We start from the raw sequence: 72089 nt of genomic DNA, 5'->3' as shown, positions 1-72089 counted from the left end.
ATTGGCCAGGTAAGTGAGATCGATGGGAGGGTCTGCTAAGTTTGCCTTAGACACCATCAAATGATCAGATAAGTCGCTCTCAATTAAAAACATCGATCGAAATGTCAAACTTATCTTAAACATCAATTGGTTAACTAGTTTGATTTGACCAACCTAATGATTCAGATTCAACCACTGAGCCACAATCAAGGTCTATTTGGTCTAATCAAAGACATGGACTTGACCATCTACAACTATTGTACTAGAAAAATCTTGATTAATCTAATTCAATATTTGATTAGACTTAAATAATTTTTTATATGGTCAATCAATTTTTTGATTCTAACCTTAGGTCTAACCCAATTAAAGAGAAGACCTGATTTGAGCTAACCAATCCCCATATTTTATGCAATATCATTAGATCTAAATCAAATTCTAGATCCAATCAGCTTGATACTTAATTCTCAATTAAGTTTTGCATCAACATGGTTAAGGTTTCGAAAATAATTTTTCATATAAATTTTTTACATCAAGTCATAAAATTTTTAGATCAAATCTAAATTTTTTTATGATTTTAGATCAAAATAATTTTGACTAAATAAGATTAGATGTAACTAACTATCTTCGTAACTTGCATCACATACAACAACATCTAAGATTTCAAGATCTAGGGTTTTGCAAGAAAGTAAGTTTTTTTTTTCACTTTCTTCTTCATGGGACTCACAGTGGCACCCCTACACACCATGAAGAGCACCCCATTGAATGGGAGGAGAGGGTCATGAAATACTACTTGCTCATATGATCGGACGGTCGGTGATTACCCAATCTGAGTACTTTGCTACTTAGAACATCTAATTTAAATAAATAATAATCAGATCTAAAATAAACTAATTTATATCTAATCTAAATATAAATAATTAGATCTAATATCAAAAAATTAGATCTAAAGTCATATCAATTCATATCAAAATAATCTGACTCTGATACTAGTTGAAAACAATTTACGATAGTGTAGTACATGCAATTAAAATTTTATGTAGCAAAAATAATAGATTAAATAATTTAATTATAATCATATATATAAGATCTAATTTTAGACTACCACATCAAGATCTTTGATATAAAAAATATATGCTTTAGATCTAAAATAAAAATCACATCGATCTCATCGATGTTGAAATTCTGGATCTACCTATTAGATCTACCATAGGAGTCAAAATAAGTTAGAGATCGTTACCAAATAAATTTTGATCTTGATCTCCTCTGATCAATGGTTGGAGAGGGTATTCCTCAAGTCACTCATAGCCACACAAAGTCGTCTGGCCTCTATAGAAAAATCCACGCGAAGACTGGCGCAGATCAGAAGCTCGGAGATGCTAGTCTGCGAACAACTTCAACAGCTGACCTCTTCCTTCTTCTACAAGCACCTTGGACATTCCAAAGTAATAGAAGATCTGGAGAAGGAAGAAAGGAGGAGGAGAAGAGGCTCTGAAAATAAAAAATCTACAAGAGAATTGATCATGGGACGTCCAAGAGAGGGGTCCCCTTTTTATAGACTAGGAATTAGGACTTTTCAAGAAAGGATGCCATGAATCAACACCAAAACTCCTTTTTGGCATCTCCAAAAATTTTAGAAAAATATTAAGATGTGGAGAAGAAATTTGGAGTCTCCACACTAAAAGTTTCCTTAAGAAAAATAAGAAAAAAATAATATGACTCCAATAATATACCATATACGAAAAATTTTTTCCTAATCTACATCTTATCTCTAATTCAGTTCGTATTTGAATTAGACAAGAGATAAAATTATGACTCATCAACTATAGCCAACCATCCTTATTGGATCCTCTTTCATGAAGCCAAAAATCACAATCCAAATCTAATTAGGCATGGAGAAATTGGCATGGATTCTGATGTGCACAAAAGATAAGGATAGAGTCCTAGTTTGACTTGGACTATTCATCTCTAATTCAATTCTAATCCAAATCAAATTTGGATTGAACCACTGATAGAAATAACCTAATCCAATTAGAAATCTAAATATCTCATCAAATTTCTAATCCAATTAGAATTAGTCGATTCCAAATTCTGATCGAATCAGGATCAAGTTTCTCTTGTAATCAGGTTTGATCATATCAATCCTAATCTGAGTCAAACTGAATCTAATTCAATTAGACTTATTCCAAAGCTCTTTACTCAATCAAATTGAGTCAATTATAATCTAATTACTAATTAATTCTCCATAAATAATAAATTTCAGTCTCAATGGACTCTCCAATAGAGTCCTAGTCCAAGTAGGACTCTTCACCAGAGTCACAATCAATTGGATTCTTCGACCATCAGATCTGATCAAATCTTCTAATACGTATGACCCATAGGTTCGAACTTAAGCCGGTACTATAAGAATAACTTTCTATACCAATCGATGTAACCATCTAGCAATGATGATCCAACAATTGGATGGATTGAAGTATTGCAAAGCAACCTTCTAGAACCTACTGACGTATGGTTACCGTATAATTCATTCTTTGATCCAAATGCTCAAGGTAACTTAGAGTTTAACTGTCAATCCTAATTAAGTCGACCATATTGTATTTCAACCTTTCAAATTCATCTCATGGATTATCCTGCCAAGATTTAACTAAATTAAATATACTGATGCGTATCTTCTACTAATTCAAAGAGGTCAATTCCATCTTGATTCACACATTGACTTGATAAGTACTTGACTACACCTAGTATCCTTCCATCACTAAGTTAGAAACTAGATAGTCTGGTACTAAAGTATAGTGAGTTGCTTACAAATCACCGTAGTGGTCTCAGATCGGAGGGACATTTATACCCATACCTTCACAAGCTACTCTTGATAGCAGAGTGCTCGCATATGATCACGTTCGATGCGAATGTATTCCTACATTCGATCTGCATGCTATAACAGTGTCTCCACACTCCTTGATTAAGGGGACAACCAACTCTATGGCACATAACGACCTACAATTGATATGTTATCGTCTAGTAATAGCGTATCATTTGGTCGCGAACAATTTTAAGGACTTAACGATAAATTCTCTTTATCGATTAATATATATAGTCCTAAGGACTTCATTACAACACAGGAGTTCAAAGATGGTCAATTTGTAATAAAATATCAAATAATATTTATTAATAAAAATTCATATACAGTTTATAAGATAAACATAATCGTCTAACGATTAACTTTAAGACATATTTTCCAACACATAAGTCTAGATGCAAGCCTATGGGTCACGAATCTGACACCTCTACTCCTATCCCTGATGTTATGATTGAAATTTACCTCGAGGTACATCGGAGAAGGGGACTCTTATAAGATAAAATCTACTGGATTGCTACATGAGCAAGGTGGGAGTCCTAGATCTCAGAGGATCTCATAATCATATCAGTAAGCTCCACTACTAGGGCAAGGGCTCCTCTAGAATGAATCTCGTTGGACATATCCTAAGTAAAACATCAAATTGTTTGAGACAACCAAATATGGTAGGCAATGTAGGTTGCACAAATACCAGTTGTCCTTATTGCTACAGTCTCGACCACCACCTCAAAAAACAAGCTAAGTCTGAACTAGATTTTCGGTCTAGCTAGAGAAGTCGTACATACCTACGAGATGCCAAACCTATCTAGCTCTCGAGCACAGACTCATCCTCTTGTCCAGGAGATGAGCAGGTCAATAGAAGATCTATACCTTTATCTCTTAGGATATACCTTGTCAGAAGCCTCCCTTAGGCAACCTTCCAAAAAGAGATATACTCCTAGGTGTACACCGGTCCTCTAGATCCAAATAACATCTTACCTAGTGGACTACCTCTGGTACATCTGATGAAGGTCCCTAGTCACCACCCTCAAAGTGCGTGAAGATCTCCAGACTCTGATATCCCAACTGCTACAAAATAGGGATCGCCAGAGACTACACATGCTCTATCAATAGCTTCTCAAATAGTTGGATCACCAGCTCTAGGTCGCATCCTCTACCATCCGAATGAAGGTCAAATACCCTCACCGATTCGTCCACTTTGGTGTGGATGAAGGTCGGCCACCGGCACAACATAGGCCAACAATCCATAGCCCTCAAGAGGTTCATCGATGGCCACCCCCCATGAGCCATCTTCTATGAGGAATCATATCAGGGGTATGCATGCAAACCTCTCTCCATAATAAAGAGCAGCTCCTCTTCATGTAAATCTTGCCATGCTACAAGCCACATCCCATACCTGACCTTATCACCGTGCTCTATAGGCAATCTGGGCCCCAAAAAAATCTAGTCGAATGACGAGCAATCAAGATCTCGTCCGTGACCAAAGACTAGATATCCCACAATAGCTGGCATACAATGTCCTAAGCCATCAGATGCATACCATATCCTCCAGGATGCGAGCCCCATAGAAACTTTAAAAGTGCTGCTCAAGCTTTACCACCAAGATTTTGGGCAAGATCATGTTTGAGAGAAGATAAATATATATATTTTTTCAGAAATAGATATAACAAACTAAATGTAATAATCAAGGATCTCTTTCAAAAAAACTAATTGAAAGATATTATTTGGATTCCTTCGTTTTACATAATTATCCAAATTTTATCTAGTGTATAGCCAAGGTGAGATGAAATATATATCTACATAAGTTCTCGCATGAAGATCGTGATGGAGGAAGATTCATACGAAGAAGAACTAAGAATTTATGTTCCAAACTCCTTGGGATGCATGATGCTCCAGTAAATGCCCACTTTTGTATAGTAGTAAGAGAAAATATTGATAGGAAGTCCAGCTAAGATTAGACTGAACATTGATTGAAATTGGATCATCTAGATCCAATCTCGATGACTTTCCAACTTAATCAATTGATATATTTTTTTAGAAATGGATATAGCAAACTAAATATAATAATTCTGGATCTTTTCTAAAAAAGCTAATTAGACAGTGTTATTTAGATTCCACTATCTTGCCTATTCAAAATCTATTTAGTACATATTAATATAAGACTAAATATATTCTACACGAGTTATCACATATTTTCTTATCTAACTCTCCGCATATTAGCCAGGCTAAAAATTTGAATATTTTCAAATCCATTCATAAGTATCATAAATTTATTCACAAATATCATGATAAATCTGGTTAACTCGTATGAGTTCATGCTGTAACATCTTGTCTACATGGATCATATTTATTTTGATATTATTTATCATATATATTTCATAAAAATGAAGATGCTTTCTGTGTCTGGGGAAATGTGCGACCCTATCCTCAGCACTTATTTGTTATCGGGAACATGGACAGTGACATCGAAGCATGCGATGATTGAGACTCGAGCTTAAGGAATTGGACCCTGCACTGTCGGATTGTCCGTGTTATGACATACAATATGCGATCTGACGCATGGATAGAGTGGGGCCCCAGGTTACATTATTTAAATGGCTGATCTCTCTCCCTCCCTCCCCCTGCGGTTTGTCTCTCTCAAATGGATGCATGAACGCCCGCGCACAAGCACAAAATCCTCCATCCCTCCTACAAAATTCTCCGTCTTCTTCTCCATCATCTTTACGCCTCCATGTTTACTCTTGAAGTTTCCGTGTCCCTCTTGCCTGTTGTATATACGTGCATCTGCTACTCTCCATTTTTGCTTATATTATGCATGTTATACTATTTTTTAGGAAAAGAATCTGCTTAAAATTCCATTTTTAAAAGTTAGGCAAAATAAGGAGCACGTCATATGTCATAAGTTATGCGCAACTCTCTGTTTTTTCAGAAGAATACCTTAAAATTAGTGCATGACTGTGCATGCATGGATATCAATAGATCTTACATTGATCTAAACATAAATACATGTAGTGCCAACTTGTTCGGTTGCTCAAGCTTGTGGGAGTTGGATACTAATTTTCTAGGTGCAAAACTTGTTCATCAACTCATGATCTTAGTGAATTTTGATAGCCTAACTTATTTTATTTTTCTTTTAAAAAAATATAATTATATAAACTGCAAACATATGCAAATGATAAATTCAAGCGTATCTTCGGAGACCCGATAAACTTGAAAGGTACAAGAGGAGTCAGCATCGCCTTGCACGAGGATCCCCTGCATAAATGAGAGATGAAAATGTCCTTTTGTTAGCAAAAAATCAATACATTATTGGAGGACTTGATTACTTAAATGATTTTCTTATTTTATCACATAGAAAGAGCACATTCCTTACGGTTGATCAAGTTGCAGAAATTTCTTAATATGTAAGAATTTGGTTGGCTAAAAATGATCTAGTTATAATTCTCTCATTTTTTTATTTTTTGATAAGTAAATTCTCTTGCATTTTAAATCAAGAAGTGTAATGAGTTGGATGAAGCCTGAAACTATGAAGTTTGCTATGTATTCCAACTGTTAAGAGCTTGCTTAGTATTGTTGTTGTTTTGCATTTTCGTTTCTCTATAAATTAGTGTAATGTCACATGGAGATTGATACGTTGAGGAGGCGATCTTTACAAAACCTCCACCATGCACTCGCTTTTGAAAGCAAAATCTTTGTTTCCAAAAGCTCCAAAAAAATTTAGATGACAAGAGAGGAGTTTCATCAATCATCATGTATGTAAGTTCAATCTAGTGCAATTTTCTTCTTGGATTTTTGAAGAAAATGAAAAATAATGGCAATATCAAAAAAGGTCTAAAATTTCTCACAAGGTTATAAAGTATTTTCATTCTTGCGTAACACATCTTCCACGAAAATAAAGGAAGCTTCGTTGCTATGCCTTGAACAATAATCAATCTTTGAAAGTCTTGTCTAGCGTAAGGATGGAGCTACCTACTGCTCTTTTGGAATCATTGAGAATTTCTAGGAATAGATTAGTTTTCTTTCTTAACTAAATAAGATGCTGATCATGTTAGTTATGTTAAGGCCTAGGCTCAATAGAACAAAAGTTGAGTTGAAATAGTTTTTGTCTGCTAGTGGAGAGAGGATAATTAATTATATGAAATGTGAAACGTTAAGGTATCCGAATTGGTTTGGAATGAGAATAAAAGTCTTTTGCTTTAGTAGGTGTTTGTTTTATAGTTATATAAAGAGAGAATTGTTGGAGAACTTTGGTTATGTGGCCTCTTTGAAATAGGAAGGATATATATTTCTTTTGTATATGTAGGAGAGAGGGCTTGTGGCTTCATTGCTTGTGTAAGAGCCAAATTTGGATCTCAGCTAACAATTTTTTGATAGAATAGAATTTTCTCCTTCCTCTTAAATTTTTCTTCCAGTTCTCATTCTTGTATTTTTTTTGTGTTTATTCTGAATGCTAGGTGAACACATTTGGTCTATATCGAATAGCATATCATTTTATGTAGTACCAAATATATAAGTTTTGAAATTGATGGTTCATATGTTTGTGGCACTTTATGGTATCAAAGACACAAGTTTTGAGATTGGTTGTTCATGAATTTGTAACTCAGTATAATTGAAGAATTTTCAACAATTCATTAGTATGCGGTTGTATAAGCATGGGACTCTTATTTTGCTGACTCAAGAGAAAAATCATCATAATTAAAGTTGCTACCATCTCTCTCATTCGAATCAACATATTTAACTTCATCAATGTCAACATAATCGCTTTTGCTACTACTACTTGTCTCCATAAGTTGATCAATACTTATTATCCAACTTAGAAATGTAATATTAAGTCTTATATAATAAGAGAATAATTTGTGAGATAATTTGAAAGTGTCAATGACATCACTAATAGATATTCTTAATAATGATATGGTGAGAAGAAAGTAGAATTTGAAATATAAAAAGACAATGAAGGTGATCCAACCTATGATGAATAGAGAGAATTATCTTTACATCCATGATATAAAGGAGCTAAAGAAAGAATGAGATATTCTTGCAACTATAAACTCAAGCTCTGGAAAGATGAGACAACTCAAATAAAAGTTGCACAAAGAATGGGTTTTGGTTCTAGGCTTTCCCAAAAATTCAAAAGAAGAGCAAAATTGCTTTAAAGATGAAGATTTGAAGCGAAGCGATTAATTAAAAGTTTGAATACATTTACAAGAAGACCTAGAGTATGACAAGTTTAATCAACTCAAAGATCCATCAAGTCAGGCAGGAAGAGCTTGATCAGATGAATATAATATCAAGTTCAGAAAAAATCATGATTGAAGAATTAATTGATTTTGAAATTACTCAAAAAAAAGTCAGACAATGCTACAATTGATTCGATCAAAGAGATCTATATTGAGGACTCAAATCATGCAAAATAGTCTTATGGGGAAGCTATCCAAGATATAAATATTTTATAGGCCCTATTTGGAATTGCTATTAGTAATATAGCTTTTGGAGCTTTTGAAAGTAGAACTTTTGAGAAGTAGAGCTTTTGAAAATATAATTTTTATAAAAAATATTTACTATTTGATAACCACATTTATAAACTTTAATATATATTTGGTAACTAAATAAAAAATATTTTTTATATAATAAAATGATAATAAAAGATATGGCAGTGGTATTGTATATTGAGAATAATATAATATAATATATATATTATTATATATTAAAATATTATTATTATAATATTATTATCATATAACATAACTAATATTGTAATATAATATAATATTATTAAAATAATTAAATATAATTTATAATGTAACATAATATATTGGTTATAATCTAATCTAATAATAGATTATGATATAATATATTATATTATTAATAAAATATTATTATATTATATTATTATATAATAATATTATAATAGATTGTATTATATATTTATAACATAAATATTATTATATTTTAAAATATTATTTTATTGTATGATATTATTATCATGTAATGTAATATAATATAATGGATTATAATCTAATCTAATAATAAATTATAATAAATATATTAGATTATATTATTATATATAATAATACTATAATAGATTATATTATATGTTTATGATATATCATAATATTAATTTATTATTATATTATATTCATAGTATAATAATATAATATATATGATATAAGATATAATTATGAGATTTATAAATAAATATTTTGATTATTAAAAAATTTATTTAAATTAAAATAGCTTCTGATATTAGTCAAAAAGTATTTTTTAAAAAAGCTTCAAAATAGAACTTTTCTCAAATAGATCTTTTTAACCTTCTAGTAAAGTCAAATAACTTTTTAATTTTTTATCAAATATCACTGTACCATCTAAAAGTATTTTAAAGTGTCAAAAAGTAATTCTGACACTCTAAAAGCTTAGCCAAATAAGGCTTTAATTAGCAATGAGAAGGAGAGAATTTGATAGATTTGGAAGTAGTTTTAAAGATCAAGCAATATAAAAAAAATATTTTGGTGTAGCTAATTTATATGATAGCTTGCAATGTGGTGCACCTATTAATTTTGAAGTTACTCCAAAGTTAGAACAATTAGAAGATTCTATGTATGAAAATTTGATTCTATATATATATATATAGAAACCAACTATATGAAGATACATAAAGCTATCAACTAGAGACAAATGATGTGATTAAAGTTCTGTTATTAATTTCCTTTATGCACAGTAATTATAGTTGATTATAGTTGGTTCCTTGATATTTGTTAGGATAAAATGGATACTCAAATCTCGACATGGTAACCGTGGAGTCAATGTTGAGAGAAAGTATTAAAAGATATCATTGACTCTAAGATATGCATCAAAGAAAATAAACTAATAAAGGAGTTATTATTCAAGTTGATAAAGAAGATGTATTATCTAATTGTTAATTTGATAAGTTGTTACATATTTCTGCTACTGCAATAATAATGGTAATAACTTCTGTGACATTGCACAATATTAGCAAATTTAATATGATCATATAGACTTCATAATCGAAGTGTTGGAGTCAATGCGAATTTCTAGACATGGATTTGTTTTCTTTCTTAACTCGATATGGTGCAAGCTTGTGCTAGTTGTGTTGAGTCTTAAGCTTAATAGAACAAAAGTTGAGCTAAAATAGCTTCCTTCTTCCAGTAAAGAGGGGATAGTTATGTGAAAAATTGAGTTGTTTGAGCTGATTTATCCTGTTAGGTGTTTCTCTTGGGATCTATTTGGTTGTGTTATGTCAAATTATGGGATAATTTGATAATTTCTGAAAATCATTATATGAGAAAATGATTATAGAGAAATAAATTTTATTATATTTGATTGCTAGAAAAATTACTCCAGAAGATAGTATACAAAAAATTACTATATTTGGTTGATGGAATCTTATATGAAAGTACTAGCAAATTTTCAATAATATCCTTGAATAAATAATTTAAGTAATATTTTTTTTTGATCCATTGGTCGTCCATTTATGGCTTCTTACTTAAATGTTGTCAACATCGGATATTTCAATATTGAAATATATTTATATGAGTTAATAAATATTTTTAAATTAATTATAAATATATTAAAAGATATATTTTTTATTATGAGTATATTTTACTATGTTTTGGTATATAAATAAATATATGAGTTACTAATAAATCCTATGTTGGATTTATTGGTAATTAACAAATATTTGTTAATTTCTTATTAATAAGTAATATTTATTAATAGATATATAGATATATTAAGTATATTATTGTTTATAAATATTATTAGTCGATATTTTAATATATTTATAACATATTAGTAGAATTAATGTTAGTTATATAATATAATTAATAAAATATTAATATAATATAAGTGAGGGTATTTTAGTCGAGAAATGATAATTTCATATTATTTCTACTTAGTAATCCAATGTAAAAAACAAATACCACCTCATTGGTGGTATTTATTTTGTCTTCTTTTTCAAAAAAATAGATATGAGGCCCACCATTTATTTCACCATCTCTCTAATCCATATTTTGTACCAAATATAGTAATCTAACATAGATTTTATTTTCTTATGCTAGATTACCTTCAACCAAATGGACTCTTATAGTCAAATAGGAGATGAATTGGCCCTTATAATCAAATAGAGAGAGATGGAGTTGTTGGAGAATTTTGGTTAAGCGTCTTTGAAATATGAAAGATGTGAGCTTTTTTTCCTTTGTATGCATGTGAGAGAAAGAGAGAGAGAGATAGAGAGAGAGAGAGCTTGTGGCTTCCTTGCTTGTGAGAGAGTTGAGTTTGAACCTCGGTTTACAATCTATTAATAAAATATTTTTTCCTCTCTCCTAAAGTTTTCTTCTAGCATCTCTTCTGTAATTTTTAGTGTTTGTTCTAGATCTTGGACCATATATACGTTTGATATCGTTTTACATTGTCTATAGTGTATTGTTGTGACTCATGGCGAATACAAAAGGAAGGAGTACCTTATAGATGATTCTTATCATATAAAAAATTCAAGTGAAAGAAAGAGCAATGCTGAAATAAGAAATAACTGCCTCAAATAATTCTAAACATACAGTATTAGCCCAGTGATCACCCCATATCAAGAAACCGGACACCCCCACCACCCCCACACCAACTCCCCCCTGGGTTCTAACGTTCAATTTGATGTCATCAAAGCAGCTTCAGTCTCATGGGATTCTAACATTTTGAATTTTTATTAAAACCTATTTCATTTATCAAAGTCATCAACAAAGCTACTTAACAACATTACATATCATCGAGCTGTTGGTCATTCCTAAATCCTGACTAGAGTTTGCATCACTCCTCTTTGAAAAAACCAAACATTTTGTCCAATTAGCATCTTGTGCTAGCATCAAATCAGGGCCTTCAAATCTTCAAATATTCCTTACAGTCAAAATTCAATAACAAAGATATTTAACTAGACCATTCACCTCCTGCTAAAGAGAACTAAATCTCTCACCTAACATTACTTCAGACGAATAACCGGCTTATTCTTAATTTTGTTGCTAGAATAGAAATATATGTTGGCTCCAAGAATTTCCCTAGTGAACATCCACATGATCCCATCTTCACTTCCATCAGCTGCTAAGCGCCATCCAACTAGGTTGCAAACCATCATCCATTACCACAATTGCACTTAGTTAATGAACTTTAGGGGCCAATGGTTTGCACACTATAGCTCACTCACAGTATGATACTAAAGAATTACCGGACTTGATATTGACCACTTTGACTACTACGGAAAGAGCTGAACAGGATCTACAAATGTGATCCACCACATCAAGAAGCCCGCTCATGAGCCAAACTTCCTTCTTTCTGATTGGATCACAGCAAATATGTTAATGACTTCATTAACGATCCATTAGAACATCTAATAGAGAAGTTTTGACCCAAGCAACTGTTTCCATGATGCATGAACTTCTTCAAATGTGATAAACAAACCAAGCCCCTAGCATACAAGGAATTCAAGTCCAACACGCTCCAATTCTGGCTGGTTGTTATACATTAATGCATCACTCTCGCAGGCTGCTGCCACACTGTCATCATCTTCCAATGAGAGCGCATTGCACTGGAAGTGGGACCCCATGCCACAGGGGCATGAACTTCGAAAAAGCAAGACCCAGCTTGCAAGATCGTTCCCTCTTGTCTGGTGTCAGATATTACCAAAATAAAGATTGGGGGATAGCAACTGTGGTACTACAGCAACTTGGCGATAAGGATCAAACTGAGTCAGAAACAGGCCTTGTCCTCGATATCAACCATCCTATTGGTGAGACCCACTTCACGTGGAAGCGGATAAGTCACAAAGATTATGATGGGTCAAAATCACTTTTTTGGTTTGGAAATAATTTTCTTTTTATACTGTGATTTTAGGAATCTAAAGAATTAGAAATCAGCACTAAATATGGAAAGCCTAGAAAATACAAAATTTAGGCTGTCTTGCAGAGAGATCAATGGATTGTCTGTCAACAACAGCAGATACTGATTCCTTTCCTTTTCTGGTTTTTGGTTTTATTTTTTTCCTTTCCTTTTCTGGTTTTTATCCGATAGATACAGCATCTGAACAGAAAACGAATATGCCTCAGATTCAAACATGAGACAATGTAGAGAAACATATAGATGTTTTAACTGACTTTTCTAAACTCCGTGCGCATCCTGCCACACCTTTTGATAGCATATTCACAAGCATTTTCCATACATGTTACTCACCTTAGTGATCCAATTTGGGTCACCAAATGCCACCTAAGATTTCTCCATATTCAGTCATCCATCCATTGTAGGTCATCCCGTTTTGATCCTGCATCAGTTTCACTCTTTTTCGTTTTATTCTCTAGTCTTTAGTCTCTTGTTTCCCCATGGTTTTAAATGCAGAATTGTATAGCAGGCTGGACGCCGTCACCCAAGACTGCGAGGGCACTAAACAACAAGTTGCTCATCTTCAAGAGGGCATGACCGTAGTCAAATCTTCTTTGGAAGAAATAGAACAACTTTGGCATCATTGTCCTTCGAAATGCAAAATCCAAGAGTTAAAAGACTAGTAGAGATGGGCTCTTCTTTTCTTTGGCTCCACAGGATGGCGAAAGATGGGATATGTCACAACCCAGCAAACCCAACCCAGTTTGGGCTTCTGGACCGGGCCCATATTTAAAAGAGCTCCAAACCCCACCAGACCATGTGCATGGCACATGGAAGGAGAGGAGGAAGAAGACCCCTACCACAGATGGGATATGTAATAACCCAGCAAGCCCAACCCAGTTTGGGCTTCTGGACCGGGCCCATATTTAAAAGAGCTCCAAACCCCACCAAACCATGTGCATGGCACATGGAAGGAGATGAGGAGGAAGACTCCAGTTAGGGGTCTTCTTCTCTCCTATCTCCATCGAAATGGGGGCTGCAGGAGTCTAGATTAACTTAGGAAACCTGTCTATAAGAATCCCCTTTCCCCTCCCTTGGATCTCCACCTTGATTGTTTGAGAAATCACCATTGGTCTTTGGGATTTTTGTATTTTTCTTCTTTTGAGTTGCCATTGGGAAGAGATCGCTTGAAACCTCCGCTAGCTCCATCGGACCACAATAACCTCCTTTCCTTTCCTTTCCTTCTCTTTCTTTTTCTGGGCTTCTCCTTGTCACCGATGCTTGGATTGAAGCCGACGAGTCACTGGATTCATCTCAAACAAGGCAGTCCGTATTTTCCCTTATTTTTCTCACTTGCCACCGCCAACAACCGTCGCCATGGGTGCTGTTTCACCGCCACCAAGAGCCACCATGGGTGGCCGGCGGGCCTCGATCTTCCATGACTAGATGTGGGAGAGGGAGAAACAGGGAACAAAACCCCTATTTTGAAGAGACGAAGGGAAGAAGTGAAGGTTCTTCTCTCTCTCTCTCTCTCTCTCTCTCTCTTCCCTTCTTTCTCTCTTTTCTTGATTTATATTAATTAATTAATTTGTTACTCATTTATTTATCTATTTATTTTCTCCTAGATGGATTAAGAAAATTTTAGATGCAAAATTTCTAAAGACTTATTTATTTATTTTTAGATCAACCAAAGGATATATAAGGAAAAGGATCCAGAGATTTGTCGGTGGTCTTAGTGAATCCCAGTAGAGGTGACATCCCAGCTATTAAATCAATATGTAGACTAAATTGAGTTATTACAAATAAAAGATTCAAGACCAATAGTGACTTGATCACCTACTGTATTGGTCTCCATCGTAGCTTTTGCTGAACATCTATCATTGATAATATTTGATATATCAACTTTGAACCGATCTAATTCTTGCTTCATGAGTTTTTGGTTAAGTCTTCATCCGAACAGTCATATTCTCTCTCTCATAATCTTTCTACAACAATCATAGTCACTGGATGATTTTTCTTGATTATGGGATTCAGCTATATATGAGTATGATCAACTGGACAAAAAGATGTTGAGCAAGAAGATTTATATTCTTATTTCTAAGCAAGGTATTTTCTTAATTAGTCATATAATAGATAGGGTTAAGAAATTTGAGATTTATAACAATTTGGATATTAGAGCTTTGAAAATAGGAATGTAATAATAATTTATTATTTTTTTATGCTGATGGTTGATCAAACATGTGTTTGAATTATATGGATTGATCGGACATGCTAGATGTGGCCTAGTAAATAATTATGATCGAGTTGTCATCGATAGAGATAAGAGTCTCTATACTTAATCATCATTATATATACTATTTTTATTATAGAATTTGTATCGTTGGATTTGTATTGGTGGATTTGTTATGTTTGAGATACTATTATTTCTTGTATGATTTTTCAATGTGAGTACATTATATATTGACTATATATGTATATCAGTAATTGATGATACGATTATATAGGCACGACATACTTATTTTGATTACATTATAAATTAAAATTAATTTAATAAAATTAATATTTAATAATTGGATAGAAAAGATATGATTTAGACTAACCTCATCATGTGGAATAATTTACCAGGAGCTTATGTGTGGAATAGTCTGCTAGGAGCTTATACTTGGGACACCTCCACGGGCTTATACGTAGGATAGCTGATCAGAAGCTTATACCTGGGATATCCCGCTAAGAGCTTATGCTTGGGACAACATTCACAGATATATACATGGGATAGTCGGTCAGAAGCTCATATATGAGATAGTCCGTCGGAGCTTATACCTGGGATAACCCTCATAGACTTATATGTATGACAGCCGATCAGAAACTCATGCTTGAGACAGTCCATCAGAAGCTTATACCTAGGACAGCCTTCATGGGTTTACATATCAGATTTTGATCAGACAGAAATTGAGACATTATCTTGGTTAGTCCAAAGTCAAAAAAAAAGATTAAGAAAATTGGGTATATGATAACAGAAACAGATGACAAGACATGAAACTAATATTAAATAAAAGATTTTGCTTGTTGAAATATGATGACACATCTTTTATCAAGATATATATTTGATACATGTTTATATAGATTTTTGAATTATTTTGGATATTTGATATGAAATTTTATACTTTATGCTTATTACTATTTTTAAATTATATTATTATATTAGTATAATATACAAAGATTCTTATTGCCCTGTAAAGCTCATCCTCTTTCATTTGTCATTTTCTTCTCAGAGTTGCAAGATGCTCATAATTGGCTATGATTTAGATTCATAGGTGAACAGATGAATAGATAAAGCATCACTGATATCTGATCGAATGATTGAAGAAATTAAATTTATGATTGAATAAGTTTTACCAATTATTATGAAATTAGATCATTATTGCTTATAGATATCAAAGTTGTAATGAATTTTAAGATCTTGTATGTTCTTTGGGGTATTGCCCTTGTTAGATGTATGTCCTAGAAGCTGATAAGATCGACACATATAATTTATCTAAGGGTATAATTTATAATTTTGACTTATTAATAAAATAAAATTTGAATTATTTTTCTATTCATATCATGTGATGTGTCTATAAATCATCTAATAAATTAATAAGATGCTGAGACATATTCGCAAGAGTTGAGAATTTGAGATATATATTATCGAGGGTTAATTCATAAATTGTTCCCGATCGTATGATCATCACAGAGATGATGAGTGATCCAAATAAGTTAGTGTACAGATCACTTTTCTTGAAGATAGATAAATCTCGAGTCTACAGTGTGGGGATACTAGAGCAAGAGTGTAGTATTTGTTAAAGAATAAGGATACCGAGTGTGATCAATATGAATAGTCACTTGGATATCTACTTTCTCATCAGTAACCACTATAACAAAACATGTTATTAGCGACGAAAACTTCTCATCGCTAATAACCAATTTTGGTCGCTAATACATATTAGCGATGAAATTTTGGTCACTAATATTTCATCACAAATAATTTCATCATTGATAATATTTTACGATGAAAATTTTTTTATCACTAATAAAAGATATTTGCGATGAATATTTTTTATTGTTAAAAAAAAAAGAAAAAATTTAATCTAAAAAAAGATATTTATGATGAAAAAACCATCAGTGATAAATAAAAAATTAATAGCTATGAAATTATTTTCATCGCTATTATTTTAAAAAGTTTTAGCAATAAAAAATTTACGTCGTAAAAAAAAATTTTTGTAATGAAAATAATTCATCGTTATTAATTTAATAAAAAATAAATAAAATTGAATAATATTAGTGATAAAAATTTTTATCACAAATAAGATAATTTTTGATAAAAATTTACATCGCTAATAATTATTTACGATGAATAATTTTTCATCACTGTTAATTATATATTTATTGATAAATTAAATTATGTTACTAAAATATTTTTGACGATGAATATTTCATCAAAAATAATTTTGTTGCTAATAATTTAGTCATATTTTTTTAAAAAAATTATGAATATATATTTTAAATTTATATGTATAATATTTTTTATAAATTAAAAAATAAAAATAAAAATTTACATAATAAGATGATAAATAAATTTTATTATTTTATTATATTAAAATAAAATTATAAGATATTTGATATAAAAAAAGTACATCAATAAGTCGTCAAATATCGACATCTGGAGAACGAGTTGGGGATGGAGAGCGCTTGATGAAGCTCGGACCGACGATGAAGCTCGTATCGGCCTGCTGCTGTCTCATCAGCTATATCATCTGCTCCATCTGCGTCATCCACTCCATTATCTAGATCTGAAAGTGCTGATAGTCGTCGATGCATCCAGCCAACTTCTAAGCTCGCTGTCGATCCTCGATAGCCTGCTGTCGATCCTCGATAGCCTGCCTCTACACCTCCGTCAGTCAAGCCTGGCATACAGAATGGATCTCAGTCCTAGATGATCATGAGGATGAGGGAGCAGTGATCCCATATCCTAGATCCCTAACATAATAAGATCTCGTATCGAGCACCCGATCACAGATCTCATCATCTATGGGTGCGATCGAGCCCTCAGGGATAGACTGGGATCTCATGTCGATCATACGATCCTGAAAATAAAAATAAAAATTATTTTAATTTTTTAATAAAAATCAAATTGTGAATGAAAAAATAATTGAAAAAACTTACAAAGAGCTCTTGGCTCCCCATCGTCCACTACCCCAACCGTTGCTGGTGGGTCTGCTGGTAGATATCGATCCTACCAGAAAGCTCGCCACTCTCAGCATCTCTCTGCAATTTGAGAATTAATTTAAAAAAATTTAAATAATTAGAGAAATATATCCTAATTAGAAATTAAAAAAATACCTACCATGTGCTTCATGTGGCGAGAAAATGATCTTGAACCCCCACAATGCGGTACGATCTGTCTCGCCCGATTTGCCACATTCTGGACACATCGTCTCTGTAAAATTAGTAGTAAAATTAATAGATAATAAATTTAATTTAAAAATAAATGATTAAGTTATTAAAGTCTAAAAAAAAAATTTAGATGTGTAACCTGATATGCCGGATCCTCGTAACATCGGTATATGGTAGTCCAATCATCGATGGTGATGCTGTCATAAGGCTACAGCTGCGCTGCCTCCTGTCCATGAGCCTGCACCACCCGGTACCAATGTTGATGCATATGATGGCGATAATCCTTAAAATGCAAGGACAGATGGGTGTCGACCACTTGCCTCACATGATCATCCTCAAAATCGATGATGTCAAATACACACTACGAATAACAAATATTAGAAGAATACTATGCAAATTAAATATTATAATATAATTTATTTTATCTGTAAGTGGGTGTAGAAAATCTCTCTCTGAGCTGGGACAACGTGACATCAATCGAAGAGCATCATGGGGGCATAGCTGTGGCATATGATGTCCAGCTCGGTCTGTCATGCCTCACACCATCCCCTAATGGATCTGATGTAGCTGGTCGGTATCTCGATCCGAAGATGCTGTCCCGGATGCTCGTGTCTCCGACACTCTAAAGCAAGGTTCTTCGATGGATCTCACCCTCACCTAACCATCGATGTAGACTGACCTGAAACAATAATAAATAAATCATTAATATGATCCAAATAAAAGAATCAAATTTTATTATATATAAAGTATAATAATTAATACCACTGGGATCAGCCTCATTGGGATCCACCTCACTTGTACCCAACTCATTGGGACCTATCAGTGCAGGATCCTCTGACACTAGAGCCAGTGAGGCAATGGAGTTCGGTGAAGGGGCCTCAACCTCTGAGCTATCTGCAAGTAACTGTGAACGCGACCATCGTCGTCTGTCTCCTGGTACCATATCTATAAAAATTGAGATGTAAATAAATATAATATTAAATAATAATAATAAAAATTAAATAATATTCTAATGAATACAATTATATCGCATACCATTATTGCAATACAAAATTGATCGAAGAATAAAGATCTACTCATCAATATTCGTATCTTTCTCGATGTGTAGATTCTCATCCGAATCACAGTAATCGATATATGTATCATCTTCTATCTCATCATCATTTATGAACTGATCGTCGCCCTCCAATTCATCCAGATTAAATATAAAATTAGCTTCAACTTCGTTGGACGGGAGATCAACCCATTCAAAGGTGCCGTTACAAGTTCTTCATCAACCAAAAACTCGGCTAATATTTGTTCTTTTTATTAAAAAAAATTTCTTCATGTAAATCTAAAATTTCATCCATCTCTAATCGAGTTGGTATGTCATATACGCCTTTAGGTGTTATTTTTTGTATGACATATCAATTACCTCGATACTTTAGATCCTTCAAATATATTACTTGTTTCGCTTGAGTTGCTAATATATACAGCTCATTTTGGTACCATATTCATGCAAGATTTATACTGATAAATTATGAATCAATATGAATATTGATCTTTTTATTACTAATATCCTACCATTCACATTGAAACAAAAATACATAATTACTAGACCCATACTTCAGTTTTATGATATCTTCCAGTACACCATAATAATCAATCTCTTCTTCTCCTTCATATCTTGTTATAGCAATTCTACTATTCTGAGTCCATCATTGCATCTCAAGCTTCCTTGTGTGAAATCTCATTCCTCCAATGATACAGGATATATAGTGATTAATCTTTCGATCGGCACCACATGCTAAATCGTGCAACTCATCGATTGCACCCGCTTCTTTATTGAAATACTTATGTTTCATCTGCATCATAAGATAAAAAATTATGTTGGTTGAAATAATAATATTTATAAGTAAATACATAACGTATTACTAATGTAACTTACAAGATCACCAAACTATTTTGCAAATTTCCTCCTATGTCGATCATCAGTATCCGTATTATTCTCTCTATATAGTATACTCTTGTGCTCACTGCAAGAAGTTATAATTTTTAATTTTACACCGACATGAAAAAATTTTTTGATCACTAAATAATATCGTAAGATGATACTTACTCAATAAAATATTTAATTTCTTCACAATTATTTAGAACGTAAAAGTATATCTTAGATAGCTCATTCACGTCCATAAATTCATATTTTCTTGCACCAATAGGTCTAATCGTTTGTTTAAATATAGACAACGTCGGCTTATTGTCATCCTATTCACAGTCTATATTACGATCTGCACGATTGAATCTTATTTTGATATCATCAAGATATATCAAGGAGAATGTGAGACACTTGGTAGCTACATATGCTTCTGCTATAGACCCTTCAGGCCTTACTTTATTACGCACATACTTTTTTAAGATGTACAAGAATCTATAAATAAAAATAAATTTAAATTTTAAAAATATATTTACATCTTATAATTGATATGATAAAATACGTATAACTTCTTTACCTTTCAATAGGATACATCCATTGATAATGTACCGGTCCGACCAAAAGAGCTTTTTTTGGAAGATGGATAGCCAGATGCACCATAACATCAAAAAATGATGGTGAAATTTTTTTTTCTAATTTATAAAGAATGAGTATGATATCCTTCTCTAATTTTTTAAATAAGTTAATCTTCAATTTTCAACAATATAGTTCTCGAAAGAACACTTCCAGCTTAATCAATGCAGTTTGAATATTACCATCTAAATAGCCATGCATGACCACAGGAAGCAAACATTGCATCATCATATGGGAGTCATGACTTTTCATGCCAGAGATATTGCCATCGTTGTTTCCAACATACCGTGATATATTTGAAGCATATGCATCAGAAAATTTTACGATTTTGAACCATCTACAGAAATTCTTCTTTTTCTCTCCAAACAGTGAATAACATGTGGATAGCATAAAAAATCTCTCACCTCGACAAACAAAATCAACTCCAATCAGATTTTCATTTCTTGCAAATCAAGACGAATTTTTGTACCATCTTTTATTTTTTTTGAAATATTCAATACAGTACCGATGATATTATCACAAATATTCTTTTTAATGTGTGTTACATCTAGATTATGATGAAGTAGTAGCTGCTTCCAATACGGTAGTTCAAAAAAGATGCTTCGCTTCGTCCAATTCAGCTCAGCTTCAGTACACTTCCGCTTGTGAGTATCCGATATTTTTTCAAATCAGAGATTTTTAATGACTTCAAGTTGTTCTGAAATTTCTACTTCACTTAACTCCTTGGATGGCGGACGTCGATCGGACTTACCATTAAAGAATTGGTTATAACAGATCCTCCAAGAATGATTAGCAAGAAGAAACTGTCTATGATCCATGAAATATATTTTTTGTCTGTGCTTTAAATGTAAGGAGGATGCATCTCTATTGCATATTAGACATACCAGATATCCTTTGGTGCTCCATTCAGATAAGTTTTCATATGTTGAAAAATCATTTATAGTCCATAAAATCGAAGCATGCAACTTAAAATTATTTCGATTCACAGAATCGTATGTCTGTACCCCGTTTTCCCATAACTCTTTCAGATCATCAATTAAAGGTTGTAGATATACATCAATTTCATTATCTGATACTTTCGGATCCGAAATTAACAGTGACATAAAAATAAATGATTCTTTCATGCACCTCTAAGGTGACACATTATATACAACTAGCATCACAGGCCACATGCTGTAAGAGGTACTCATATTATCAAAAAGATTAAATCCATGTGTCGCTAGACCAAACCTGATATTGCACGGATTACTCACAAAGTACGGATTCTTTGCATCGAAATCTTTCCACACTAAAAAGTCAGTCGGATGGCTAAGTATGTTCTCCTCTGAAACTCACTGCTCATAATACCATCTCATTTCTTCAGCTGTCTTTGTGGACATATACAACTTTGAAGTCTTGAAATCAATAAAAAATATCTCAAAATTGTTTGAGGTATCTTCTTTTTTTTCCTATTATCGATTTTGTATCTAGGCTCACCGCAATTTGGACATTCAGTTGTTTGTTCGTTATCCTTATAAAATAATATGCAGTCATTTTTGCAGGCATGTATAGGAGTATAGTCAAGTCTCATTTCTCGCATGTATATTTTTGCTTCAGAATATGATTTCGATAGTCTCTCTCTATCGAACAGAACTGCTTTAATCAATGTTAAAATTTAATCAAATAACTTCTGACTCCATCGGTTCACAATTTTAATATGAAGCAATTTTATCAAAAACTCTAACTTGAAAAACTTTATACAATTTGGATAAAATGGCTCTCGTGCATCCCTTACAAGCTTTGCAAACTGTTCAGGGGTCCTTCTACCTCAAGCTGGATATTATGTTCATGATCAAAATTGCTTTCAGATGCAGCAGTATTCATGCATACATTCGAACAAGCATCTTGATATAAATCATCTAACAATTCTCCTATACCACTATGTTCAACAGGTCCATCAGCATCACTATCATTTTCAGTATCATCATCGTCGCGCACCACCTCATTCGAATCACCCTCCCTATGTCATGTCTAACAAGTATGCTTCTTATCTATACCATATTGTAGCAAATGCTCCTCAACAAGTGTTATGTGATGATATACCATATTGACACATCTCTTACATGGACACTTTATCCGACTAGCACTGTCAGCCTTAAGCCGTATAAAGTCAATGAAATCTCGAACTCTTTTTCAATATTCAGGCAAAAAAATATCTCTAACATTCATCCAACTTTTGTTGATATTCATCTAATAATAAACACAAAATTATTAACAACAAAAAAATTTTTGTGGTATTCAGGATCCCGATCTGAATTTTGGACTAAATCGCATTCCAAATTTTTGACCAAAATCCTGACCCAGATCCAGATTTGGATCACTTCATACAAAATAACACATATTAAAAAAGACATGCAGATTGAACATTAACACAGAAAATGTGTGGCCCTATCCCTTTATGAAGTAAAAATGCATGATCCTATCCTTTTCAAATCATTACTAACAGGTGCGATCCTATCCTTTTCAGAAAAGTAATAATCTCATTATTGTTATTAGTGGATATTTCATCTCATTTTTATGAAAATTTCGACAGCATCTCTCCATGTTCTCTAAGTATATGATGTGGATATGGTGCCCACGCACCCTATCCACCATATACCTGAAGAATAATGGATAGATAACTACTGAATACCACCTAATGAAATGAAATATCAACTATTAACAACAATAATATTATTACTTTTCTAAAAAATCCGAATACGGGATATCCAAGTTTTGATCTCGATGAAGATCGAAACTTGAATGGGAATCTACGACTCAATGTAATTTAAGTACCATCTTGGAACGTGCATTCAAAGATGAATTTTTAATTTATCAAAAAAAATAACTTCGTATTGAAATTTTTTTATCAAAAATTTCAATAGAGTTTTCTTTAAAATAAAAATATTTTTTTATTTATAATTTCAGCAGCATACAAAATAGCACATAAAATAATTTAATTGTAACAACTAACAGTAATGTGCATTGTGTTAGTGAAAAAATAATTAGTCAAATAATTAACTAACTTCAGCAGTAACACTAAAAAATAAGATGCAATAATTATAATAATTTCAGCATCATATTTCATCCTCATAAAGACCTGACCTGACCCACCCCATCCTGACCCCACCTGCCCTAGCCTGGCCCGATGCAGACCGGACCGGCTCCACCCGACCCTCCCCGGCTCCACCCGAACCTCCCCAGCCCGACCCGACCCGACCCACCCCATCCCAGCCCGAACCGAAACTGACCCGGCCCGGACCCTACCATCCCCGACCCACCCCATCCCAACCCGACTCGACCCGACCCGGCTCCATCCGACCAGCCCCAGCCCGACCCGCCCCACCCCAGCTCCAACATCCCCGACCCCAGCCCTACCCGACCCGACCCGACTCCACCCAACCCATGCCAGCCTGACCGGACCCAGCCCGACCCGACCCGACTCCACCCAACCTGTGCCAGCCCGACCGGACCCAGCCTGACCGGCCCCATCCAGGCCCGATCGGCCCCAACCCAAGCCCGACCCAACCCAACCCACGCGTACCCAGCCCGTAGGCCATGCGCGCTCGGCCCGCCGTCCCCGACACAGCCGCACCCCGGCTCACCGACCCCAGCCCCGACCCCTCCCAGGCCCACCGTCACTGGCCCCGGCCCCTCCCCGACCCACCATCGCCGGCTAGGCCTGCAGGCCCCGACACGCAGGCCCCACGTGGCTGCGGCTCGCAGGCACGCAAGCCCCACGTGGTCACTGCCCGCCATTCCGGCCCAGGCGTGCCGTCCCCGGCACGTCGGCCCCATGCCGTTCCCCATCCCCATCCCCGACCCGAACCCACCCCCAAAAAAAAATGAAGAGTTGACGTTGCCAGCTCCGGCTCGCCGGCTCGTTGGCCCCGACCCCTGCCCATCCCCGACCCACCGTTGCTGGCCCACCCCGCAGGCCCAACGTGGCTGCGGCCCACAGGCCCCATGTGGCCACGGCTTGCCGTCCTGGCCCCGGTGCGCCGGCCCCGGACCGTTCCCCATCCCCGACTCGAACACACCCAAAAAAAAAAAAGATGAAGTCGACTCACCTCGATGGTGGCGGTGGCGGTGGAGGAAATTGAGACGGCGGAGGAAACCGGAGGCACGTGGGACGTCGGGGGGGAGAAAGCTCACTGGAGGGGGAGAAGAAGCTGGACTGCCGGGGAGGAACGAGGAAGAAAAATAGGTTTTCGATGGGAGTTGATGGGACACGGGGTATTAGCGATGCAAATTTTAGTCATTAATAATAAATTTTCATCATAAATAATTTGAACAAAAAAATATTTGCGACGAAACAAAAATTTTCGTTGCTAATAATTTTCGCCAAAAAAAAATTCTGCTGAAAAAATTCACCCTCCGAAAAAATATTATTTACGATGAAAATATTGAGTTTCGTCGCCAATTACATAATTAGTGATGAAAATTTTTTTTAGTAGCTAATAATCAATAAAAAAATAATTTTTTATTTAAAAAATAATTTTTTCTGATCAAGTTTTGTTTTCCGTATTATTTTCTTCCATTCATTTTTCATTCATCTCTTAACAATAATGCAATAATATATGTATATATGTGTGTGTGTGTATATATGTATATATATGTATGTATATGTATATATGTATATATATACACATATCTTTTTCAAAGTGATTTTAGGTTCAAAGTAATTTTACTAAAGAAAAAGGAGTAGCAGTTCTGACCAGATGTAGATTGGATCATGTAGGAAGCATGAACTCCGGTACCTAATGGGCTATCATGGAAAAAGTACAGAAAACTTAGCCAACGAGGCCTTATGCATCCCATTAACATATTTAATATAATTTGCTTGTATGCAACGCACTCTACATAGATACTTAAAGAGGACAAAAAATATAGAGGATAATTGAATAATACTGTAACAAGATACATAAAAGAATCAAAATCTAATTGCCAACTTGTGAGTGTACTCCTCCTCCTAGATGCTATCATCTCTGGGTCTGAGATAGACTCAGATTTACCATGATATATATATATATAATAATGCAGACACCCAAGGGTGCAACTCGACCATCCTCTAGATTTATCATCATCTTTATTCTAGGACCACCCTTCGACCTTCTCATATCCCAATATTTGCGACAATATAATCTTCATAGGCCAAGACTTTTCATGTACTTTTTATATACACATATCTTAATATTCTACATAACTTTATTTTGCACATATTATTTTTAAAACTATCTTATAATTTTTTATAAATATAAAAAAAATTATTATAATATATATCCTTCAATATAAAATTTTTTAAAAAAATTTTAAAATTTTTAAAATATTAGCGATGAAATTTTTTATCATTAAAAAATCTTTTAACGACGAAAAACTCAATATCCATCGCTAATAGTTTAGTTTTTTAAAATTTAAAATTTTTTATTGTTTCAAATATTAGTGATGAAAAATTTACGTCTTAAATAATTGATGATTTGCGATCATAACATAATTTATCATCGTAAATAGTTCATTATTTATGATGAATAATTTTCATCATAAATTATCTTTTATTTTTAAATTTTTAAAACATATTTATTGGCAATAGAAAATATATTTTCATCACTAATAACTGAACTATTAGTGACGGATATGCTTTTATCGTAAATAATTTGTAGTTTATTTTAGTTTTTTATTTTTTAATTATTTATGACTAAAAAATTTTATCATGAAAAATACTTTATTAGTGATGAATCTCTTTCTTAAGTCGCAAATATCTTACTTTTTAAATTTTTACTTTTTTTCATTTCTCAGTTATTAGCGATGAAATATTTTATCATAAATTATCAATATTTTTGATGAAAAAATATATTTTCATCGTAAATATTCTAAGTATCTATGATATTTTCATTTTCATCACAAATAATTTTTATGTTTTAAAATTTTAATTTATCTAATTTTTTATAGTATTAATGATGAAAATTTTATCATTAATAATTCTTATTTACGACACAAAATCATATTTCATCATAAATAATGAAATTATTTATGATGCAAACTTACATCGTAAATAATTAAAAATATTTATTTTTTAATTTTTTTTGACTTATTAGTGATGAAAATTTTTAATCATAAATAAGGATTATTGACAACAAAAATATGGTTTTCATCATAAAAATTTTGATTATTATCGATGAAAATACTTTCATCTCTAATATTTGTATATTTATAATTTAAAAAATATTTTTTTATTTATGATAAAAATATTTATCAAAAATATGCTATTTATTATGATGGAAGTTATTTTTTTGTCATTAATTTTTATTGTTTAAGATAAATTTTGAAATCATTTAAATATTTTATTATTATCGATGAATTTTTTTTACATCATTGACATTCGTATTTAAATGAAAATAATTTTATCACAAATAAATTCATCGCTAAAAATCTCTTCCCTTGTAGTGGACATACTCATTGCTGCAGTAGTGATAATAGTTTTCTGACCTGTGGTGCCTCGACTATTCACAATAAGGTTGCTATAGTTTGACTGCACTATAACTCGATCTCCTAGCCATACGAAATCTTAAGATATATGTTGGCTACAGTAGGTTTATTATAGAAATAAGATGTACACCTAGATAGAATCTATCGATTTTAGTAGAAAAAGAGAAGTCCTATATGGATTATGAAACTGAGTTCGAAAGTCCATAGCCATAGCAAGTATGAATGATCGAAAGGAGTTTTCATAAGATTTCACTAAAAACTCAGGTTGATTGAATCTTACATATGACAAAATCAGGTTGACAAATTATCCATAACCTCTATTTTATCGAAACTCATGATAGAAGAACTGGATCATACGGTAACTACACCTAGAGGTTCATTTATTCAATTCTATTGGGTTGCCACTACATACTGCTATGTATCACTGATGGATTGTGGGATCAATGAGAATTATTTCGATAATCAATAATTCTCAATTGACTGAATTGAAAGTATTCCAATCCATTAAAAAGAGTTTCAATGATATTATTGATGGAGATCACAATATATCTTACTACTAGACAGAATTAAATCTATGGGCTTACATACAAAGGGAATTGATCTAGGATTGTGCAATTGGGCTCATATAGTTTCAATTGGATTAGGATTTATGAAATCCTATTGGGTTTAAAAATACTACGCTAGTACATTGTTAAACCCAAATCATTTTGAGACTTGGAATCCCCATGAGATGGGGACTGGACTAAGTCAAAAGCATGCAAGATGGGGTGCCAAAAGTTGGGGTTTCCATCAGGATTAAATGTGGAGAAGATTGGGCTCATGCCCATTTAGATTAGGTCCAAAGGGGCGCCAATTGTTGGCACCCCCTTATCTTGTGCAACAAGAAAAGAAAGGGAGAGATGGGGCACACGCCCCATTTGTTTTTTGCGTGAAAAGAGATGGTGGGGGTGGCTCATATGGATAAGGATGCCAAATTTGGCAAGGAATCAAGAATCCTTCTGGTTTAAGGCTTTGAATGAGTCATAGTCTAAAACCCTTTGAGACTCTTTTTGATTCTATTTAGACCTCTTGAGAAGAGATCTCTAAACTCTAACCTGAAGAACCAAAAGGTGCAGCCCCCTCTTTTGCCTCATGCTCCTCTCCTTTGTTTCTCTCCCTCCTACCCCCTTGCCTAAGGAGTTGGGCATCCTCCTCCTCCACGCCTAAGGTGTTGGGCGTTCCACATCCATGTCTAGAGAGAAGGTATTCTCTCTTCTTCTTCCTTCTTTCCTTCGAGGTGCATATTGGTTTCTTAGAGAAGAAATAAGAGAGGAGCAAACTAGATCATTTTCGTGGATATCTATAGATATTGGATAGTTATGTGGCTCTTCAAAAAACTTGAAGAGATATCTACGATCATCAAATCACGGTGAATAACTATCCGCGCTAAGATGAAGATGAGATCTAGTCATAATTATGTCTTTGATAGATTTATTTTCTGCTTTAAATTTTAAAGATATGATTGATACGGTCTCATAAGATGAGATCTTATAGATGCATGCTAAATTAATTTTTCTTCCACTACATAAATTTTTTTATTATTCTAGCATGCATGCCCTAGATTTTTCTTCAACTAGTATAAGAGCCAGGTTACATGTATCATGTTCTAGATTAGATCTAAATTTTTATACTTGCAATTAGATCCCTTCTTCAGATTAGATCTAAAATTTTATATTTGTCAATTATATCTAAAATTTAGATGAGATTTGAATTTTCTATTTTCAGTTAAACATGAATGTTAGATTAGATCTAAATTTTTATTTCAATTAGTTTTGATTTTTGTACTTAGATCTGAAATTTAGATTAGATCTAGAATTTTAGATCAAAAAAATTTTAATCAAAAATCATAAATTTTAATTGATAAACATTGGATTAGTCTATGTATATCCTGATGTAAGGTTGCTCTGGCATAACGCAAGTTATGCTGAAAGGTTGTTAGGATGATAAGAGTTGAAATCTTTAATTAAAGATCTAAAATTTAGATTGAATTTGAAATTTTAGATTAGAGATCTAATTGATAAGTTTTGAATTAGTCTAAGTTCATCCGGACATAAGGTTACCCTGGCATAATACAAGTTATGCTGAAAAATTATCCTAGGATGATAAGTGATGAGATCCTTTAATCATAAGTCTTCTTTTGAGAAAAGAAAAGACTTAATGAAAATAAAATTTGATTTTATTTTCAATTATAAGATAATCATGTTGTGTTTTATTGATACATGTAGTGATCACATTGAATCACTACAATCTTTGATGTAGGGTTATATCATGAATGCACCTTAGACGATTGCAATAGGGCATTTTGTAGTGAGAAACCAAGAGCCAAGATCAATTTGGAAGAGATCGACCTATTGATATCTAAGACAAGTACTTTGAAAGAAGGTTATTTAATTAGGATCGTTGCATCAGTAGTGGGGAGCCTCCCACCGATCATCACTTATCTGACTAATTTAGTTGACCAAATTGTGATTTGGGATGCTTTGTGTTGAGTTCATCACGAATGTATTACACCATGAGTCCGATGTTGATGAGTCAAGATGCGATCTCACTAGTAGATCCAATGTAATTATGATTTACATACGATATAAATAAATAATTAAAAATTTAAAAAAGATTTAAATTAAATCTCTTCATAAATATTAAGTCGAGCAGTTTTTCATCATTATAGATGTGCAGGTCCCTTCCGATGTTGATTATTCTCGATTGGATATAGTGGTTCAGTTGTATCAGGAAAGATACAACCACTCTATTGGCATGAGATAATGCAGGATGGAGATAGAGTTGGACCCAATAATTGTTAGGTGAGTGTTCCAATGATGACTTTACTTTCACAAGAATGATGGGTCTGATTTAACTAAGGAGATAGAGTTGGGCCCAATAATTGTTAGGTGAGTGTTCCAATGATGACTTTACTTTCACAAGAATGGTGGGTCTGATTTAACTAAGGAATGAGGTCAATAACTATTATATGAGGCTTCAGGACTTAAAGATCGGTGACCACTGTAATTTGTTTAAGAAGTATTAGACAAAAAATATCTATTCGTTGATTGACACATCATCAATAACTATCAGATGAGGTGGTATGCCAATCGATGGGCCACAGTACCTACTTGAAACCCTAATCACAGAGGTTTTTATTTATTCATCTGAAGAGTGTGAGAAATCTGAGAAAATAGTGAGAGTCAAATTTATTTTTAAATAAAATTTTAAAATAAACTAAAAGAAGTCAATTATAAAATCTAACTAGAATCTTCTTTTTTCTGTAGAAAAATATCTACTTCTAACCCACTCGCTCGTATCCTGAAACCTAATTGATTGACTAAATCCAATTATAAAGATTGGCTCTGAAACTTAAAGATGATCTTGAGTTTCAAGAAGCTGAACTATATTCTTGATTAGGACCTTCCCTCTCTACCAGCTTGTCTGATCTCTGATCAAAGGGCTACCTATGAAAAATAGTTGAATGAAGATAACAAGGCCTGGTGCTACATACTGGCATCCATGTCCAATGAGCTCCAATGTCAGTATGAGGATATGAAAATTGCCAGGAGTATACTAGCTCATCTACAAGAGTTGTATGGTGAGCAGAGTCATGCAGCTTACTATGAATTTTTCAAAAGACTCTTCAAGATGAAGATGTATGATGGATAGTTTGTCCATGAATATTGTTTGACAATGATCTAGAACTTTGAGGAGCTTGAGAAGCTCAGAATGTCCATGGATAAGAAATTACAAATTTATCTAATTCTATAATCTCTTACTGATTCATATGCGCAGTTTATTGTAAACCACCATATGAATAAAATCTAGTACACCAAGGTCGAGTTGCTGAACATATTGGTTACTACAAAAGAGATCTTGAAGAGTTCAAGAGGTACTGTTCTAGCTATGGAGCAAACTTTATCTTCCAAGAGAAAGACTACTAGGAAGAAAAAGAAGTCCGTGAACAAGTAGAAGGTGGAGAACAGGCCAAGAAAGGAAGTTCCTAAGAAGAAGGCCGTAGAGAAAGGAAAGTGTTTTCACTATAACAACGATGGTTATTGGAAGAAGAACTATCCTGCTTACTTGGTAAGTCTGATGAATAAGAAGGATGGCACACCTTTTAAAGGTATGTCTGACTTGCTCGTAATTGAAACTAATCTTACGATTTCTTCTATATCTAGTTGAGTTATAGACTCTGGTTCTAATGCTCATTTATATACTTTTACGTAGGGTCTTAAGATAGTAGAAGGCTGAGAGAAGGTAAGATGACCCTACGAGTCGAAAATGAAGCAAGAGTTGTTGTTGTGGCTATGGAAACATACGCTCTGCAATTACCATCAGGATTGATGACCCTACGAGTTGAAAATGAAGCAAGAGTTATTGTTGTGGCTATGGGAACATACCCTCTGCAATTACTGTCAGGATTTAGTTTGATTCTTAGGAACAGTTATTATGTAACAACCCACTCAAAAAAAAAATATTTAAGGTTAAAACCCCTTTGCACGGATCTCAAAGTGTGTGAAAAAAATGGAAACCTCACACGCACAATGTGTGAGGCAAGGGACAGAAGACTTTCCATGAGAGTCTTCTTTTTCTCTATTTTTGATTAGGAGAAAGGATCTTGGGGTAGCCAACCCTAGGATCGATGATCTATAAAATGCCCCTTCCCCATTGAGCCATCTCGCCTTAAAATCTCTTCATCCTCGATGAGAAAACCTCATATTCTTCTTTGATTTTCTATGAAGGTCTTTGGGATTTCTCCCAACAAATCGGCCGTTCGATCTCACCGGAGTCCAGGTAAGGCCTAGAGCCTCCTCTTTCCTTTCTTCTGATCAGAAATTGGGTCATCATATCTAGGTTTTGGCCGGTGAGGCATCGAATTTGTGTAGAACAGGCCATCCCCTATTCTTCTTTCTTTCTTCTTCCTTCAAATCGGTTGTCATTGCCAAATATAAGCCATATGGGATCTATCGGCATTAGGGATGGTCACCGCCACCAGTCGGGTGTTGCCATCATGAGAGGTGATTGGCCCTATTTTATTCCCTCCCCTATTATTCATGGGAAAAAGGAAGAGAAAATGAGAAAGAGAGAGAAAGAGAGAAAGAAAAAGAAAAAGAATATATAAAAAAAAAGAATTTTATCTCTCTTCCCCCTCTTCTCTCTCTGCATTCTCTCTCCAAATTTCTATCTAAAAATCTCAAATACCAATAGAGGGTCTAGATGTTTAGGTATGCCCTAATTGACTCGTTAACCATATTAGGAGCATTAGACCTGTAGTGCTAGGATCGTTTATCATGATATCCATAATCATCTGTGATTTTCATGTTTGATTTTGATTATGTAGAGGCACAATTGTTTGCCCAAGATGTTGAGTGAAACATCTTGCTTCTGAATTCGTAGATCGAGGAGTTTATCAATTACTGTATTTGAGTCAGTCATCAATAGAGGTAAAGATTCTTCAACACGATCACCTACATAATTATGAGAATTAAATTTATATGATTGATATTTACTTTTATATCTATCGGTATGTGCATTACATGTTATTAATTTGATATTGCTTGAATCATGATTAATTGGTGCTTAATGATTGTTGAGTAAGAAAAATATGATTTAACATAATTGATGGGAAGGGCGGCATCTAGGTTAGCCAGTCATACAAGAAATATAATGTATATGTTAGATCAGTCTCAGACTAGGATGTGGCTTGCTCTACCATAGGCTAGAGCATGACTGTAACTAATCTAGTATCAAAAATTAAATTATAATTTTAATAATATGGATGGGGCATGGACAGTGTTTGGATTATTTGGTTATGCAAGAAATATGGTGTGTGTGAGCTAGGCAGCTTCGGATTGGAGTGTAGCATTCTGTTTGGCTGACTACTGGCTAGAGTATGGTTGTAATTAGTCCAATACCAGAAAGATAAACATAAATAATAGAAAAAAGAGAGCATATGGATAGTCAAACATGTGTGAAACATGGTGTATCAGCCATGGAATTAGATGTTTGACCTACCATGGGCTGGAGCATGAATGTGACTAGTCCAATGCCGAAATCAAATTAAAATGATGAACTGTGTTTATTTGAAGGACATCTGGACTAGCCAGCATGTGTGAAACATTATATTATAATGTCAGCCACGGACTGAGATATGGTTGCCGGCCATGGATGGAAACATGGTGGCCTACCACAGGCTGGAGCATGAGCGGGTCTAGTCCAGTGTTGAAATAATAATATTGTTTGGATCACAATTATGTTAATTATTTAATGATAAGTAATCTCATTAAATTATTGATCAGATTGTTGATTATGATATGTGACATGTTTAATAGAATTGCACATGATGATATTATTCAACTATCATATTGATGATGTATGAATCTTATTATTTTTCTATCAGTTATTTATATTTGTTAAAAGATGTTTCACATCCATGCTAATGTGAGTGTGGAGGATTCTTACTAAGCTGTTAAGCTCATCCCCTCTTTTTCCTTCAGACTTGCAGGATGCATATAATCGATCAGGTTGGGTATAGAGTTTCAAGCGATAGAGTCCTTAGTGACTTAGTTAATTTTCTGATACCAAGCAAATATTTCAATTTTGTGAACATTATTCAATAAAGATGGATTTATTGATTTAATAAATATGATCGAAACTTTATAATACTTTTGGTGTTCTTGTGGACTTGTTTATTTTTTAGATTTTGTATATTCTTTAAAGCTTGTCCTAAGGAGTGTGCAGCCATTACGTGTCCAATCTGGATATCAAATTTGGGGCATGATAGAGGGGTATCAAAGCCTAGGTTTTAGGACCCTAGGGCATTAGTTTAAATAGAGTGAATGTGCATAGATTTCTAAATATGGGTAAAATACCATAAGGTGTATTCGTGATACGTATAAGTTATTTAGGTTAAGATGATTTATGAATACTAACAACTATTGGTGTAGGATCATAAGGCATGAGGGAACGGACGTGGGTGTAATAAGAGGCCTACTCATTTTGTTGATGGCTCTAGTACTTGAGAGCCCTTTAGGTAGCGAGAAGACACCCCACCCTCACCAGTCAATGATACACAACAACAAGAGCATCCCAATGAGCCCATTGAAAACACTTCAGGGATAGAAACTCTGAGTGAACCTGAAATTCAGTCGAGGGAACATATTACTGCTTCTAAATTAATGTAAATATTGGTGCAATAATAAACTATTGCAAGGGAAGATATGATGAAGATATTAGAGGCACAATGAGAACAACAACAACATATCTTAGAACAACTAAGATAGGAGCGACAGTCTCAACAACAGCAGGGAGTTGGAAATCAGCGAAAGCATCAAATCAATTTGATAGATTTTACAAAATATATACCACCGATATTTATGGAGACTTCTGATCCCATGGAAGTTGAAAGCTAGTTAAAAGCAATACAAAAAGTATTTCAAGCCTTGAGATGTCCTGATGAGAAAAAAGTCACTTTTGCCACCTTTATGCTGCAAGGTGAGGCAGCCAACTGGTGGGAGATGGAGATTGAAAAACTAGGGCCAAATGATTCACCCTTTACATGGGAAGCATTTAAAAGGGTCTTTTGTGAAAGGTATTTTCTTCAGAGTATCTGATTTTAGAAATTTTGAGAGTTTGATCGATTGGAAGAGCGCAGTGCAACCAATATGCCACAAAGTTTGAAGAATTATCTAAATATGCTCGAACATTGATAACTAATGAGGGTGTTCGAGCTTGAAAATTTTGAAATGGACTTAGAGGTCGAATCCAGCAACTGATGACTGTATTTGAATTGCCTACTTATAAGCAGGTTGTTAACAAAACCCTAGTAATGGAGAAGAGACTTGATGATGCTCAAGCTACAAAAAAGAAAAATTTGAAGAAAAGAGGCTGATCAAATGATTCTCAGAGTCAAAATAGTGGACCCTTCGAGTCAAAGACCAAGAAATCGAGCTCCACTATGGAAGGCAAAGAACAATCTCAAGATGGTATCAAGTATTATCGATGTAGTGGACCTCATTATCTAAGAGAGTGTAAGCGATTCAGTGGTAATTGCTTCATATGTGGTCAACAGGACCACAAGGCAACTCTTTGCTCTAATAGGAAGGAATACCAAGTGTGACAAGAAATTCTAACAAATCAAATACCCCAGGATGTGCAACAGAAGCCTCGAACCCAGGAACGGGTCTACGCACTTACTCAAGAGAGTGATAAAGTTTCTGACTCGATGGTGGTAGGCATGTAGATCCATAGAAAATCTCAAATAAGGGTAATGACATTATCACTAATTCTATTGAATGTGCATAGTTCGTTTATATGATAATGTATGTTGGACTCTAAATATGTGATGAAATTTAGAGATTTGTTGAATTTATTCATACAAATTTGATCTATGGAAAAACCTGATGTAGGAGATAGTGGAGACAAATAAAAAATTGGAAGAACTAGATTTTTCTTTTTAATAGTATAAAGGACTAATCATGTAGGAAGAGGATGCTATGTGGAAGTTTGAAGATGAGACAAGGGACTCCTGTCCCTGATTCTTTGAAACTTTAGGTATATTAATTTTAAGGAAGAAGAATATAATAACTGATTCCAAAAAAATTTTAAGATTAAAATCCCTTTGCATGGATCTCAAAGCATGTGAAAAAAATTTAGATACCTCACATGCTGCAGGGGATCGAAGACTCCCGATAGGAGTCTTCCTCTTCTTTATTTTTGATTAGGAGAAAGGATCCTAGGGCAGCCAAACCCTAGTATCAATGATCTATAAAATGCCCCTTCCCCTCTGAGCCATCTCACCTCAAAATCCCTTCATCGCTGGTGAAAAAAACCTCAGATTCTTCTTTGATTTTCTGCGGAGGTCTTTGGGATTTCTCCAACAAATTGGCCGTTCAATCTCACCGATGCCCAGGTAAGGCCTAGAGCCTCCTCTTTCCTTTCTCCTAGTCAAAAATTGGATCATCATAGCTAGGTTTTGGTTGGCAAGGTGCCAGATTTGCATAGAACAGCCTGTCTCCTGTTCTTCTTTCTTTCTTCTTTTCTCAAATCGGCCATCATTGCCAAATATAAACCATGCTCGGGCAACCGAGGTTGGCATCGTTGGGGATTTGTTGGTCAGGGATGGTCGGCACCACCAGTCGGGTGCTGCCACCATAAGAGGTGGTCGTGTTGGGTTTTGATCATATAATGGAATATGAATTTTAAAAAATTTTAACATGCATAAAATCAGTTTTAACAATTAAAACCAGCATACCGGAACTCAAATCCTAGAATCACCTTATAGACACCAATCAACAAAACAAGCATGTAATGAGATAGAAGTTATACTTCTTGAAGTTTGTAGTTGGATAACAAAAGAATCTCCATAAGGCTCCAAAGTAGAAGCCCTCCAATGGTGATCCACATAGGACTGATCAGGATCCTTCCCAACCGAAGTAGTGCTGCAGCCTTTCTTCACAAAAATACTGCCAGCTTCCTTCTTAAGGAATGATTAGTACCACCACTTGTAGCCTTCGAAATCTCTACTAGAGCCACACCAATAACCTCTTCTCAAGAGATCTCCCAACTCAAAATAGGTTTAGAACTCCAATAATTGAAAAATCCAAACCCTAAGACAAGCAACCTCTTGTTTCCTTTTCTCTCTTGCCTTTCTTGCTATTTTTTTCTCTCTATTTTTCATTATCTTTTTTTCTAAATTTTTTTGTCTTTTTCTCACTTATCCCATGCCTAACCACCAGAGAATTGGGCCTTATCCCATAAGGGACATCCCATTTAAATAGAAAATGAGGAGACGCCACCAAGGGATGCCAACACTTGGCATCTCTTAGTATTCACCATTGATTAAATATATTTAAGGGAGTTTGTTAGTATTTAACATGCAAAAGGACTCCTCTTCTATGCAGGACACCCCAAGTAACATCATATGTCACATCCCTTAGAAAATTGGCATGGAATAATCTGTGAAGATCAAGATGAGGCAAGATTTGTTAAGAGTCTTAATGAAGAAGGACTCTCCTTCTTCCAACGCAAATAAATATGCATCCCTTATTTATTTTAGCATGGAATCAAATAAGGGGGCATGGAGGACTCCTTTCTCAACTGGAATACTTTTAAGATAAGATAAGAAATTAACCTAATCTAATTAGGTTCAAGGCTATAGATTAGGTCTAGCTCAAACACTTTGAACTTAACCTAATTGAAAACTTGAGTTAACACAATGTGCTAGCATATCAAATTAAATCCTAAGATTTATATTAAATCTTAATTAAATCAGATCAAGATCAAATCCTAAAGTATGTGATCCATTTGGTTTCAAATCTAGCCAGCAGTAGACTCAAGCTCTTAATCTAATCCTAATCGATTAGATTAAGTCAGTCCAATTACACTAATTAATCAAAACTCTTTCTAATTAATCCTCAAATTAAACTTCTTTAATTTTTATGAGTCCACAAGTCAAGATTGATGTCTAGCAATATGTCATGACTATCTGAAAGAGATAACATTCGATGAAAATATCAAAATTATCCTTAAATGGTAAGTTACCGTATAATTCAATCTTTTAGTCATACAACACCTCAGATGAGCTATGGGCATAAAAAATATCAAACTCAAATACTTATCTATATGTATCTTAATCAGAAGGTAATGATTTAGTTGATGATATATTATAATTTTTTTTAATTATCATCCTACTTTGGTCAAAGACTTTCAGAATCATCAACCTATGAGATCACATAGGATATTCGCTCCCCTTATTAGGAGTGACTGATCTCTTATTAACTACTCACAATCTTCATGCATATTGTATCGTATCCAGAACACCCTATACAAGGATCAGAGAATCAAGCTAGAAAATGGTCCAAAATATGAATTTATATACATAAAGTACCATAGTAATCTCAGTCTAAGGATCACTTGCACAACTCTCACTAGAGAAACAACCTACTGATATGTAAATAAGACTCCATCAGATATTCTCTTATAGATTAATTCAGTGAACCCATTCTCTAATGAGTACCCACATCTTTGTATTAGTGTCACAACACAAGTAGTTGTGAGATCAACCACCCTCTCTATCAAGCATACATAGGATGTGTCAGTCTTACCGGTATCATTGATCGCTGACTCAATGAACCAACAACTGAAAATATTTTAGATTAGGACTATCAAGAATTTAGGTCTCACTGATATGATCTCATCATGGCCTTAAAACCATTATCCTAATCTATGTGATTCATTATAATCTTAAATAAGTATAAGATGTAGCATATAATGAATCAAAATACCTAACTTTATTAATAAATAATATCAAATATATGAGTTTGAAAGATAGCATATAGAAAAATATTCTATCACATCACATATGCGATGGGCTTGTAAGATGTTATTCTTTCAATCTTCCATTTGTACTAAAGTCAATCATCTCTATACTTGAAGCCCATGCAATCTAGATGGTGGTCAAACTGTTGTAATGATAAGGCTTTAGTGAATAGATCCATTATATTATTCTTGGCATCAACTCGCTCTATGATCATATCGTATCTTTCGACTATCTCCTGAATGAAGTGAAATTTCCTTAGAATATATTTGGATTTATAATGAGACCTCGATTCCTTAGCTTGAGCTACTACCTTAGTATTGTCACAATATAGAGGCACTGGTTGTTCAATTTTAGAAACCATACCCAATTCTGAGATGAACTTTTTTGTTCAAATGGCTTCCTTAGTAGCCTCACTAGCAGCTATGTACTCGGCCTTGGTGACTGAGTCAGCAACAGTCTGCTATTTGGGTCTGCTGTTTGAAACTTTTCAACTCACTACACCACTATATAGGATGAATACATATCTAGATATGAATTTACTATCATCCGAATCAGATTGAAAACTAAAATCTGTAAAGCTTTTCAATTTCAAATCAGATCCACCATATATGAGAAAAGCATCTCTAATCCTTTTTAAGTATTTGAAAATATTTTTCATAGTTTTTCAATGATCCTCTCTTGGATCTTTCTGAAATTTACTTATAATGCCTAAGACATAAGCCACATCAGGCCTAGTACATAGCATGGCATACACTATCTATCCTATAGTCAAAGCATAAGGAATAGAACTCATTCTATTTTGCTCTTTAGGTGTCTTAGAGGACATCTTCTTAGAGAGTTGTATGCCATGACTCATAGATAAGTAACCTCATTTACTTCTCTCCATGTTGAATCTCTTCAACATAAGATCTATATACCTAGACTAGGACAAGCCAAGCATCCTTTTCGATCTATCTCTATAGATCTTTATACCAAGTATATAGGATGCTTTACCTAAGTATTTTATGAAAAACTTTTGTGATAGTCATATTTTGATCAATTACAACACAGGAATGTCATTCTTAATGAGTAGTATGTCATCCACATACAAGATCAAAAAGATAATGGTACTCTCATGAGTCTTCTTATACACACATGGTTCATCCATATTTTTGATAAAGCCAAACAATTTAACTATCTCATCAAAGTGGATGTTCTAACTCCTTGATACTTGCTTTAATCCATAAATAGATTTTTTTAGCTTGCATACTTAATTTGCCCCCCACTGGAGATAAATCCTTTTGGTTGAGTCATATAGACTTCTTTCTCAAGATTTTCATTGAGAAAGACAGTGTTGACATCCATCTATCAGATCTCATAGTCATGATATGTAGCTATAACAAGCATGATCTAAATAGACTTGAGCATGGCTACGGATGAAAAGATTTCTTCATAGTCAACATCTTGTCTTTGTTTGAAATCTTTTGCCACCAGTTTGGCTTTATAGGTCTTTATCTGGCCATCTACTCCAATCTTCTTTTTGAAGATCCATTTACAGTCTATTGGGGTCACACCCTCAGGTGCATCAACTAAAGTCCAAACTTGGTTGGCATACATATGGAGTTCATTTTGGATTTCATGACTTCAAGCCATCTATCAGAGTCACTACTCATGACTGCTTCTAAATAGGTCGTGGGATCATCATTCTCAATGATGTATGATGAGTTGTCGTTCTCAATAACAAATTCATACATGAACGGTACATTACACCCTCTACTTGACCTTCGAAGAGGAGGTGTGTGTTGTGACTGTACCTCAACAATGGACACATCAGATTGAGGATCAACTTGTGGACTCTCCATATTTTGCTTCTAGATAGATTATAGGTCTTAAACTTTCTCAAGTTCAACTGTCTTCCCATTGTCCCCTTCTTGGATGAACTCTTTCTCCAAGAATATGGCATGCCTACTAACAAACACCTTTTATTGAGTAGGATGGTAGAAGTAGTATCTAATGCTCTCCTTATGATAACTTACAAATCTATATTTTTTTGATCTAGAACTAAGCTTATATCCATAAACACTTTTCACATAAGCAGGGCAACCTCAAATCTTAAGATACTTAAGATTGGATCTCTTCTCTTTTTATATCTTATATGGAGTGCTAGAAACAGACTTAGTTGGTACTTTATTCAAAATATAAGCTGCGGTCTCTAGAGCAAATCTTCAGAAGGAGATCGAAAGATCTGTGAAGCACATCATGGACCACACTATATCTAATAAGGTACGATTCTTCCTTTTCGCAATACCATTTGATTATGGAGTATAAGGGGTATCCACTGAGAGAAAATTTTATTTTTTTTTTAAATGATCGAGAAACTCACTAGTTAAGTATTCTTCTCTTTGATTAGATTGAAGAGCTTCGATACTCTTACCAGTTTATTTCTCAACCATTCTTTGGTACCTTTAAACTTATCAAAGGCTTTAGATTTGTATTTCATCAAATACACATATTCAAACCTAGATAAATCATCAGTAAATGTGATGAAGTAGGAGTATCCACCTCTGATCTAAGTTGATATTGCATCACAAACATCAATATGTATTAGGCCCAAAATATCACTTATCTTATCTCTATATCCAGTAAATGGAGTCTTGGTCATCTTATCCATAAGACAAGCTAATTCACAAGTTCTATATAATTCAAAATTATAAGGATCAAAGAACTTTTTTTTGTATAACTTATTAATCCTTGACTCATTAATATAACCAAGTAGACAGTGCCAGAGGTATGTGACATTCACATCTTCTCTCTTTTTTTTTATTTTATCAACATGAAGTACATTATCATTAAGTGACAAGAATTAAAGACTGTTATCTATATAAATATTGCCATAAAATTTATTAAAAAAATAAATAGAGCAACCATTGCTCTTTTCTTTTAATTTAAAATCTTGTTCAAGTAATAGAGATACAGAAATAATATTTTCAATAATTTTAGGTATATAGTAACAGATCTTCAATTCTAAAACTTTATCTGAAGGTAACTTCAATAGCTTGATTTCTATGGCTTTGGTCTGGATAGACTCTCCACTAGCACTGAGCAGTATGAAGTCACTTTCATTTAGACTCCTTATGTCCTACAGACCCTGCAATGAATTACAAAGGTATGAACCACAGACGGTATCTAATACCCAAGAATCTGAAGTTGAAGTACTTAATGATAAGTTTGTTTGTATCATATATAAACCTTTAGCAACTTATACTTCAAACTTGTAAGGTAGTCCTTGCAGTTCCTCTTTCAATGCCCTTTTTTGCCGCACTGATAACCAGTACCCTTGGCGGAGATCTTTTTCATCTTTTTCTTCGAGATGCTAACCTTAGGATTCATCTTTTTCTTAAATTTTTTTTTGTCTTTCTTCTTGGAGATCTTATTTATAAGCAAAATTGGAGCTTTTTCTCCTTTGAAATGGCTCTCTACTGTCTTTAACATATTCAACAGTTCAGGCAGATAAGTGTTTAGTTTGTTCATATGATAGTTTATGACAAACTGTAAGAAAAAATTAAGGAGTGATTGCAGGATCAAATCCTGACTTGGCTCACCATCCATGGCAAAATCCAACTATCCCAGACGAGTGATCAAATTAATCATCTTCAGGACATGAGTCTGCGCAGATGTGCCTTCACTCATCCTGATATGAAATAATTACTTAGATATCTCATATCTAGCAGTTCGGTTTTATTCTCCATATAACTCCTTCAAATTAAAAAGTATGGAAGGAACATCCATACCTTCATATTGTCTTTGAAGCTCATTGATCATAAAGACAAGCATGACGTATTTGACAATCACACTATCATCTTGCCACATCTTGTATGTGGCCCTTTCCTCCTTAGTTACATCTTCATCGATCGTATCGAGTGCAGAAGTATCCAGAATATAAGTGACTTTCTTCTGAGTGAGAATAATTTTTAAATTTCTCAATCAGTCCACATAATTTGATCCGATCAATTTGTTGGCATCTAGTATGCTACGTAGTGAAAGTGAGGATGCCATTATGTAGATAAAATTTATAACTACAGGAACAATACACAAGTAGATAACTCATGATGACATGCACAACTAGATTAGGATTTTTGTTTAATTATATTTTTTACTATTTTAACGAATTTCATAGCTTTTCAGTATGAAAACGAGAAATATCATCATATTTCTAAGTGAGATTAAGAGCTCTATTTCTTACAAACACCTTGTGGATAGCACAACAAGCATTCATGATTTCAAGGATAAATATCTCTTTACTAATTATATCTCATACAACTCTCAATATTTCTCTTATCTCTAGATTACCCATAGTCTTATGGATAGCACAACAAACTACAGTGTTCTAGTTAAGTTGATCCTTCATTCCTATATGGTCATACTCAAACAATGCTGTCCTTATGGATAGTACAACAAAGTAACACTATTCAAATATGTCATAAGCATCAATATACACTTAGTCAATATCATATCAATTTTCACAGTAAATCTTGTAGATGGTACAACAAGCTCATCACAGATCTTGACATACTCTATTGACTAAGCATGAAGGAATATCTTTGTAGTGTCTACAATACTAATCAATCTAAATTCGAAACTCAATAGATCAAATTGGTCAGGTAAGTAGGTGGGAGGCTCTTTGAAGCTTTTTTTAGACACCAACAGGATTGGCCAGATCAGTATTCGGATCTAACTAAATAACCATCTTTGACATTTGTCTAGACACCAACAGATCAATGAATCCGACATTCGGTTAGCAAGTAAATCTCGATGCTGCAACTTAATATAATTTTTTAATTGAGGGTCTTAGACTAGTCCCATGCACATCCTAACACTTACGTCACATGTAATATGCATATAATAAGAATGAAAATAATTTTCATACATCGTATCATGCTATAAAATATGCTATTCAAGTTGTAATATTATTCAAATAATTATATCAAAAATATGATTGCTAGAATCATACAGGGTGTACTTATAATTTTGATTCAATACTTGAGCCAATATCATTTGACTATGATTTGGACTCAACTCTTTGGTCCAATTCACATATCAAAATTAACTTGGATCAACAAATTGAATCAACATCCAAATTCTAATCAAATTAGGTTTGATTAAGTCAGCAAATAGGCTAGAAACAATACACCCTAACAAAGTCGATTCAAACATCAATCTACCATGAATCATAAAATTTCATATTATGATGAATTCAAAATTTAACAACTAAAATTTAAAATCATACTTCAATCATGGTCAAAAAATAATTTTTAATTTTAAGATCGATGTCAGAAATCGATAGAATATTTTGGCATCACATGAATCAGATCAAATTTATACGACAACAATAGTAATAGTTTGATTGAATCTAATAAGGGTGCCTCTGATACCACTATTAGGTTCTAGTTACATAATAGAATATGAATTTTAAAAATTTTTAACATACATAAAATTAGTTTTAATAATTCAAACCAGTATACCGAAACTCAAATCCTAGAATCATCGTGTAGACACCAATCAAACCAAAACAAGTATGCAATGAGATAGAAGTTATACTTTTTGAAGTCGGTAGTCAGGTAACAAAAGAATCCCCTTAAGGCACCAAATTAAAAGCTCTCTAACAATGATCCATATGGGACTGATCAGGATCCTTTCCAATTGAAGTAGTGCTGTAGCTTTTCTTCACAAGAACACTACTGGCTTTCTTCTCAAAGAACGGTTAACACCACCACCTGTAGCCTTCAAAATCTCCACTAGAGCCACACCAATAACCTCTTCTCAAGAGATCTCTCAACTCAAAATAGGTTTAGAACTCCAATAATTGGAAAACCCAACCCTAGGACAAGGAACCCCTTGCTTTCCTTTTCTCTCTTGCCTTCCTCGCTATTTTTTTCTCTCTATTTTTCTTTATCTTTTTCTCTAAATTTTTTTTATCTTTTCTTCACTTATCCCATGCCTAAGCACCAAAGAATTGGGCCCTTGTCCCATAAGGGGCATCCTATTTAAATAGGGAATGAGGAGACACCACCAAGGGATGCCAACACTTGGCGTCTCTCAGTATTCATCGTTGATTAAATCCATTTAAGGGAGTTTGTTAGTGTTTAATATGCAGAAGGACTCCTCTTCTATGCACAACACCCCAAGAAACATCATATGTCATGTCCCTTAGAAAATTGGTGTGGAATAATGTGTGGAGACCAAGATAAGGCAAGGTTTGTTAAGAGTCTTAATGAAGAAGGACTCTCCTTCTTCCAATGCAAATAAATATGCATCCCTTATTTATTTTGGCATGGAATCAGATAAGGGGGCATGGGGGACTCCTTTCTCACCTGAAATACTTTTAAGATAAGTTAAGAAATTAACCTAATCTAATTAGGTTCAAGGCTATAGGTTAGGTCTAGCTTAAACACTTTGAACTTCATCTAATTGGGAGCTTGGATTAACACAATGTGCTAGCATATCAAATTAACTCTTTGAATTTACATTAAACCTTAATTAGATTAGTCCAAGATTAAATCTCAAAATATGTGACCTATTGGGTTTCAAATCTAGCCAGCAGTAGACTCGGGCTCTTGACCTAACCTTAATCCGATTAGATTAGATCAGCCCAATTGCGCTAATTAATCAAAATTTTTCTAATTAATTTTTAAATTATTTTTTTTAATTTTTATAAGTCCACAAGTCAAGATTGATATCTAGCAATATATCATGACTATCTAAAAGAGATGAAATTTGATAGAAATATCAAAATTATCTTTTAGTGATAAGTTATCGTATAATTCAATCCTTCAGTCATACAACACCTCAGATGAGCTATGAGCATGAAAATATATCAAACTCAAATGCTTATCTATATGTATCTCGATCAGAAGATGATGATTCAGTTGGTGATACATTAGAAACTCCTTTCTAATTATCATCCTACTTTGATCAAAGACTTTCAGAATCATCGATCTATGAAATCACATAGGATGTTCGCTCTCCTTATTAGAAGTGACTGATCTTTGATTGACCACTCACAACCTCTATGCATACTGCACCATATCCAGAATATCTTATAAAAGATCAGAGAATCAAGCTAGAAAATGAACCAAAATATAGATTCATGTCACAAGATATCATAGTGATCTCAGATCTAAGGATCACTTATACAACTCTCACTAGAGAAACAACCTGCTGACATGCAAATAAGACTTCATCAGATATTCTCTTGTATATCAATTCAATAAACTCATTCTCTAATGAGTACCTACATCTTTGTATTAGTGTCACTGTACAAATGATTATGAGATCAACTATCCTCTCTATCGAACATACATACGATGTGCCAATCTTACTGATATCATTGATCTCTGACTCAATAAACTAACGATTGAAAATATTTTAGATTAGAACTATTAAGGATCTAGGTTTCACTGGCATGATCTCATCATGGCTCTAAAATTATTGTCCTAATCTATGGGTTCATTATAATCTTAAATAAGCAATAGATGCAGTATATAATGAATCAAAATATTTATATTAATAAATAATATCAAATATATGAGCTTGAAAGATAAAATATAGAAAAATATTCTATTGTATCACATATATGATGGGCTTGTAGGGTATTATTTTTTCAGACTGGCTCGATTTTATTTCCTTCCCTATTTTCCATAGAAAAAAAGAAAGAAAAATGAGAAAAAGAGGAAGAAAGCAAGAAAAAGAGAAAAAAGAGAATTTTCTCTCTCTTCCCTCTCTTCTCTCTCTACATTCTCTCTCAAAATTTTTATCTAAGAGTTTCTCTCTCTTAAATTTTCTCTCTCTTGATGGACTTTTCTCTCTAAAAATCTCAAGGATTAGTAAAGAATCCAGATGTTTAGGTATGCCCTGATTGACCCATTAACTTTATGAGGAGTGTTAGACCTATAGTGCTAGGATTGTTTACCATGATATCCATAATCATCCATGATTTTTATGTTAAATCTTGATTTTGTAGAAGTGCAATTGTTTGCACAAGGTGTTAGTGAAATATCTTGCTTTCAAATTCATAGATCGAGGAGTTCGTTGGTTACTATGTTTGAGTCAGTCATCAGTGGAGGTATGGGTTCTTCAACACGATCACCTACATATTTATGAGAATTAAATTTATATGATTGATATATATTTTTATATCTATCGATATGTGCATTACATATTTTTGATTTGATATTGCTTGAATCATGATTAATTAATGCTTAATGATTGTTAAGTAAGAAAAATATAATTTAACATAATTGATAGGATGGACGGCATCTAAGTTAGCTAGTCATGCAAGAAACATGTGTACATGTTGGGTCAGTCTCAGACTGAGATGCGGCTTGGCCTACTATGGACTGAAATATGATTGTAACTAATCTTATGTCGAAAATCAGATTATGATTTTAATAATATGGATGGGGCATGGGCAGTATTTGGATTGTTTGGCCATACAAGAAATGTGATGTGTGTGTATGTTAGGCAGTCTCGAATTGAGGTGCAGCATTGTGTTTGGCTGATCACAAGCTAGAGCATGGTTGTAATCAGTCCAATACTGAAAAGATAAGTATAAAGTATAAAAAAAGGGAGCATATAAGTAGTCGGCCATATGTGAAATGTAGTGTATCAGTCATGGACTGATATGTTTGGCATGTCATGAGCTAGAGCATGGTTGTAACTAGTTCAATATCGAAATTAAATCAAGGTAATGAACTGTGTTTAATGGAAGGACATCTACGCTAGCCGGCACATATGAAACATGATATTGTAATATCAGCCGTAGGCTGAGATATGGTTGCCGGCCATGGGCAGAAATATGGTGGCCTACACAGGCTGGAACATGAGCAGGTCTAGTCCAGTATCGAAATAATAATATTGTTTGGATTAGAATTGTGTTAATTATTTAATGATAAGTAATTTTATTAAATTATTGATCAGTATTGTTGATTATGATATGTGACATGTTTAATATAATTATACATGATGATATTATTCAACTATCATATTGATGATGTATGAATCCTATTACTTTTCTATCAGTTATTTATATTTGTTAAAAGATAATTTATATTTATGCTGATGTGAGTGTGGAGAATTCCTACTGAGCTGTTAAGCTCACACCCTCTTTTTCCTTCAAACTTGTAGGATGCGTAGGATCAATCAGGTTTGGCATAGAGTTTCGAGCGATGGAGTCCTTAGTTAGTTAATTTTCTGATGCCAAGTAAATGTTTCAATTTTATGAACATTGTTCAATAAAATAGATTTATTGATTTAATAAATATGATTGAAACTTTATAATGCTTTTAATATTCTTGTGAACTTATTTATTATTTAAGCCTCACGTATTCTTTAGGACTTGCCTTGAGGAGTGTGCGGCCATCACGTATTCAATTCGGATATCGAATTTGGATATGATATATTATATACCTACTGCTTGTAGAAATTTGATTTTTGTTTTATGTTTAGCATAGGACAACTGTGTAATTAATTTTTATAAAGACTATTGTACTATTTATTTTAAAAATAAAATAGTTGGAAGTGGTTTCTTAATTAACAATCTTTTTTCATTACGTGTTGATGTTTCTGTAAATATAATCGAGCAGAAAATGAATGCCATAGGAACTAAAAGACCTAGAGATGAGATTAACCTGAAGTATGTGTCACACCTTAAGCTAGATCATATAGGAGAAGAAAGGATTAACAGATTGAAAAAAGATGGACTCTTGGGCTCATTGACTTCTAAGTCTTATCCAGTCTGTGAGTTCTGTCTTCAAGAAAAAATGACCAAACTATCTTTTGTGACACAAGGAGAAAGGGCCATAGAAATACTTGCTCTGATATATATTGATGTGTGTGGCCCATTTGATGTGCCGATCAGAGGTGGTTATCTCTATTTCATTATCTTTACTGATGATTATTCACGGTACAGATATGTGTATCTTATGAGACATAAGTCTAAAGTCTTTGAAAGGTTCAAAGAATTTAGAAATGAAGTAGAAAAGCAAATTGAAATATCTTATAAGGTTCTTCGATCAGATCGAGGAGGTGAATATCTTAGTAAAAAATTTTTAGTTATCTTAAAGAATATGGTATAGTCTCACAATGAACTCTACCTGGAATGCCTCAACTCAACAGGGTTTTAAAACGTAGAATTTGAACCCTATTAAATATGGTTCGGTCTATGATGAGTTTCATTGATCTTCCTATATTTTTTGGGGACATAGTTTACTAACACCAAATTATTTATTGAATATTTTTTTTTTTTAAACTATACCTATCATATCATATGAGATATAGCATGATAAGAAATCGAGTCTGGATCATCTCAAAATTTGAGATTATCCGATCTATATCAAAAGATAATAGATGGACAAATTAGAGGCCAAGTCTTTAAAAGCTCATTTTATAGGATATCCTAAGGAGTTTTTAGGATATTATTTTTATTTTTCAGAGGATCACAATGTGATTGTGAGCCAACATGCTATCTTCCATAAAAAATAGTTTATTCAAGATGGAGGTATAGGAAGACAATTGGGCTCGAAGAGAAAATCTTTGAAGAACAATGAACCTCAGAACCTGCAGAACCAGTTCAAACTGAGCCAATATGCGTATCTCCTCTTTCACCTTGTAGATCTAGTAGGATTTTCTATCCTCCTGATAGATACTTAGGCATCATCACAGAGGATGTAAAAAAAATATTTTTTATGAAATAGGGTACATGGAGATGACCCCAAGATCAACAATGAGGTAATATCAGATATCGACTCCGAAAAATGATTAGAGGCAATGAAGTCAGAGATTGACTCAATACACTCAAATTAAGTCGGGACCTTAGTGAATCTATCAGAAGGTATTGTACCTATTGGGTGTAATAGATCTACAAGAGAAAGATTGGTTCAGATGAAAAAATAGAGACCTTTAAGGTAAGGCTCATGGCAAAAGATTATAGTCAACATGAGGTCATTGACTAACAGGATATCTTTTCGCTAGTGATCATGCTGAAATCAATTCGAACATTACTTGCCATTGCAGCATATCATGATTATGAGATATGATAGATGAATGTGAAAGCTGCTTTTCTGAATGGATATCTGTAGAAAGATATCTATATAGAGAAGCCTTTGGGTTTCACTTTCAGTGATGGAGATTACAAAGCCTATAAGCTACAAAGATCCATTTATGGATTTAAGCAAGTATCTCAAAATTGGAACACTCATTTTAATGATGTAATCAAATCGTTTGATTTTATCAAGAATGAGGAAGTACCGTGTGCGTTCAAAAAGATCAATGAAAATGCTATCATTTTTCTTATACTGTATGTAGATGACATCCTTTTGATTGGAAATAATATTCTTATGTTGACTTCAGTCAAAGTATGGTTGTCTAAGAAATTCTTCATGAAGGATCTTGGGGAAGCATCTTTTACTTTGGAGATTAAGATCTATAGAGATAGATCTAAAAAGATGCTAGCCTTTCACAGAGATATATATAGAGGAGATGCTGAAAAGGTTAGGTATAAAAAACTTAAAAAGGGGATTTGTGACCTTTAGGCATGGAATTCATCTCTCCAAGAAGATGTGACCCAGCACATCGGAAGAGATATAATGCATGAGCAAAATCTCTTATGCTTTGACTATAGGGAGCTTTATGCATATTATGCTATGTACACGATCTAATATAGCCCATACTATGAGTATTACGAGTAGATATCAGTCGAACTCGAGCACTACACATCTGTAAAATATATTCTCAAGTACTTGAAAAAAATTAAGGATATGTTCTTGATCTTTAGAGAAAAAAAGTTGAAGATGCCAGGATATACTGATTCAAACTTTATATCTGATATTGATGATCGAAAGTCGACATCAGATAGTATTTTCATATGCAACAGTGGTGCTATGAGTTAGAAAAGTTTCAAATAGCTTGTCATAGTAGACTCCACCATAGAAGTTGAGTACATCACCGCATCGGAAGCTGTTAAAGAGATATTCTGGTTCAAAAAATTTATTGCAGAACTGGATGTGATGCTATCAGATGTCATTCTCCTCTACTGCGATAACAACAGTGCCATAGCGCTTGCTAAGGAATCGAGATCTCATCAGAAATTCAAGCACATAGAGTGATGATTCTACCTCATCCATGATTATCTCGAGAAGAAGTACATTAAGGTACAAAGAGTAGACACTATTGACAATATGGTTAACCTACTGACGAAGCAATTGCAAAAGACTGAAGTCTATCTTAAGAAGATCTGACTTAGATTCGTGATCAATTGACTTTAGTACAAGTGAAAGATTGTTAGATGTATGTCCTAAAAATTAATTAGACCGACACATGTAATCTTTCTAAGGGCATAATTTATAATTTTAACTTATCAATGAAATAAAATTTGGATTATTTTTTCATTCATATTATGTGATGTATCTATGAATCATCCAATGAATTAATAAGATGATGACACATATTCTCAAGAGTTGAGAATTTGATATATGTGTTATTGATGATTAATTCATAAATTACTTTCGATCGTAGAATCATCATGGGAATGATGATTGATTTGGATAGATTGATGCACAAATCACTTTTCTTAAGGGTAGATGAGTCTTGAGTCTACAGTATCGGGATACTGAAGTGAAAATATAGATGGTTGTTAGAGAGTAAGAGTACTGAACGTGATCAATATGAGTAATTACTTGGATATCTATCTTTTCATTAGTGATATACTTGATGCTGCAGTAGTGTGAATAGTTCTCCGACTTGTGGTACCTCGACTATTCATAATGAGATTGCTATAGTTTGACAATACTACAACTCGATCTTCTAGCCATACAGAGCCTTAAGGTGTATGTTGGTTATAGTAAGTTCATTGTAGGAATATGATGTACACCTAGATGGGATCTATCGATCTTAATAGAAAAGGAGAAGTCTTATATAGATCATGAAATTGAGTTCGAAAGTCTATGGCCATTTTAAGTGTAAGTGATAGAAAAAAGTTTTCATAAGATTTTATTAAGAACTCAGGTTGATTGAATCTTACATATGACAAGATCAGGTTAACGAGTTATCCATAACTTCTGTCTTGTTAGGACTCACAATAAAAAAATTAAATCACACGATAACTGTATCTAAAGATTCATTCATTCAATTCTACTGGATTGCCACTATATACTGTTAGGTGTCACTGGTGGATTATAAGATCAATAAGAATTATTTCAATGATTAATAATTCTCAATTCATTGAATTAGAAGTGTTCCAATCTATTAAAAGGATTTTCAATGATATTATTGATGGAGATCATAATATATCTCACTATCAAACAGAATTGAATCTCTAGGATCACACACAAAGAGAATTGGTCTAAGATTATGCAATTAAGCTTATGTAGTTTCAATTGGATTAAAATTTATTAATTGAGTTCAAGAATACTATGCTAGCACATGATTAAACTCAAATCCTCTTGAGACTTGAAATCCTTATGAGATGGAGATTGGACTAAGTCAAAAGCATGCAAGATGGGGTGCCAAAAGTTGGGATTTCCATTAGGATTAAATGTGGAGAAGATTGGGCTCATGTCCATTTAGATTATATTGATAAGGATGCCAAGTTTGGTAGGAAATCAAGAATCTTTTTGGTTTAAGATTTTGAATGAGTCATAGTCTGAAATCCTTTAGGACTCTTTTTGGTTCTATTTAAACCCCTTAGGTTGAGATCTCTAAACCCTAACCTAGAGAACCAAAAGGTGCAGCCCCCTCTCTTGCCTCACGCCCCTCTCCTTTCTTTCTCTCCCTCATGCCCCATGCCCAAGGAGTTGGGCATCCTCCATCTCCATGCCTAAGGTGTTGGGCATTCCACCTCCAAGTCTAGAGAAAAGGTGTTCTCTCTTCTTCTTCCTTCTTTCCTTTGAGGTGCGTGCTGGCTTCTTGGAGAAGAAACAAGAGAGGAGCAACTTAGATTATTTTCGTGGATATCTTAAAGGTCGGATACTTGTGCGGCTCTTCGAAAAATCTGAAAAGATATCCACAATCATCAAATCGTGGTGAATAACTATCTGCACTAAAGTGAAGATAAGATCTTCATATTTATATCTTTGATAGATTTATTTTCTGCTTTGGATTTTAAGGATATGATAGATATGGTCTCATGAGATGAGATCTCATAGATGCATGCTAGATTAGTTTTCCTTCCCTTACATAAAATTTTTTTATTGTTCTAGCATGCATGCCCTAAATTTTTCTTTAGCCTTAAGGAGTATGTGTCCATCATGTATCCGATCTACGTGCTAAATTCGAGACATGATAAAATAATATCAAAGCCTAAGATTATGATTTCTAAGAACTATGATTTAAGGAGTATTTGAGCATAAAGTTATGATTACTAAGGATATGATAGAATGGTATCAGAGCTTAGGTGTATATTAGAGCTTAGATTATGATCACTAAGAAATGTAGCATAAGTGGAATCAAACTTAAGATTATGACCACTAGGGACATGATAAAAGTAGCAGAAGGGATTTGAAATTTGGATTTTAGATCAATAGGTCTTGTAGTAAACTCTATGCATAAGTAGCATATGATATGAGTAGGGTTTGACCTAAGTATGAGAGATGTTAATCCTGAAATAAAGTAGGATATATTGATATGTTGTGTTAAGCATACTTATTCAATTATTATTTAGATGATTTTGAAATTTTAGACTTGATATGGGTGAAGACCATAATGGCTTATCTATTTTTGATATTAATTATCTGATCATTATAATTTTGAATTTATCAGAAGAAAGTTATTTAAGAAAGAATTGCACATACGAGAGAGAAATACTTTTTTTGAGCATTAAACCTATAAGAGGATCATGTATGAAACTTGTATGTAAATGAAAAGATATTTTATTCTATTGGCAAATAAGATTTTATTGTGAAAGCATGATATACATATTTTGGTCAAATTTTTAATAATTTGTATTACCTTCTTTGGATTGGATTACTTTATCTTCTTTATATTTGTTGGAAATTGTGGGGTATATTGATTATTTCAAATCAAAGTTTAGGTTTTTGACCTAATCTAAGATATCTTACTATTGTAAAATTTTTGAAAGATTTATACGAGTTTTAAACATACAAGAAACAAGATTTCACTTGGATTTATCAATTGATGCTAAGAATCATAATGAAGGAAGCTCTATGAGAAATAGTCAAATTAATTCTACTCATAAGGATGCTGAGTTGAGGTCTTCAAATTTGTTGAAGATTTGAGTTAATCCTTTTACAAATAAAGATTGCTTTGTAATCATCTTATTGATTGTCAAGTAAATCTAGAATTAACTCATTTCAAATTAATTCTAGAAGTATTGGATTCTAGATAAGCGGTAAAGCTAATGCAGTGATTAGATCAAGGTTTAATGATATTCTCTAGGCAAAGTAAGGATAAAGAAACTCAGAGTTTTGCTCTTGTTCCATCTAAAAATTTAGAAGGTTGGATCTTTCTTAGATTCTAATGTAAGATGGTATTTCTTGTCAGAATTTATTCGATAAACCTACAGAATTTGATAAATATAAAATAGAGTACATAACAGAAGTGTGGTGGTTTGCATTATTTTGACACACTATAAGAAAAGTCATATACACCCATGCTTTTTAGTCAGATAAAGTACATACGTGGGTAAAAAGTCAAATTCTGAAAAAAAGATTGTATATACCCATATTTGTCAAACATAAAAATGTTATAATTAATTTTTAACTTACATTTCAATGATTAAATATGAGTAAATCAAATATGCTAATAGATAAGTGTGGGTTACTCAAATCTACTAAAAAATATACTAAGCATTAGTGGAAAGTGACTGACGTCAAGAGAGGAGCGCCAAAAAAAAAAAAGCACCAGCCCCATCTCCTTTGATTAAGTAAAACAATAAAATTACCATCCATCCCACCAACAGAAACCTCGATGCTCTATCTCCTGATTCAGACCATGTGGAGGAAGAAAGCCCTTTCCGCAGCACTACAAGAAGTATTAGTGGCAACAAAATAGTGACGATTCAAAAGTTATCATTATTGTTTAACTTTTAGTGATGATACTGATATTTGTCACTAATATCGAATATATTAGTAGCGATATATAATATCATCACAATAGATCGACTAGTAGTGACGACATATTACTCGTTACTAAAACATCATCACAAATAGTATATATTATTTGTGACCACATTGTATATCATCATAAATATTAATCTATTTGTGACAATATATAATGCGCCACTAAAATGCCATGAATAATGATACATTAGTTATGACGACATCTCATATTGTCATAAAAAAGGATGTTATTAGTGACGACATATAGTAAGTCACTAAAAAGTCATCACTAGTAGTGACGATATGTGATGTGTCACTACAAAGTTGTTATGATTGCTATATTAGTTGTGATAATATAAGATATCATCATAAAATATTAATTTATTTGTGACAATATATAATGCACCACTAAAATGCCATGACTGATATTATATTATTTGTGACGGCATCTCATATTATCAGAAAAAAGATTATTATTAGTGATGACATATAGTGCACCACTAACAAATCATCACTATTAGTGATGATACATAATGCGTCACTAAAAATTGTTATGAGTACTGTATTAATTGTGACAATATAAGATATTGTCACAAAATATATACTATTTATGATGACATATAATGCATCACTAAAAAATTATCATGATTAGTGTATTATTTGTGACAATAAAGATATTGTCACAAAAAAAAGATATTATTTGTGATGAAACATAATATGTCACTAACAAGTTGTCATGATTAGTATGTTATTTATGAAAATATAAGATGCTATCATATAAAAATTATAATATTTGTGATGATATACAATGTGCCATCCAAAAATCGTCATCAAAAGCATATTATTTGTGATGACATGGAGTGCATCACAAATAATGGTATCACTAATAGTATATTATTTGTGACAAAATGAAGCTATAATCTTTAGGAGTAAATCAGAATGGAGTGTTACTATTGGGCTAAACTCACTTCTAGTTTACTAATTATAATTTGCTAATGAGTAGTAGATGGTTTGCTGCACTCTATCGAGCATGAAGCAACTAATTGGCGACTCAATTACCAAATGTGCACTATTCAAATTTCATATAATTTAAATATAGAATAAAGATGTATTTTCTACTATCATAACATAGATTCATGCAAGAAACATGGAAAGGAGGCATTAAACTCTTGCTAAAGGAATCTTGTGATCCGATCCGGAAGAGAAAGAAAAGGTAGAAGAATTGACAAAAGCATGATTTTTACATCCCTTTTTACTTCATTGATCATTTAAAATTGAGTTACATAGATATATTAATAAAGGTAAGATATATCCTTAGTCAAGCTCGAGCCAGATTTATCTTTCTAATTCTAATATGACTCATTTTCCTAAAATAGACATAACTAAAAGAAATAATCTCAAAAAATTAAAATTCTACAAGTGTAGATTTCAACTTATACATTAACTTTGTTTTATGTCACTTCATTTGATTGTCTCAAATTATGAGATATACTTGATCAATATCTTATCTAAAAGAGAAATTTTTTATTTGACCAGCCCATTTTGGTTCCAAATGAAAAAAATTTGGACTTGATCACTAAGGGCAGCATAACAACATAGATCTCAAAAAATTATTTAATTTAAAAAAAATATATCATCGAAATTGAATATCATAGGATCAAGTTATGGTTTTTGAAATTTAGCTCACCGCTTGGCTTCCTATTCATAGTATCCAAAATGTTTTACATTTTCTCTTGGATCATATCATATTCGATAACCCGCATCTCATGTATCTTTACTTATTATATCCTTGAAGTTTATATATAGTTGTCACTTATATTTTATTAAGTTTTTATTCATTTTAGGTTATGTTCGACATAACAAAAGATTAAGAAAAGAAGGTTTAGAGGTTTGGAAATCTGGCAACTCGTTTACCCTATTTAATATCTAGATCAGGTTTGACCGGATACATAGGTTGATCTCTATACCATTTAAATAGTACAAGGCTGTTTTTTAAATTGAGCTTATTCGTAGAAGATTTGAATGAGGCTGGACATAATATTTTAAATAATTTAATTTGGATTTGAGCCTATTTTTAATAAAAAAATTGATTAATATGTCTTTGGAAAATCATGTCTAATATGAAGTTTGATTATACCTCATCTATCTGATTAACGCCATATCATGATTATTCCATTCCTAACATGAAAAATCGAAAAAATAAACAGTGCCCGCCGGTCAGAGAAAAAAGTCGCGCCTTTCCCTTTCTCCAAACTGCGCCCAAACGTGATTTTTTGGATGAAAGCCCTAGCTAACATCTTCCCTATTCAGCCACTTCAAGCCTTCCTTGTTCAGCTGCTCCAAGCTTCCCATGCGATTTAGACTCTCCCGATTCAGATTCTTGAGGATGGAGAAAAATAGTGAAAACCAGTGAAAACAAAGGAAACGAAGAAGGAAAAGCAGAAAAAAAATCTAAGGTAAGACTTTTTTCCATACGGATTCATCATTTTTTTTTTTCTTTTTCCTTCTTGTTCTTTTCTTTATTTCATTCTCCTCTTTTAGAATCATTGGAGAATAGAGTACCTGAGGGAGATGGGAGGGGTATCTTTGGCTCCTGGCATCCCACCCGATTAAGACTCTTGGGAACGGAAAAGAAAAAGGCAAAGGAAAAATAGGGGATTTTGTGGGAGTTGTGGCTTTTTTATTCCTTAGTTTCCTGAGGGAGAAAGCATGTGAGGAATTTTTAGGTTCAAAGTGAGCAACTGAGGGAGATGGGAGGGGAATCTTAGGTTCCTGTTGAGGCTTTTTATTCTTTGGCAAATGGGAATTTGTGGGAGTGGTGGCTTTGTGAGTTGGTCCCTTTAGGTAAAAAATCATGGAAAACAGAAAAGATCCCTGGGCACGGAAAAAACAGAGGTAAAACAGGGAAAAAAAGGAAAAAATAATGGAAAACAGAAAAAAATTGGAAGGTAAAATCAGGAAGTTGGATTGAGTTGGGGATCTGTTTATCTTGGAAGCATTTATAACATATACCCTACATGAGAGAAGCAATAACATTTAGGCTAGTGATTTGATCCAAATTCTTCTACACCTTCACTTTTAAATCATGATTTTCAAGAGAATTATTTTTTTTTTGATTTATCTCCCACAATAAGTTTTAAATCATGATCAAGCCTGTCAGTTCTAATATGACCATAAAAAACCTAAGTTATATTGAAAAGCTTTTTCTTCAATTGTTTAGTAGATCCATGTAGTAATTCCTCTACAATGCCATGATTTATTTTAGCTTTCAGTTTTGACAAATCTTCCATCATGTTGCTTGACTCCAGTTGAATGATATCTCGGTCGTATGTGTCCTATGGAAAAAATATGTCCATATAAACTTAAATGTCTAATTTGGCTATCAAAGAAATATGCCTTAGTTCCTGCATCATATTGTGTACTGTGACTATATAACCATAAATGCACTTAAAAATTATGTGCAGCTAGAATAGGAAAGCTAACAAATAAGCACAAGAGTTTGGAATTTATTTTTTTACTAATTTATTCTTATACTCACTAATTTTTTATTATCTTTTTTAATGATTCTTCAATTACTTAATATTCTTAACAAAAGCATGTTTTAATCATTAATAGTTATTGAAATTCTATTAATGTGCTTTGCATTTGGAGATTTTGGTCCAGTCAACCATATTTTCTGGTTTGTTCATTGGAGATTCAAAAGGAATTATTGAAGCATAAGTCACTTGGACTAGGGTAGGAAGAGAAGGTCCTTTGTGTTCATTGAGCAAAATTTGTATTATTTACTATTTGAATCTTGTATGTTATATTGAGCTTGATTTTTCTTGGTTCCAAAATTATTAGAGTTTGGTTCATTTCCATCCAAATAATATTTTTGTAATATTTTTTACATGAAATGCTTATTGTTTATCAAAGGATCATCCAACTGTTAGAATTATTGTTTATCATCTTTTAAATCTGCAGCAGTTATTGGTACTTACCATTTTTGTTGCATATTTATTCCATCCTGCAGGTTTAAGGACATATTCCAGGAGCTGTATGAAGCTGAATGGAAATCCAAGTTTGAGGCTGCAGGAATCTAGTGAGCTGTCTCTAAATGCTTAGTGTTATTGGTACATTCAAATCCCTGTAGTTTGTATGTTATGGTATACGATATTTAACAGGTATGAACATCGCCACATTGATGACATGGTTGCCTACGCACTTAAGAGTGAAGGTGGCTATGTATGGGCTTGCAAGAATTATGATGGAGACATACAGAGTGATTTCTTGTCTCAAGATTTGAACTTTCTCACCATCCATCACATTAAGCACTTCTGTTTTAAAAAGAATGTGTTCTTAGTGCAAAAGTGAAAAGCAGTTTTTATAAATTATTTGTTGTTGGCTTTTGAAAATCAAAGCTAGGGATTAGTTTGTCTCGATCACCAGATTTTTTTCCCCTATATTTTCAGATTTGGGATCCCTTGGTCTGATGACATCAGTACTGGTATCCATCCTTCTAGCAAATCTGGTTGCTTATCTGTGGAAAATGTCTTTATATTTTTGTATGGATCTTGGTTTTATTTAAATCTATTCATGGTGGGAATAGCATGACTGGTAGTTTTAGAATATGGATTGCAAATTGTGCTTCTTTAATGTATTGAGGTTTCCAGAGGGCTGTAAAGAAGAAAACATGATGCCTTGTTTTGGTTGAAATGAAATCATGCATTCTGAATTCAATGCATAGTTATTAACTTTTGTGGTAGTTTTTATCGCAACTTCTCTATCATTGGTTTATGTTATTCGTTATCTGTTTACTATTTTAAGTCTTTATTTCTGGAACTACTATCTTCTCTATGCAGATACCATCATTGTATAGTCTGTGCTGTTCATATCTAATGTTTATTTAATTGAAGTAGCAATTTCATTTGGGCCCTGATAGAGTTTCGGATTATTGATTTTCCTGGCTTTGTCTTGGGGGTGACTTCTATGTTCGGGGGGCATCTCGTGGAGTTAGTCATTTTTGTGAACCGAATTATCCCCAAAGTGATCCGGATGCCTTGGTCTTTGAAACGTAATGAACCTGATAATATCAAACTTTCCATTAATTGGATAATTTGTACATTTCATGTCTTCTATGTGGTGGTTTTGCAGAAACATGTCATGCTCAGGATTAGTTTTTTGTGAAGTGATGCTAACTTAGAGTATGATGGAAACTTTTCTCTCTTTTAGGTGTGCCCTGATGGAAAAACTATTGAAGCTGAAGCTTCGTATGGCACAGTAACCCATCATTATAGGATTCACCAAAAAGGAGGTGAAACCAATACAAATAGTATTGCTTCAATCTTTGCCTGATCACGAGGGCTTGCACATAGGTATTTTTGGCTTTCTTTTTGATTATTGTGGTGGTTGTAGCTGCAAGCGCAAACTGGAGAGATTTCTTTTTATTTCTTTTACCTAATTTATATTTCAAGAATTTGTTTATTTGTTTTTCATTATATGTATTTCAAGACTTTGTAAGGTTTTCTTGTTTTGTTGGTCTATGCTAGAGAAACTATTTGCATATCAATAATTTTAAGAGTCACCCAATTAAATAATAGTATTCTACTTCTTGAGCACCATGGTTGCTTAGGTTTCAGCCCTACATTTAGATGAAAATTCCAAATCCCATAATATGTTTGATTTTCAACAAAGCAAAGCTAGATCACAATCATAGACTACTTGATTTTATTGAGAAGCTGGAAGCTGCTTGTGTTGGAACTGTGAAGCCTGGAAAGATGACTGAAGATCTTACCCTTCTCATTCATGGGCCAAAGTACCATTTAACTCTCATGTCACTACTATTGTTTCTAAATGGTAGCTTTCTTCTATTTTAAATCATCAAACAATAGATGGTGTTATGCTTTTCATCTCTTACAGAGTGACTCGAGACCAGTGGCTGAACACTGAGGAGTTCATCAATGCAGTGGTAGAGGAGCTGATAGCAAGACTCCTGGCTTCATATATCTTTCTTTTGCAGATTCAAATTGAGGATATGATGGATAGTACTAAGGAAAGATAGAGATTGTCTTGCTGATGGCTTCATAGGTTGATGAACTCTTAGATTTTGTAAAGTTAATTTTTTGCTGTCGTCAATTTGTTTACTTTATTCTCTTTTTGGTGTAGCAAAAGTAAACTTAAAACTTATATATAAAATGCAAGAGATCAGTTAGAACTTGTTTATTCCATGTTTTGAGTTCTAGTATTGATTTTTTTTTTTTAATATTCAGAAATTTGATAGTGTATGGTCTTGTTCTTTGGATTTTGATGAAACTAAAAAGGTTGTTGGGATAATTTTTTGAGACTATCACTATGTATATTCAGTTCTGTTTAATACAATAGTGAAGATTATCTTATTTACAGTTGTTTCATCTCTTTGAAGCTACTATCTTCATATATTATTCAGTGGTACAAGATGTTTAAATAAGTTATCAATGCACCATTTCTATTTTTATTTATTATTATAGGTGTTCATATTTTGAAATTGGACATAACAGTAACGTCCAAAAATTGATTATATACCTATATTTTATTATTGATCTATGAATTTTGATTCGTGTGTATTTAGTTGCTTATGTTTAATAAAAAAATGGTATACACTAGATCTATACCTATGTATATATTCTCATCTACGTTCTATGTTACATGGGTAAAGCAAAGGATATACACATGAAAAGAAAGAATATGGGTATAAGCTACACCCATGTTAGACATATCCACATTTAATCAAACATGTGTACCAACATGAGTGTAGGTGTATCTCTATATTTTTTAAGCCTTTATCTATATATTTTTTTTATGGGTGTATCTCAGTTTTCTTATAGTGTACACTAGTGAAAAACATTAATTTTAAACTTAATAAGTATAATCATTGAAGATTGAATTTGACTTTCAATAAAAGAGACTTTAATTGGTGAATGAAATGAGAAAATTTCTAAGTACTAAGGTAATTTAGACATTGCAATACCATCTTCAGCGATAGGTTCTTTTCTTGTGAGCGATGATAAGGATAAACATGGGCATCCTAAGTTCGGGGTCAATAGATTGATAACTTTTGGTTGGGCTCAGATCTAAAATATTTGGCATAGATTTTCTAGTCCAAACATTATTACTTGATTTGAAATAGAGGCTTAAGATTTTCCTAAGATAGAAGTTTAGTAATTAAATTGTTGGAAGGTTAGAAGAAGAAAAAAGTTTGTAATTATAAAGAGTGTCCGGTGTTAAGGCTTTCTTTGGTTTTTATTAAAGATAGTTTGAGTCGATTATAACTTCTATCTGAAATTAATCAATTAATATAATACACAAAGAATTTTGATATTTTAATGCAAGGTAGAAATGTTACTATTCTTGAAAAGTTGAGAAACCAATATGAAAGGAATGAGTTGAGATGTCACATAATTTCGTTATGTTGAGATTTTATGAAATAAGTATGGTGAATGACTTGAGAGCTCAAAGATAACATGATGGATGTATACTTTTAAAGTTCATACCTCAAGCAAATTAATTTCGAGGATAAAATTATTTTTATGGGGGGAGAAAATATAAAAATCCAATAAGACAAACCAGATTTGGACTTCTCGATCCAGCCTGAATTTAAAAGAGCCCCAAACCTCACCAAATCACAAGCGTGGCACATGAAAGGAGACGAGGAAGAAGACTCAAGTTAGGAGTCTTCTCCTCTCCTGATTCCATCGAAATTAGGAATGCGGGAGTCCAGATTAGCTTAAGAAACCCCTCTATAAGACTCCCCTTTTCCCTCCCTTGGATCTCCACCTTGGTTGTTTGAGGAATCATCGTTGATCATCGAGATTTTTGGATTTTACTTCCTTTGTGTTGTCGTTGGGAAGAGATCGTCGGAAACCTCCTCTAGCTCCATCGAACTATAGTAACCTTCTTCCTTTCTTTTTCTTTTTCTCGGCTTCTTCTTGTCATCGATGCTCGGATTAGAGCTGGCAAGTCATCGGATTCATCTCAAATAAGGCAGCCCCTGTTTTTTCTTGTTTTCTCCAATTGCCATCAGTAACAGCCATCATAGGGGCCATTGCCATGGGAGTGGCTTCACCACCATCGGGAGCCACCATGGGTGGCCAACCTCAGTCTTCCACGACCATATGTGGGAGAGGGAGAAATGGAGAATAAACCCATATTTTGAAGAGAATAAGAGAAGAATTGAGGGTTCTTCTCTCTCTCTCTTGCCTTCTTTTTCTCTTTCTTTGGTTTATACTAATTAATTAATTAGTTAATTAGTTAATTATTTATTTATTTTTCTTTCTCTTAGATGTATTTGGAAAATTTTAGATGAAAAATTTCTAAGGACTTGTTTATTTTCTCTTAGATGAACGAGAGGATCTATGAGGAAGAGGATCTAGGGATTTGTCAATGGACTTTAGTAAATCCCGATAGAGGATTCTAGACAGATAATCCCTATACTATGAATTTTATTTTTTTATACTAAATTTGGTTCTATAGGAGAATGATTTATTGGACTAGAAAATATCAAGAAGGGTTCTTGACACCCCAGTTATCAAATCAATGTGTAGACTAAATTGAGTTATCGCAAGTACAGGATCCTAGACCAATAGTGATTTGATCACCCACTATATCGGTCTCCATCTTAGTTTTTGCTGAACACCTACTATTGATAATATTTGATATATCAACTTTGAACGGATCTGATTCTTGCTTCACGATCCTTTGGTCAAGTCTTCATCCAAACAATTATGTCCTTTTTATCTCATAATCTTTCTACCACAATCATGATCACTTTATGATTTCTTCTAATTATGGGATTGGGCTATGTATGGGTATAGTCAACTCAACGAAAAGATATTGAGCAAGAAGATTTATGCTCCGATTTTTAAGCAAGATAATTTTATAAATCTCTAATTATTTAATTAGTCATATAATAGTAGGGTCAAAAAATTTGAGATTTATAGTAATTCGAATATTAGGAGTTTGAAAATATGAATCTAACAATAATTTATTTTTTTTTATGCTGATGGTTGATCAAAGATAAGTTTGAATTATATGGATTGATTGGACATACTAGGTATAGTCTAGTAAATAATTGTGATCGAGTTATCGTGAATAGAGGTAAGAATTTCTATACATAATCATTATTATATATATTATTTTTATTATGAAATTTGTATTGTTGGATTTATGTTGATGATTTTTTCATATTTGAGATACTATTATTTTTTGTATGAGTTTTTAATATGAATATATTATATGTTGACTATGCATATGTATCAGTGATTGATGATACGATTATATTGGTATGACATACTTATTTTGATAATACTATAAATTAAAATTGATTCTATGAAATTATTATTTAATAATTAAATAAAAAAAATATGATTTGAACTAATCTCATCATGTGGGATAGCTTGTCATGAGCTTATATATAGGACAGTCTGCTAGGAGCTTATGCTTGGAGCAGCCTTCAGAAGTTTATGCCTGGATTAGCCAGCCAAGAGCTATACCTCACAGCTTCTATAGGCTTATACATAGGACAACCAGTTAGGAGTTTATGTCTGGGATAGCCACTAGAGTTTATACTTGGAATAATCTTCACATGCTTATATATGAGACAGTCAGTCAGAAGCTTATGTCTAGAATAATCCGTTAGGAGCTTATATCTGAGACAGCCTCTACAGATTTATACATGGGATAGCCAGCCAGGATCTCATACCTAGGACAGCCTACCAGCAGCTCATGCATGGAACAGCCTCCACAGGTTTATGTATGAAATTTTGATCAGATAGAGATTGAGGTATGAACTTGATTATTAGTCTAAAGTCAAAAAAAAAATTAAAAAAATTAGATATGTAATAAAAGAAATAGATGACAAGACATGAAACTAATGCTGAATAAAAAGTTTCACTTAGTGAAATATGATGACACCTCTTTTATCAAGACATATGTTTGATATATGTTTATATAGATCTTTGAGTTGTTTTGGATATTTAATATGAGATTTCATATTTTATACTTATTGTTATTTTTAAATTATATTATTATATTGATGTAATGTGCAGAGATTCTTATTGACGGTAAAGCTGTTGCCTAGCTATGCAACTCAAGAGGGGGGTGAATTAAATTTTTTTATAAAAAAAATTTAAACTTAACTTACAACTATGAAGATTATTTAACAATGAGCAAGATAAGTATGGAGAGTGTAATTTATGCAAGGTGTAGAAGTTGGATGCAAGAATGCAAGAGGATAAAAAAATTTAAAAGGAGAGCAAGTAAGCACAACACAAACAAGAAGATTTATAGTGGTTCGGTGCCAACCTTGCACCTACATCCACTCCCCAAGCTCCTACTTAGAAATTTAAATCCACTAGACTGTATTCAACCCGAATACAACGTCGGAACCTCCGACTCTAGCTATCCCAAGCTAAAACACTTATTTTTCGGATACAAGCCAACCCAATACAATCTGATTCAAAGTTCGGATCAATCTTTCCACATTTTGAATTCCTTCCAAAATAAAATAAACAACTCAAAAATAAAGTATAGGAGTTAATCATATAAAAGTACAGATGTAGCTCCTTTAATGAGCAAATAATGCTTTAAATACACTTTACACAATTAGAAGGAAGCTCTTTCTGATTTTCTCAAGGTGGTTGGAGACTTGAATGAGCTCTTGAGGAGTTGGTGAACTTGAAATAAAAGCTTCTTGACCTTTTTAAGTGGGCTCTTGCTTAGGGTTGAAATGAATGCTTGAAGAACCTTTTTCAAATCTCTTTCTTTTTTTGATTCCCTCATTTAAGTGCCTTTTATAACTTCAAATAATGGTGGAGAGTAATCTGGACTGAAATAGAGCTGTTAGAGTATATTAAATGAGCATTAAATGCAATCAAAATGGATTAGAAACTAATCGTTGCGGAAATTTTTCATCACTGGGATCGACTTATAGGGTCGACTCATGCTCATGGGTCGACTCATGGGGTCGACCTCTATGGAAAAGAGCAGAAAATGACTGTTCTGTAATTTTGGCCTGCAGAGCAGCAGAGGTCGACTCATAGGGTCGACTCATGGGGTTGACTCACAGAGTGTGCCAGTCAAAAATTTTGCGTGCCATTCAGCCCTTTTAGCCATGAGTCGACTCAAAAATATAAACATGATTTTTCTTACAAAATATACTTTCAAAAATATTGAAATTGCCTCCAATAGATTACACATCTTTTGTTCTTGCTCTTGAGGCTTCCGAATCAGCTCTGATAAAATTATAATTTTATCCCTGAAATACAATAAATCTTTTTCCAAACCAAAATCATTAGTAATCCCCTCAAATGCTTTGTAATCATCAAAATCAATTCAAGGAGCAACAATCTCTCCCTTTTTGATGATGACAAAATACTTGAGCAAAAGCATATATAAAGTATTGAACATGAATTTCAAATTTATGAAGATACATCACTTAAATATTATAGCCAAGTATTTGAACGAAATGCATCATAAGCAGTTTGAAGACAAATTTGAAATTTGCTAAAAATTTGAAATTTGCTTATAAGTTCATTTGCTTGGAAAAAAAAATTGATGATTTTGATTCTTTGACACATGTGCGCATTTACTTAACAATTTACTTATTGCTCATTCTTTATTGCTTATTGCTTAATCTTGATTTATTGCTTATTACTCAATCTTGATTTATTGCTTATTGCTCAATCTTGATTTTGATTTTCTACTCTTCTTTTTTGACAGCATCAACTAAGATTCTCTACTCCCCTTTTTAAGGATATATTTTCTTATTCCTCCTTTTGGATGGGATCAATTTTACTTCTTTAGCCCCCTTCTTTGATTGCATATTTCTCTATTGCTTATTGTTTTACTCCCCCTCAATATAGCAAACGTAAAAGATATACTAATTTGCTCATTTAGAAGATATTGTAATTCATAGTATTTCACAACATAAATATAAGTTATTTTTCATATCTCATAATTAAAAGCAATTCAATTTGATCACATTCATAGACATTCATTGAAGGTCAAAGTATCTATATATATATATATATTCAAAATGTGACTGAATACATAGGTGTTTCAATACATATGAGTCAACTTAGAGTACAAAATTCATAGATAGAAACTATCCAAGAGTCAATCAGTCAACATATTACATAGCCCACAAGATAGATCCTAGACAAAAATAAAAGAAAGGACAGACTACACTGGATCTAATAGATATCATGGCTGGAAGGATCGGAGTCTGATGAATCAGAGATAGGATGAGGAGATGTAGGATCATGTCCACGAGCTCGACCTCGATCGCGTCTGCCTCGGCCACGGGTAGAGGTGCCAGCATGAGTAGAGGGGTGAGAAGATCCTGAAGCCTGAGAAGCTATGGACTGAGTACGAGTGAGAGTCTGATGGTGTCCAGAAGATTCAAAGCTCTCGAGACAGACTGCATCAGGACACTGAACTGAGTAGAAGCATGTTCACTAGAGCCCCTGATCTCTCTCCTCAAGAAGTCAAAACCACTCTCTAAGACTCCTCGAATCTGGCCGCCTCTGCAGATAGGTCTAAGACCTCTATGATGCTCTCATGCGGCTGTGGATGGGCTAGAGCTAACACTTGCCCCTGCAAGTCAAGTACTCTGCCATTCAGTCTCAATATACAACTCTCAAGCTGCTCAATGCATACCGACTGATCAGTAATCATCTGAAAAATAATGGAAATGTGAGGGATCAATGTCTGATCAGATACATCCTGAGATGTCAATTCTTGTGCAAAGACTGAAGTACCAAACTGTCAAGATAGAATGGAGGCTACACGCTGGGATATCATCTCAATCTGATCATCTGCCAATCTGAGCTCTGAAGGATGTGCCCTGCTGTCCGGCTATGGAACTGAAGTATGTCTCTTCGCAGACTCTGACAGGCCAGTCTCGTGATCAGAAACAAACTGAATATCTGTTGATGCTGCTCTGTGATCACGAAGGGGTGATGATGGTCCTTCCTCCTCTGCTCTATCCTCAGCTCTCTCTTCCACACCTTTTATCCAACCACCATCAGTTTTAGAAAATCTCATGCGGTGCAATGTGTGGTGGTTGATAGTGTCGAAGTGGGATAGTCTAACTACAGCCTCTCCCTCAAAACTAACTCCGAACCTCCTAAAAACTAAGGTGAGAGCCATACCAAAAAGCAAGTGTGCCTTGAACCTGTTCAAGGTCTCTCTCATGGTCTCAAACATCAATGCAGGGAGGTTCGGGGGGGTTTGTGTGATCACATGGTACATAATACAGATGTCCCTACCAGAAAGAAGATCGTGTCTACCACTTCTAGGAAAAAATAATTTGGTTACCATGTGGTGTAGCAGTCTCATCTCAATAGAAAGAATCTTTGCCTCTAATTTATTCAGACTTTTAGTAAAGGTTCTCCCTAAGATAACATTGATTCCTTCTTCTTTAATAGGGAGTTCCATGTTGGTATACCCTTCACAAGGTAAATGTAGGATCTGTCCCAAAAGCACTGGATCTAGGCTAATATCTACACCCTTTACTGTAGATTTCACTGTTTCATTGCTATACCACAAATTTAGGTAAAATTCTATGACTAGATCAACATATGAATTTTCTTTTAAAGAGCAGTAAAATTTTCATCCTTGATCCTTAATCTTTGATCCAATAGTGAATCCTTCTTTTTCAAAAAAACTTGAAATCAATATTTTTCTCGGGTTCCACTTTCCTATCAAAGAGGGGTACCTTGCCTGGGTTGATTGGAGACTGAGTTGAAGCTGAAACAGGATCTGGAGCAGGGATTGGAGCAGGAGAGGGCTCGGCTGCTAATCTCTTTCTGCACACACTCTCTTCCAACCCGCGAACAGATTTTCTCCTCTGTGGTAGCTTCATTTTGGGAGCCATTTGCACCAGAAGGATTTGCACGGAGCTTTGGAGACTAAATGTGAGGCAGAGAGGAAAAGATTTTGGAAGAAAAAAGGCAAGGATTTGAGGAGTTAAATCATCGATTTGGAGAAGAGGGGATGATTCTAGAGCAAGCTCGAACCGTCCCAAATAAAGAAGGAAGAGGAGAGGAACTTGATTCCTGAATGGACGATTTGAAGAGTGAAAATCGGTGGGGGGAGAATTTTGAGAGAAATCTTGAGTTTGAGGAAGAAGAGAGGGAGACCTTTGGTTCGACGGAAGGAAGAAGGCGGAGAGTTGGGTCGGCTCAAGGAGAATTTTCAACAAAAAGAGAGCGCCCAAAGGATTTTGTCATAATTACAAGTTTACCCTAGGGGTCGATTCATGGCATAGAAAAATTCAGAAAAATGATGAAACAATTTCTAAAAAATTTGAAACATTAGGAGAAAGATGTTTACCCAAAAAAAAAAGATCATGTGAATGATAATTTTGAGCTTTTGAGCTCTTAAGAAAAGATGAGAATTGAACTAAATGAATTTTTGACATTGAGATCTTGGAATCAGAGAGATACTTAAGCTGATGGATCAAGGATTCCTAGTTCTCTCCTAATTTCATAAAATCTATCTTCACTTAAGGCTTTGGTAAAGATGTCAGCTAATTATTTTTCAGTACAAACATAGTCAAGAATTGTCTTTATTTTGGACATGTTCTCTTATGAAATGATGTCTGATTTCAATATGTTTTTACTTAGAATGCTGAATTGGATATTTAGTGAGATTTATAGCACTAGTGTTATCACATCTTATGAAAGTTTCATTGAGTTTGATATCAAAATCTTCGAGTTGTTGCTTAATCAACAAGATTTGAGCACAACAACTTTCGGTTGCAATGTATTCGGCCTCGCTGTAGACAGTGCTACCGAATTTTGTTTCTTGCTAAACCAAGAGATTAGGTTAACTCCAAGAAATTGATAAGTTCCACTAGTACTTTTTCTATCTAATCTATATCCAACAAAATCGACATCTGAATATCTTATTAAGTCAATTAATGAGTCTTTAGAATATCATAATTCTAGAGTTTGTGTACCATTTAAATATCTAAGGATTCTTTTAACTGCATTCCAGTATGATTCTTTTGGATTTGATTGAAAGCGAGCACATAGACAAACACTAAACATAATATCAGATTTACTAGCAGTTAAATATAATAGAGAACCAATCATGCCTCTATAAAATTTTAAGTCTACATTTTTACTTTCTTCGTCCTTGTCAAGCTTACATGATGGGCTCATGGGTGTGCCAATTGCTTTGGAGTTCTCCATTCCAAATCTTTTGAGTAATTTTCTTGTGTACTTGCTTGGGTGATGGAGATTCGTTACTTTGTTTGTTTGATTTGGAGTTCGAGGAAGAATGTAAGTTCTCCCATCATGCTCATCTTGAACTTTTTCTGCATGAACTTTGCAAAATCTTGACAAAAAGTTTCATTAGTAGATCCAAAAATAATATCATCAACATATATTTGTAAAACTAATATATCATCTTGATTTCTTTTAATGAAAAGGATTGTGTCTACATTTTCTCTTGAAAAATTATTATTAAGTAGAAATTTGTTTAGCCTTTCATACCAAGCCCTGGGTGCTTGTTTTAAACCATATAGAGCTTTATTTAACTTAAAAACATGATTAGAAAAAGTATGATTTTCAAAACTTGGGGGTTGTTTTACATAAACTTCTTCAGCAATATATTCATTTAGAAAAATACTTTTGACATCCATTTGAAATAACTTAAAATTCATAAAACAAGCATATGTAATTTGAAGTCTAATTGCTTCTAATCTAGCAACAGGTGCAAAGGTCTCATCAAAATCAATTCCTTCTTCTTGATTATAACCTTTTGCAACCAATCTTGCTTTATTTCTTATTACATTTCTATGTTCATCCAATTTATTCCTATATACCCATTTTGTGCCAATTATTGAATAATTTTTAGGTCTTGATACTAAAGTCCATACATTATTTCTTTCAAATTGATTAAGTTCTTCTTGCATTGCATTAATCCAATTATGATCTTTTTCAGCTTCGTCTATGATTTTAGATTCAAGATAAGAGACAAAAGCAAAATGATTGAATGCATCTCTAAGTGAGGAATGAGTTCTTACACCATGTGTAGGCTCACCAATGATTAGTTCCTTGGAGTGATTGTGATCATACCTCCATTCTTTGGGTAGATCATTTGTATCTTGAGGTTGTTCTTGTTGTTCTTCACCTTCTTCATCCTGTTTATCTTCATGTTCTTCATCATCTTGAATGGTTGAATCTTTTAGAGTGATCTCCTTCATCCCTTTAAAAAAAGATCTACATCATCAATACCTTCATTCTTCCTTGAAGGAAGATCATTAGTTTCATCAAAGACAACATGTATTGACTCTTCTACTACTAAGATTTTTTTATTGAAAACTCTAAAGGCTTTACTAGAAGAGGAGTAACCAAAAAAAATTGTTTCATCAGATTTTGCATCAAATTTTTTTAGTCTTTCTTTACCATTGTTTAACACAAAATATCGGTAATCAAAAACATGAAAATATGTAATGTTTGGTTTTCTTCCTTTCCAAAGCTATAAGGAGTTTTCTTTAAAATTTGTCTAATTAAAGCACGGTTTAATATATAACATGCCGTGTTAATTGCTTCCATCCAAAAGTATCTTGGAAGGTTGCTTTACATAGTATGGTATGGACTATTTCTTTAAGAGTTCTATTTTTTTTTTCTACTACCCATTTTGTTGGGGTGTCCTAGATGCCAAAAAGTTGTGGTCAATTTTTTTTCATCACAAAACTTTTCAAAATCTTGATTTTCAAATTTGGTTCCATGATCATTTGAATATTTTGAATTGAAAAATCTTTCTCATTTGTGACTTTTCGATAAAATTTAGAGAAAACATGAAAAGTTTCATCCTTATGTGCCAAAAAGAAGACTCATGTAAAATGAGAGAAATCATCAATAATTACAAAACCATATCATTTTCCACCTAGACTAGTAGTTCTATAGGTCCAAATAAATCCATGTGCAATAGTTCTAATGGCCTAGAAGTTGAAATAACATTTTTTAATTTGAATGAAACTCTTGTTTGTTTACCTAGTTGGCATGCATCACAAATTATATCCTTTTCAAAGTTCAATTTGGGTAAATCGATAACCAATTCTTTTTAATGAGTTTTGAAAGTGAATGTATGCTAATATGTGCAAGCCTACGATGCCAAAGTCAACTAGTCTCATTAATCTTGGCGTTCAAAGCTACTAGGCATTGCATGTTTATTTTGGATAGATCATTCAAATCTACCATATAAACATTACCATATATATGCCCAACAAATTTAATGCCTTCATTAATAGGACTAGTTACTATGCAAATAGAAGATTTAAAAATAACTTTGTATCCTTTATCACAAAATTGACTGATGCTTAATAAATTATATTTTAAACCATCTACTAATAAAATATTTTCAATATACTTAGAGGGAGTGATACCAATGTTACCTATACCGGTGATCTTTCCTTTGCCATTGTCTCCAAAGATGACCATCCCT

At 33.5% G+C, this 72089-nt stretch overlaps 1 protein-coding gene across 10 annotated transcripts; it reads left to right on the top strand.

Annotated features, from left to right (window-relative positions):
• Positions 1–13643: 13643 nt before the first annotated feature.
• Positions 13644–60821, top strand: LOC105038144 (uncharacterized). Of its 10 annotated transcripts, XM_073256106.1 has the most exons (5): positions 13659–14214; positions 58630–58698; positions 58781–58878; positions 59829–59971; positions 60516–60821. In XM_073256106.1, exons 1-4 carry the CDS (start codon positions 14142–14144, stop codon positions 59949–59951), a joined length of 363 nt encoding a protein of 120 aa, XP_073112207.1. In that variant the 5' UTR covers positions 13659–14141; the 3' UTR covers positions 59952–59971; positions 60516–60821. The 10 variants fall into 10 exon arrangements, 3 of the variants coding, with proteins under 3 accessions (XP_073112209.1, XP_073112207.1, XP_073112202.1); XM_073256108.1 differs by lacking the exon at positions 59829–59971 and having other exon boundaries at positions 13644–14214; XM_073256101.1 differs by having other exon boundaries at positions 59829–60821.
• The last annotated feature ends 11268 nt before the right edge of the window (positions 60822–72089 follow it).

The sequence above is a fragment of the Elaeis guineensis genome, chromosome 1 (genome assembly GCF_000442705.2).
Source record: "Elaeis guineensis isolate ETL-2024a chromosome 1, EG11, whole genome shotgun sequence".
In the NCBI taxonomy this organism is placed as follows: domain Eukaryota; kingdom Viridiplantae; phylum Streptophyta; class Magnoliopsida; order Arecales; family Arecaceae; genus Elaeis; species Elaeis guineensis.
Note: the sequence above shows the minus strand (reverse complement) of the source record. Positions and strands in the feature narration are given on the sequence as shown.

Bases quoted from the DNA above. Each gene is read 5' to 3' on its own strand.
- LOC105038144 (XM_073256106.1), top strand. From the start codon at position 14,142: ATGACTAGATGTGGGAGAGGGAGAAACAGGGAACAAAACCCCTATTTT. The intron at 58,699-58,780 runs GTGAGCTGTCTC...GATATTTAACAG, and splicing joins TTTGAGGCTGCAGGAATCTA to GTATGAACATCGCCACATTG. The intron at 58,879-59,828 runs GTGATTTCTTGT...TCTCTCTTTTAG, and splicing joins TTATGATGGAGACATACAGA to GTGTGCCCTGATGGAAAAAC.